Raw genomic sequence first — 68,014 nt, forward strand, 5'->3', positions numbered from 1 at the left:
CGTGGGTGCAAGGAGGTTTAACCCCACGGACGCACTGAGCTGTGACAGCCCAAACTGGCTGTTGCCCCTCTGCTCTGCAGCCCAGAAGCCATCTCTAGCCCAGCCTCTTCCCAGGAAAATCCAAAACTGTCAAATTTTGCATGTCCTTTGAGTCTTTGCCAACCTTTCCCACTGCTCCTCACACCTTGTGCACTGGTACCGTGGGACATTTCCACCAAACGTTTCCCAATGACAAAGCTCAAAGTCCAGCCTGGCCTTGATCGGACACAGCCACTGCCTGATCCCCACATCTCCCCCCGCCCTCCCATTCCCACATAATTCATTCCCCGTTGCCCCCCTCTCCGGGCTGGGGGTCACACGGCAGGGAGAGCCCTGCTGTGTATTGCATCCCAATTTGCCATGCATTTCCACACCATTTGCTTCCCTTTCTTTTTCCTGCACTGGGAAGCTGCTCACTGCCCAGGGGTCCCAACTGCTTCAGGATGGGAAGATAACAACAAACATACAGGGACACATATTTATTTATGGAACACAGTGTGCGGGGACACTGCTGCCTCCCAAAATGCCCGGTCTGGGGGTGGCACGTGCCCCTATGATTCCCACGTGTGGTCGTGGGGTCCAGACATGATTCCCACATGTGGTCAGGGACCACCCCATCCTGGAAGCTGCACAGCTCCTTACCCAGCTGTGGTACTCAAATGATATGCAGATCTCTGTGCTTTAATTGGCTGATGCCTTGGGAAAACAGCCACCATTTGCCCACAACAAACATGGCCCCCATGGCCCAGTCCAGGGAGCAGCACAGCCCTTCTCCCTTCAACAGGCAAAGGGGACTTGGCTCCCCGTCCCTTCCTCTGACAGCAAACCCCAGCCCTCACTACCTAAATAACGCAGGAAGCACAGCATTCCTGGGATGTCTGGCGTACTTGGGAAAAGCTACAAAATCATGTTCCACCAGATTAGTTCAGGGGTCTGACTCTCATTTTTAAGATGCCAAAGGTTTTCTTGGTGGTTAGTGAGTTTTTTGGCCCCTCTGTCACTTTGCTTGGCAGGAACACGAGGCCAAGCTATTCAGTGTGTGTTCCTGGGTTTCTCTGGGAAGGTGACGCCTCTCTCAGGGATCAGAAACACTGAACTCAGCCTAAAGGCACTTGCAGGTGGAGCCGCAACTTCAGCAGCAGCTGGGGGAGCATCTCCTCACGCCCCAGTCAGCCCCCCAAGCAGTGCAGCTCCTGTGGTAGCTCCAGTCAGTGATGCCCAGGGAAGCTCCATCACTGGGATGGTCCCCTCTGGCTGACCGAGTGACCCACTCTGCCAGGGGTATAAAGCAAGGAGCCCACAGTAGCCCAGGGTTGCCCAGGACCAGTTCCCAGTAAACCCCCGGGGACAGAAAGGAGATTTCCAGCCCAGGAAACAGCACAGCCCTTTTTACCCTCAGCTCCCCATCAGTGCAGAGACGGGAACTAGACATGTGTGGTGTGGGGGCTACACAGAATTAGACACTGTGCAGGGCTGGCCATGAGGGACCAGGGACAAAGCTGTGAGCACAGCCCCCCAAACACTGATCATGTGGTCCACAGACTCCTAAATACCAAGGACTGCTTCCACTTCCGACTTCCAGCCCCTCACCAGCTCAGCGAGCAGCGGACGGAGCACCTCTGCTCACACCAGCCTTCCCTTCCTCACCCTGGGAGGGGAGAGAACAGCAACCCTACCCCTGTGTCCTCATGGGGAGCACAGGGACTCCAGCACAGAGGGACAGCTGGGAGGGGAGCCCACCCAGCATCACCTGAACTGGGGCTCATTCCCAACAGTGTTCATCTCTCAGAGCCAAATCCCTGCAGCCAGGAGGGCCCCACATGCTCCTCATCCCTTGAGCAGCGCCCACGCCGCCGTGATGCCAGAATGTCCATGCACAGCTCAGGCACACAAGGATGGGAGGTCACACAGGGCTTTTTCCTAAAATCTAAGAGGTGCCGCACACAAAGAGCCGAGCTGGTGGAAGGTAAATGCACTCAAAAGAAAGAAAAAGTGCGTTGCTGTGTTACAATTCTGTGTCACCCTCGGCTAAAACAATGCTCCTACAGCTCTCCTGGTCAGCGAACGGCCACGGTAATTGTCAAAGAAAACAACGAAAGGTGATAGTGCTCGACCCAGGACACCCCCCGGCATCGACCCAGCACCCCAGGCACATCGCATCCTGCAGCCCCCGGGTCACCTCCACTCCCTAATGAAGCGGCTGGTTTCCCCTTCCCTCATGCGGGGGGTCCACTGTGGTGACATTCCGCCCGCAGCGGGGACAGCCCAGCACGCCCGCTGCAGCTCTAAACGCTTTTCTAAACCCAGCATCGCTAAATCCAGCACCACTAAACCCGGCATCGCTAAGCCCGGCATCGCTAAACCCGGCATCGCTAAACCCGGCATCGCTTACCGGAGACGGCAGTGCCCGGGGTGCGGACGAGGCCCCGCGCAGGACACCCCATGGCCCGTCCGGCTCCCGCTCAGTCCCTGCACGCCGCGGGCACCCAGGCGCCGGGGCGAGGGCAATTCATATCCCTGCGGCTCCCGCACGGTTAACGGCAGGCTCCGGGCCCGCGGAGGAGAACTCCCTGAGGTGCTGACTCATCTTCTTCCATGCCTGTAAAGCACCATATTTCATCCTTCCACGCCCACAGCGCACAACCGCCGTGCAGCAGCTCCTCACGCCGCCCCGCACGCCCCGGTGCGCGCGGTGCCGGCGCGGTCGGTGCTGCCGCACCCCCGGTAGCGCGGCTCGGGAGGTACCGTGGGCCGGGCGGGACCGGGCTGCGAGCCGGCGCCGCGCGAGGGTCATTAACACAACCGCCCCCACCCAGGGAAAGCCTTTATTCTATTATAATCAACTCTGGCAGAACGAAAACGTGTCGGCGCTGCTGCCGCCTGCTCCGGCCCGGTGGGGACCGGTGGGGGCTGCCCCGGCCCCGGGATGCTTTGTCCCCAGGAGGGACCCCGGCTGCCCGGGCGGGGGACTCGGAGCCCGTGTCCGCGCAGGATGGACCCCTCGTGGGGTCGGACCGGAGGGACACCCCCGTGGGCCGGGCCGGGGGACCTCCCCCCGCGCTGCCCGGGGGAACAAAGCCCCGGGCCGGGCCGCCCCATTGTCCCCGCTCCGGCCGGGCAGCGGCCGCCCCGCGCGGGAGGAAGAGGAGGGGTCGCCCGCAGACAATGCCTCCCCCCACCCCCCACGCCGGATCGCCCCGCCCCCCGCTCCCCATTGGCCGGTCGGGAATTTGGGGACCCCCCCCGCCCCTCCGCCGTATTGTGCCGGGGGGCGCGCGTGGATGTGGGGGGGTGAGAGCGCGCGCGGCCGCCGTCGGGGGCGCGCCCGGGGGCTCCCCTTGTGTGTGCGTGTGTGTGCGCGGGGGTGTGCGCGGGACCGGGGCCATGGAGGAGCTGAGCAGCGTGGGAGAGCAGGTCTTCGCCGCCGAGTGCATCCTCAGCAAGCGGCTCCGCAAGGTGGGACCCGCCGTCCCCGCCGCCCCCCTCCGCACCCCCGCACCCCCCGCCGCCGGTAACGCGCCTCTCCCCGTCTCTCTTCGCAGGGCAAGCTGGAGTACCTGGTCAAGTGGCGAGGCTGGTCCTCCAAGTGAGCGGGGCGGTGCGGGGCGCGGGGCTGCGCGGTGCGGGGCGGATCGCGGAACCATGCGGTGCGGAGCGGGGTGCGGGGCGGGGCGCGGGTGCCGCCCGCCCGGCCGCTTTTGTTCGGGTCGCGCCGCTCCTTTTGTTTACAAATAAGCGCGGCCGGGCCCGGCCCTCCCCGCTGCCGCGTGGGGCTCCGCTCCCACCCCCGGGCCGGGCCAGCCTTCCCCAGAGCCCCCGCACCCCCCGGCCCCGCGCCCCTCGCCCGCCCTGCCGAAACCGGAGCTCCCCCGGGATGCGCGGGGCTCGGCTCGCCCCGTGGCGGCGTGGCCGCCCCCTTCCCGATCTCCCTCCCCCGGCTCCTCTCCCCCTCCCGCCCCCGGCTGTGCCCGTCCCCGGTGCGGGGATGCCCCGGTCCAGGCCGGGCCCGGTTGTCCTTGGATGAACCCCCCGGTGCTGGGCCGGTACCGGGGATGGCGGGGGGGGTCGCCCCCCTGCTCTGGCCCAGTCCGTGTCCTCTGTTTCAGACACAACAGCTGGGAGCCTGAAGAGAACATCCTGGACCCCCGGCTGCTCCTGGCTTTCCAAAAGAAGTGAGCAAACTCTAAATATTTCTAAGCAAACTATAAAGTTAATTAACTTCTAATTGGCTGCGCGTGCGGTGGAAGTTGTGGAAACAACAGCCTGGAGCTGGCTGGGCCCTTTGTGGCTGGGCCCTTTTGTTGGTCCCTGGAGTCACAGTCCAGGTCCACCTGGGACAGCTCTGCCCAGGCTGGACGAACGCCGAGGGTTCGTGGCCCAGCTGTGCTCTGGGTGCAGCAGCAGCACTTGGCACAGACCTGGGGCTCCCCGTCCAGCAGCCACAGACCCCCGAAGGGAGACAGTGTCCGGGCTTGGAAGGCTGAAACAAACTTCTGGAGGGTGAAGCTCCGGGAGGGTGAGGGAGTAACAGAGAAAATCACAGAATCAAAGGATGATTTGGACTGGGAGAAACCTTAAAGCTCATCTCGTTCCACTCCCTGCCATGGGCAGGGACACCTTCCACTAGCCCAGGTTGCTCCAAGCCCTGTCCAACTTGGTCTTGGACACTTCCAGGGATGGGGCAGCCGCAGCTTCTCTGGGCAATCCATGCCAGGACCTCCCCACCCTCCCAGGGAAGGATTTCTTTCCAATATCCCATCTAACCTGCCCTCTGGCCGTGGGAGGCCATTCCCCCTTGTCCTGTCATTCCAGGCCCTTGTCCAAAGTCCCTCTCCAGCTCTCTTGGAGCCTCTTTAGGTACTCAAAGGTGCTCTGAGGTCTTCCTAGAGCCTTCTCCAGGGTGAACAACCTGGATGGCTGAACAAAATGGTGTCTGTCCTCTGTCAGGGCCGTGGCTCCTGCCCAGAACCAAGCTGTGAACAGCGATTGTTCCACAGCCTTCGTGTCCCAGGAATCACACACGGAGGAGAAAGAATAGCTGGCTATGGCAGACACAGAGCTGCCAAGTATTTTGGCTCCATAATAATAAAAATCATAAAAGTTTATTATAGGATTCAATTATAACTGGTTTCTGGATTCCAATTTTTCAAGATTAGGATCTGGTGGTGAGGGCAGACAGGACTCAGGACTTAATTAGCCAGATTTGTTACAGTTTAACACAGTCCTGTTTAAAAGGAGAGAGTGACCTGAAACATTGCTGTATGAGCACCTTGGCTTTGCCACCTTTGGCCTCCAGCCTGGGCCACCACGGCCAGACCAGGATGTGCAGGAGAGATGGAAGGAGCCCAGCAAAGGAGGGAACTCACTGAGTTTGTAGGGAATGCATTTGCTTTTCCTCTGCTCAGCTCTGCTCTGCAGGGGTATAATCAAGGCGAGGTTTAGTAGGGCCAGGGATGATCCTTCCCTTTGCCTGATCCCCTTGTACCAGAAAAACAATAAATCTCACAAAAAATTGGAAAAGCCACGGATTTGGGGTATGTAATGCTGTGTGGTCCATCACTGATGCTGGAAGCTGTGGGAATGTTACTGATGCAGACAGGGATGCTCTCCAGTCCCTGACTGCCTCAGTTTCCCCAGATGTTTTTTTCTTCCCTGCAAACATTGTCCTTAATCCTTGCTTTCTTCAGGGAACATGAAAAAGAAGTGCAGAATCGGAAGAGGGGCAAGCGGCCCCGGGGCAGGCCCAGGAAGCACGTGGTGAGTCCTGGCAGTGGTGGGAATCCATGGCTGTGACAGTGCTGTAGGGGCTCTGGCCTTGGAGGGCACGGGAGGGGGGTCTGCCCAAAGCCCAGGAGGGGCTTGGCCTTGAGTGCAGTGAGGGCTCAGCAGTGCCTCCAGCCCCTGGGTCAGGGGGTTGTTGCTGGCAGTGATAGACAGGTTGGTGAGAATGCCTGTGAAAAGAACTCCTCCATCACTGCTCTGGTGATGGTACAGGAGATGGAAGAATTCCCTGGCACTGGTCCAACTTGGTATCTACTGCTGACCAATTCTGTGCTCTGTGCTCCCTAACTCATCAGATCAGCTAACGGATCCCTAAAGATCAACTGTGTGGAGAAAGAACCTGTGGTGTCTGAGGCCCCTGGCCAGGCTGCTCTGAAGGGTTTGCAATGCCCATGACGGCTCTTTGGCCACTGCCCTTAACTCCCTGTCTCTGTTGCTTTGCAGGAACCAGAAATGCCTGCAAAAACTAAGTCAAGTAGCTCCTCTTCCTCCACATCCTCCTCTTCCTCCTCCTCTGATGAAGAGGATGAAAGTGACCTGGAAGCAAAGAGAGGTCCCCGCAGCAGAGAAACACACCCGGTGCCACAGAAGAAAGCTCAGATCCTGGTGGCGAAGCCTGACATGAAAGACGCTTCCAGGAAGAAGCGTGGGCGGAAACCTCTTCCCCCGGAGCAGAAAGCAGCTCGAAGGACTGTGAACCTGACAAAGGTGCTGAAAACATCCCGGAAGGAGGTGGGAGGCAGTGCCAAGCTGGTGGGGAAGCTGCAGCCTCAGCACAGCACACAGGGCTCGGGCATGGCCGTGCTGAAGGACCCACCAGGTGCCTTGGCTGGGCTCAGCTCAGGAGGGTCATCAGCAGAAAACCTGCCCAACATGATGAAGAGCGGCTCGACGAGCCCTAGCCAGGCCATCAGCTGGCAGAGCTCCATCGTGCACTACATGAACAGGATGTCCCAAAGCCAGACTGCATCTGAGAGCTCAGCTCTGGGCAGGCTGGCACTGAAGGCACAGGCGGCCAGTAAGAGCAGCTTAGGGCTGGACTTGAAAATGAGGAGTCAGAAAGGTTCTGGGGAGCTGGGGCTCAACATGCAGGGACCCAAGACTGCAAAGGCTCCCAGCAGTGGTGCTGGAGGAGACCAGAAATCAGGGTTTGCTGCGGGAGGCCAAATGCTGCCCAACGGCAGCAAGACACCAGCGAGCTCATCTGGGGCCAGCGTCCAGGCAGCCTCCAGCCAGGAGCTGAACCTCCAGGCTCTGAACCTGCAGAGCGTCAAGAATGGGCCGAGCGTGGCCGGCGGGAGCAGCCTCCCCCGGCACCTCTGCGGGGCCCTGGCCAAGGGCTCTGGTGGCAGCACGGCCAGCGGGGGTGCCGGCGGTGCCAAGGGCGGGGCGGCGGGTGCCGGGCTCACCGCTGCCGGTGCGCTGGCGGGGGGGGATGGCAGCAAGAGCAAGAAGCAGCCGCACCGGGCAGGGGACAGGGACTTGGCCAAAGGTGGCTCAGCCGGCGCACAGGAGGGACACGCGGAGAGCCGCAAGCCCTCTGCCCTGTCCGAAGTGAGCACGGGCGAGGACACCAGCTCGGATTCAGACCGGGACTCGGCTTCCTTCCCGGGTGTGGGTCAGAACATGTCTGTCTCCATCCAGACCAGCCAGGACTGGAAACCCACGCGCAGCCTGATCGAGCACGTCTTTGTCACCGATGTCACCGCTAACCTGATCACAGTGACGGTCAAGGAGTCCCCCACCAGCGTCGGGTTTTTCAACCTACGGCAGTACTGAGCCCAGGAGTGTGAGAGAAGGGAGAGGGTCCTTCAGCCTCACCCTCGGCTTTGCCCAGCTCTTCCATCAGGTTTTCTTTCTTCAAGTGAATGTGGAGACCTCGTGAGACCTGCTGGGACTCGTAGCTGGAGAGGCTTGAGAAAGACGTGGTGAAACCTGCTCCAAACTGCCAGCGAGTCGTGGATCCCCCCGGCTCCTCTCCATCCTTTTCTGAAGCTGTGCCCTGTGTGGGGGTAGCCAATGCCATTCTCCAGGAGCCGGGACACTGGTGCTGCTGGGGGTGTCAGGCTGGCAAGTTTCGAGCTAGGCTTCACTGCACACAGGTCTTTTTGCTTTACAGCTTGAAACAGCAGATGCCAAGGTCTGCAGCTCACTGACCACGGGGAGGTGTGGAGCTGCCATGGGCCAGGCTTCCACCTGGGAGAGGACTAGGAGATCCTCTTCTGTTCTCTGGGCTCCCCATGGATCTATCTGTGAGCTGTGGGGAGACACAAGTCAATCCAAATGAGGCAGCTGCTGCTCCCAGCCCTTGGGGCTGTGGGGGGGTGGCTGCATTTGGGGGTTTTTCAGGGTACACTCAGCCCAGCCACCCCCCTGGGCGAGGTCATTTCCAATGATGGGAAACCCACGACGTTTTCGTTGGGGTTTCCAGCTGATAGGGAACTATTGTTTACATTTTTTATTAAGGAAAAATCTTTTTTTTTTTTTTGATGAGAGAGGGAAATAACCCCAGTCTAGGATAGGCTGAGTCCTGGATGCCGCTAACGGGATGGGTAGCAGAGGTGCTTTTTTGGGGGGTGCCTTCTTTCTACCCAGGGAGGATCCTGCCTTGGGAGCCAGAGAGATCCACTGGTTTCCCTGCAGTGACTTGACTTTCAGAGGAAAGTGAATTTCTGAGTAGCCCAGGGAGCCTCTGTGCCACTCCTCTGCCTCATCCCAGCATCGCCATTGTCTCTGTCTCCTGCTCAGCAGTTTCCAGGCACTCGTAGGCACTGAGCTGGGGAATATTTTTAAAGTCTTGCAGAATATGCAAACCCTTCCAGCAGCAGGTAGGTCAGTGCTGGGGCTGCTGGGCACCTGCGAGGTTGATGCTGTAATTTGGGACAAGTGAGCCTTCCCCACCATAGCCCAGCTGGACCTGCCTTGGCTGCTCCCTGGGTTAGATTCACACTGATCATCCATGTTTTTGTTCAGATGGAAGGCTCAGAAGCTGGACAAGGACACCTGCACAGGTGGGGTGGAGCAGTGGGAAGGGGAAGGAGAGGACAGGGAGAAGGATCAGGGCCAGGGGGTACCTTGGGCCATTGTTCTCTGAGGATCTGGAGCCCTCAGCAGCTGCTCGCCTTCCCTTTACTGTCCCAGCAGCTGGGATGTTCCTTTTGGCTTGGAATTGCACCCAATAATGGCTTTTTCACTGCAATATTTTCCCTACTGCAGATTTCTACAAGCCAAAATTAGCAGAGGTTCAGGCAGAGTTTAGTGGCATTCGAGGTCATTTTAGTTCTGTTGGTGCTGAGTTCTTTTCTTGGAGGTGATGAACAGCTGGTGGCTGCTCGCTGTCCTGCGTGGTTTGGAGGTCCCCCCAAAGGGATGCCCCACCAGGGGGTCACCAGGAGACTGACCTGGCACCAGGACAGGCATCTCTCTTTGCCACAGGCAGGGCCACTCACAGTGTCCTCACACAGGAGTGATACATGGACCAAACTGGGGGTACAGGTACTTCTGACCCGCACCCCCGACACAGCAGCCCCCCCACCATCACAGCTGCTGCCACTGCCTGGCAGCGGGGCCGGTCTCAGGTGAAGGAAACCCTGCCCGTGCTGCCTGCTGGTCAGGGATGGCTGGATTGCTGTTCCCTGAGCGGCGGCTGCAGGCTCTGCCTGGGCAGAAATGCTCCAGAAATGCTCTCCCTCCGCTTTCAGATTTAATCCCCAGCTGTCCTGTGGGTTGTGGTTTGAGTTTTGTGTTGTGTAGCTGAGCATGGTGTGATGTGGGGTGGGTGGAGGCGGATGGTGCCTCACTGCAGGACCTGTACAGGTTTCTCAGGCAGACCCAGCTCTGCCTCAGCACAGCCTGGAATGTCCCCTGGACAGCCTGGGGCAGGGGACACACGACCCCCAGCACCACACTGTGTGTTGTTCTGTGGGGGAAGGGGCTGAGGGGAGAGAAGGGAACATTAGCCATGGAAGAGGTTCCCAAGGACAGTTTCTGTCAAGCTCCACGATGCCAAAATGTCACAATCTGTCCTGGTTTACCTTCTAGTCTTTTGCTTTGCCAAACGACCTCCAAGGAACTTTGTCCTGTGTCAACAGAAACCAGTGTCCTAGGCATGGTCTGTACTGGGCTCTTGTGCTGGGGATAGGAGTGTTTTGGGAGTAGAATCAAGGAATCTAGGAGCGCAGGGGTGACACTCTGCCCCACACACCAAATGTTTGCTACTTGGCCTTTGCAAATCCAAACTGATCAATGATGTGCCTTTTGGACCGTCCTTATCTCAGCCTTGTCTGCGACACCGGTCCCACCACAGGTTTGTGCCTATGCAAAGCGGGGTGGCTGCAGGGTCCCAGGGCCACTGTGACACCCGTGGGGAGAGGTGTCCTGGTCCCCAGTGAGACACGGGGCTGTCACACAGAGCCCTGCTGAGGGGTGCCCCCAGAGGGGAAGCCGGCTCAGCAGGGATGCTCTTGCCTGCAGCAATAGGATGTGGAGATTGGTTTCCCCGAGGGGGAAAAGACATCTGAGGAGACCCCAAGCAGCTGTGAGAGGGCAGGAGATGAGCTGTGAGAGCGGGTGCTGTGCTGGCTGCACGCCAGCTCTGAGCTTGCTGCTCCCTCCAGAGCCCTCATCAAAGCTCCCACGTGTTTCTCCATGTGGGGGCTTGCTCCTGACTGGACAAAAAGTCATTGGGCCTGAGCTTGTGCCCAGGGGTATCCTGACAGCAACCCTCCATCACCCACCCTTCCCAGGTAGGTCCCCTTCCAGCAGCGTGGGACTCTGCTGTGATCACTTGCTATTGTGCCTTTTGCTGACCAGCTGGTTTGATTCCAAAGGTCTAAGGATGGTGAAAATGATAATCCAGGATTTTTTCTGACCTTCAACTCCCTGCATGTTTCTTCCCTAACCCCTTCCTGAGCCGGTGTTCCAGGTTCTCCCAGCAGTGCTAGGGTGTCTGACCACACGGTTCCCATTGGAGTTTGCCTCCCAAAGGCACATCATGTGAGTGATTTATTGGAATCTTTTGTGGGCAGGGGTTGGAAGCTGGTGCAGACCCTGGTTTGCACCAGGGTCCATTAGGATTCAAGGTGTACTTTTTCCCCCCCCTCCCCTTTTTTTTGAGTTTGCTGCTATGGGTTGGTGTGTTCAGCCAGGTATCAGACAGGCAATTGCAGGTTTGTCACTTGTCATTTTCTAAGTCGTTTCCGATGTGGAAAGTCCTGCAGTATTTGTATATTGAATGGATATTTTCTCCAGGCGTAATCTGGTTAAGCATCCTTGTTTTTTCCATTGGACTGGAAGAGGTGGCTGATTCAGCCATCTTCCCGAGAAACTGAGTCTATTTTTATATATATATTTTGTACCAAAAAAATACCTGGAGTTCATGGAGAGATGGAGATAGTTTAGGGGTTTGGTTTGTGTTGAGTTTCTGCGCTGGTGTGTGCCTGAGTGTGAAGGGCTCCAGAGCCAGGAGAAGGGGTTTACTGGCAGAAATTGAGGAATGGGTGAAAACAAACAATTGTTCTTGTAACTTGTGCCAGTCACTGCTCTGATTTGTACGTTTTAATTAAAGAGAGAGCCAAATCGGTCCTGTATGACACTTATAATTGCTTTAAACTGCAGCTGTTTGTTTGCTTTTATTTTCCAAGAACAAAAGTCGGAGATGTTATTGCCCTGGGAAAGCATGAGGGCTGTGGGAGCAGGGCCGGGTGCTGGTCCTGCTCCCCCCCAAGCCTCCCGGCCCCTCCTGGCCCCTCGCTTGCGTTCCCTGTGCTGTTTTCCAGTGTTCCTGGACGCTAACGCTAGTGTAGCCCCCAGCTCTAGGCTGCTTTTAATTTATTTGCAGGAAAACACTAGGAGATGGTTACGTCGGGTGGGGACTTTCGTGTAACTTTTCCACTGTTCTTTTTTAGCATATCAATAAATATTTTTTTAAACTTTTCAGCCTCGTGTGGTCACTGCTCTGGGAGCGCCCCCGCCCCCCTCCCCGGACATCGCCTGAGGCCACCGCGTCCCCGGGGCACCGTGTGCTCGGCCGGGGCTGCCGCGGGGCCGGGATGGGGATGTGCGAGGCGGGGGGGAACAGGAGCCGGGGAACCGGAGCGGGGGAACGCCCCTTACTTCCCTCCGGGGGTGCGGGCAGGACGCGGCCCCTCCTGGCCGCAGGCTCCCCGGCTGGAGCTGTGTCTGCACCGGCGGGGAGCTCACGGTCAGGTGCTTCTGACCGTTCCACCGGGACCGGGACCCGCCGGGGTTCGCGGGACGCGCCGGGCCGGCCTGGCCCACGGAGGGCGCTGCGCGGCCGCGGAAGGGCGCGGGCGGCGGCCCCGGGGCTCCGCCGTCGGGATTGCCGTCGGGCGGGAGCCGAGCCCCGGCAGCCGAACGCCCCCCGCCCCGTCCCAACCCCCGCCCCCACGCCCACCCCGCGGGGCCCCGCGGTCCGTGTGAACGGGCCCCCCCGCCGGGCCGGGGGAGAAAGGCGCCATTGTGCGGCCCTTCCTCCCGCTCCTCCGCGGCGCTGGCAGCTCCCGCGGCGCGGGGTCCGCGCCCCACCCGCCCGAGCAGAAAAAGGAGGTTAATGAGGACACGGCTTAAAAAACCCACCAAACCCCCCGCCCCGCGCTCCCCCCCGCCTCCGCGGCCGGGGCGGGTTTGCACACAAAGGCCGAGCTCGCCGGGCAGGGGCCGCCGCACCCCGACCCGCACCCCCGCCCGCCCCGTCGGGAGGGCAGAGCGCCGCGGCACCGGGCAGCGCCGGGGCCCGACCCGGTACCGGAGCGGCGGCCCCGGCGCTGTTCCTCGGACGGGAATCACTCACGGCTCCCGCCACCACCCCGTCCGGGCAGCGCAGGACCTCCGGGGGGACGCCCGGCCCGGTGTCACCTGCGTCCGGGGGCGCCCCCGACTCCCCCCGTCCCTTCGGGTGCCGGCCCCAGGCCCTTACAACCACGATTCCTTGTATGGAGGGGCCACCCGTCCCGTCGGGGCCACAGCACACACCACACGGTGCTCCCGGGCACCCCCCGGCCACACAGACCCCCTCGCCCCGGGACCACAAAGGGAAGCCAGACACGTTTCTATTTACAAAGTATATATTTAAACTGACATAAAAAGCAGGTCTCAAATGGACATTCACGGCTGGCAGAAGACACGTAGTTAAGCTTCACTTCTGAGACTGAGATTTAGCCAAATCGTTTTTGTACAAGTCTTAGATTTAAATAATTCCCACGCGCACACCCGCACACACACACACGCAGGATACACGTCGCTATGTACAGACACACATATACACCCACAGGTACGGTTTGCTCCAGGTGTGTCGGGACACACACGGACACGGGGCTGGAGCGAAGCCCCGACAGGGCAGGAGCGGCTCCAGGCTCTTTGCAAAGGGAAGGATCCTCGGGCTTTGGGGGCAGCGGGAGGACAGACAGCTCAACCCCCTCATCATCCTCCAACACCACCCGTGTCCCATGTCGGCGCTGGCACCGGGACCAGCACCTCGCTTCCTCGTACAAACCAAGTTAAAAATCTCAATTTTACAAAAATATGCCTCCAAAAAAAAATAAAAAATAAAAAGGAAAAGCAAACTGAATTCTCAGACACCATGGCTCCCTTTGCACAGCCAATCCAGCATCCTCCTACCAGGCAGCTCATGGGTCCCGAAAGGATGGGGAAGGGGACTGGACAAGGTGGAGCTGCCGATGGGCCCCACAGTGAAGGGGTGCCCCTTGCCCAGCCCCTTCCCCACTCTCAGGCTCCCTGGTGGTCACTCCCTATGAGCCCCCTGAGTCAGGAGCCTTCAGGAGCCCAGGGACAAGGGGAACCTGGCCCAGTTCAGCCCTCAGGCACTGCCAGGTTTGTGCTTCCCATCTGAGTGATGCCCAGAGCAAGGTGTCGGGACAGGGCCACCTGCTCCATCTCAGCCAAACCACAACCCGGGCACGGTCCCACTCTCCCCTCTGTGCCACGCTGTGGCTGAGCTGGGGGAGCAACCCCCACCAGCAGGGAAACTGCTGCACCTCCTCCAGGGCCATGAGACCCTCCCTGCCCCAGCCGGGGAAGAATCCCAGTTCTGGGAGGAATCCCACAGGCAAATCCGGCAAAAAATCCATCCAAGCCGGCGGGGCTGCTCCACACGGGAATATTTTGCCTCTTGGCTATTGTTTAACCAGCGTAAGGAAAGGGAAATATTTATTGTCTCTGACTGCATAAAGGTGGCTCTGGGATTTGTCAGGGATGTGGGTATTACAAAACACTTTATCGGGAGTCTTCCAACAGTCTGAAGTAAACTGTGATTGAGAATAAAAATAATAATAATCCACTTTCTATAGCAGAATAAAGTAACTAAATATGGGCAGTGAGATGCTCCCTCCCCAACCTCTCTGGCATTTCAAGAATGTAAACAGAGGGGGGTTTTGTTGGGGTTTTTTTGTTTTTAGTGGGTGGGGGAACAGAATCAAGCGACCAGACAAAATGAAAACAGATTCTCAGCTCAGTCCCATCTCCCACAGCTGCTACGACAACTCTATTAAAGTGCATTTCAGTATCACCCCTCAGGAACCTTACACACACAGACCTCCTCTCCTCTGCAAGAAAAGGGAATTCAAGTTAATACTCCAATACTTTTAGCCTTTTTATGGATTTCTGCTTTTCCCCGCCCCGACTTTGTAGCGACATTACTTTTTTTGTTAGACTGGAAACGCCCCATCCCCAACAACACTGTGAATTCAAGTGCTCACGTCAACTGTCAAGGGCAACAGTTCTGGACACAGCACACTTGATTGTACAAGCAACACCTTAAATCACAATCAAGAAATCCGGGCACTTCGCCCTCCGAGGGAGCAACACGTCCCCCTCCACCATCCATAGCATCATATGAAAAATAATAGTTAAAAAAACCCAGCACATACTTAGCTATGAACACCGTTATGTACACCGGCTCCTGCGGCAGATGCGTGAACTCGTTAGTTCTCAGTTTTATTGTCCCTTCTAGGAGCAACTGAGCAGTCACTGTTGTCTCCATTTAAATAAAACAACTCAGAGTTGAAATATATATATATAGATATATATATAAGCATTTTTTCTTAAATAACATATTTACATCTAATAGAAAATATAACTCTAGAGATAATCTTTCCAACGAAATGTAAGACGTGAAAAAAAAAAACCAAACAAAAACAAAAGAATGAGTTAATGAATTTAGGACAGTTTCTAAATTCTCTCCAGGACCAAAAACAAAAGAAAAAAAAAAAAGAAAAAAATTTTAAAGGAAAAAAAAAAAAAAAAAAAAAAAAAAAAAAAAAGAAAAAAATTTTAAAAGAAAAAAAAAAAAAAAAAAAAAAAAAAGAAGAGAGGCCCACCAAGCTCTAACCAAGCTTTTGTCTGGATCTGACTGAAGAAAACCCCAGCACCACCTCCACCAAACTCATCGCTTCTCCTTAAAGAATCCTTGGTCCGTGCTGCTCTCCTTGATGGTGACGGTCAAAAAGTTAGAGGTCACATCAGTTACCACCACCTTCTCCAGGTTGTTGAGAGAGGGGCTCCAGGACTCCTCCTCGGGGTCCCCCAGGATCCTGGAGACGGGGATCCTGGCGATGAGGGAGGGTCGCCCCGCCGGGCCCCCCACGCCATCGCGGTACAGGCTGCCCACGCTGCCCGGGTTCACCGCGCCGTGCAGGAGCTTGGGCCCGCCGGGGTCCAGCCCCCCCTGCCCCTTGGGGTCCAGAAAGTCCGCGCGGTGCTTGGCCAGGCGCGGGGGGAAGGTCTCGGCGCCCGCCTCGGCGCGGTTGGGGCCGGGCAGGGCGCCGGGCAGGTCGGGCTCCTGCCGCCGGGCCAGCTGGATCACGCTGTGTCCCGAGCCAAACTTGGCCGCCCCCGTCGCAGCCTCCTCCATCTTCCTGGCCTTCAGGTAGTCCCCCACCTTGTCCCCCGGGTCCCCCAGTTTCCTCTTGGAGGCATCCAGAGTCTCCGCCAGGTCCTTGTAAAGCTCCTTCCTGGGCTTCGGGCCTCTCTTTTTGGGGGTCTCCCCGGGTTTCTCCTCCACACGGATCACCCGGTCCCGGATGCTGTCTCCCTTGGGGGTGCTGGTGCTGGAACTGCCCTGGGGGGCCAGGGCTATGTTTCTCAGTCCTTCCCTAGCCCGGGACGTGGAGCCCAGCTCCTGGGGGGACCTGCCGGGATATGGCACCCGGATCCCCCTGGAAGAGTCACTGCGGAATTCATAGGTTTTGGCTTTGGCTTTTGCCTGGGCCTGCAAAGAAGATAAATCACCCGGTGACTTTATTATCCTGCCATCCGGCTGCATAATTACAACTTACAAGAGGCCACCTTTGAGGGGAGCATCCTCCAAAGGGGCCAGAAAGAGCCCCTCGCTGTGGCGTGCAGCCCTCACATGTGGGCTCCGGCCTCCTTACCTTTAGCAGGAAGGTTTTGGGCTTGGGGCCTCGCTTTTTGGGCCCGTAAAGTTCCATTTCTCGCTCCCTAGAGGTGTTAAAAGAACCAAAGCTTCAATTCAGCATAGCTACAAGACAGCAACATATTTACAAGCACAACTGCTACAGCTTGTAAAGGCCTTGTACCTCTCCTCGAAGGCTGCGAGCAGCCGGGCATCCAGGATGTTTTCCTCGGGTTCCCAAGTGCTGTACCTGGGGGGGCACGGAGAGAGAGGAGAGCGTGAGCAGAGCCAGCAAAGGACAAAATAAATAAAATAAAAAAACAGGGGCATAAAAGGAGGGACCCAGTTCGCATTCTGGCACAAAGGGGGAGTGGGGGTGCAGCCAGCATCCCCCCGGCCCCTGCTGCAGACCCCCGGGCCCCACGGGCGACTTACTTCTGCGACCAGCCCTTCCATTTGACCAGATATTCCATGCGGCCCTGCGGATGGGAAGCGAGGAAAATAAATATGCGCGGAGCGAAAACCGCGATAAAACCGCCCCGCAACAAAGGTCCCCCCGCAACGCCCCACGCATGGAGCGGAACACGGGAGGGGGGGGCGCGGGGAGGGGGATGCAACAATGAAAAATAACGCGGATTTAACACAGCACACACACCCCCCCGGGCGCGGATTTAACACAAACCCCCCCCATGCGCGGGGCGCGGAGGGCGGGAGCGGCGGAGCGGAGCCCGCCCCGCGGCGGAGGGAGACAGAGCCGCCCGCAGCGGGCCGGGGCCGGGGCGCGGGGGGCCGGGGGCGCGGCGCGGGGGGGGCGCGGGGGGCACCTACTTTGCGGATGCGGCGCTTGAGCAGGGCCTCGGCCGCGAAGACGCGCTCCCCGACGGCCGAGAGCTCCATGTTTACGCGGCCGCTCGCAGCGCAGGGGCGGCCCCGGCGCAGCCCAGACCATAATACTCCGCCCGCTGACGTCACCGAGGCCCCCCCGCGCCCGCCGCCGCCGGAGCCGGGTGGAATATTCCGCCCGCGCCGCATTGGCCCCGCCGCGCCCCGCCCGCCGACGTGCGGCGCGTCCCGATGGCCGCGGGGAGGGGCCGCCGCGGGGGACACGCCCCCGGGACACGCCCCCGGGACACGCCCCGCTCGGGGGGGCGGCCCCGGGGGGGCGGGAAGGGACGCGGAGCACAAAGGGGGACCGCGGCAGCGGGACGGGGTGGGGGGAGATTCCGGCAGCCCCGGGGACGGGGCGGAATGTGGGCCCCGCAGCCCCGGGGACGGGACGGGGGCTTCCGCGGCACCTGGACGGGGCGGACTGGGGGCTTCCGCGGCCCGGCGCGGCGGCCGGTGGTCAGACAAACGGAGCGGTGTCGGGGCGGGGGGCGCTCCGGCATACTGGGTCCCCGTGGGTCCCCCTCACCGGCTCTGCCTCTCGTCCTGCCGCACTGCAACCCGCCCGAGACCCATCGCCTTCTCCCCGAGGCGACCACGGGAGAACGAGACACGTGTGTCAGGACGACGAGTCGCGGGAAATGGGTGCAGCCTCTGGGGGACCGGCGGTCTCACGGGGCCGGTTTTCGCCCGCAAGCGGGAAGGGTCAAAATCTGCCCCCTGCGCCGTTCGGGGGGAGGGCTCGGGGGGGCCGGACAGCCCTTCAACCCATTCCTGCTGAGTGAAGCGGTTTTCGTGTCCGTGGACAGCGCCGCGGGTGGGTGCTGCCCCGAGGGTGGGACCCGCAGCACCACGGCGCGGTGCTGAGTGGGCTCCTACGGCCCCGTCCACTCGTGACAAGACCTCTCATGGATCTGCTCCTCCTTCCTGCCTTCATTTTCCCTTCCCTAAGGAGTTCGGCGGCTGCCGCGCTCACGCGTGGGAGACTTCGGTCTGCGCCTGCCTTCCGGTAAATGAGACCACGACTACGGTGGGGAGCTCCGGGACACGGGGTCCGCCGAGGCCGGCAGCGGGAACCTCGAGGAGAATTGTTTCTCGAGGGCATCCTCCTGCCGCCGCGTCACCCAGGCGGGCAGGGACCTCCAACGGCGGTCACGAGTGGGGCTCTGGGACCCCGCGGGGAGCACTGACAACTGGACCCCCACAGTCCCACGCGAGACTCGGGAGGTAGTGGGTCGGTCTCGGTGGGCAGATCCCTCCTGCCACCGTCCCCGGCCGACGTTTAACTGCGCTCACTGGAGGAGGCAGGAGATTCCCATTCCACGGCTCTCGTGGACTCCCACACCACGCTTGCAACCCCGCGCCACGGGAGCCTCCCCGCTAAGCGTTTTTTGCGTGGCTTGGCCGGGCCGGGGGGGAGAGCAACCCCCGCGCCCTCCCGGACCACGGCGATCTGCGTCCCGAGAAGTTTTTCGTTAATGTCGAATTAATCTGTGCTAATTAAGGCTGGACGCGGGGCGGCTCATGAATCGGCACGGATGCGGCGGACCGGATCCCGCTCCCGAGAAGCTGCCGCTCAGAGGAGAGACCCGGCGGTACCGGGCGCAAGGCCCAGCGGGGGGACGGAAGCGCATCGTGACCCCCCGGCCCGACCGGTGCCGGCGCCGCCGTCTCGTCCACTGCTGGGGGCTCCCGGGGCAGCGTCCGCGGCGGCGCAGCGGCGCCCATCCCCGTGGCCGTGGAGCTGCTGCAACCCGCGGAAGCTGGTGTTCGTCCAGCACCGTGACTGTCGGTGTCCCGGCACACGTGGGAACCGCAGACCCGGGCCGAGTCTCCCCACACCGACGCCGCACGGGAGCCCCGATAGTCTGTGGATCTCCCGACTGAGCAGCCACCTCTGCCCCTTCGCCGAGCTACGCGGAGCCCCACGGCCACGCGTGGGTGTGCAGAGCCGAGAGGCCGCGGTTCCGGCTGCCTCACGTGCGGGCGTCAGCGCAGGAATAGCTTCATCCTCCCGCTGTAACCCACGCGGGACCCGCGCGGAGCCGGGGCGGCACCCCCGACTGCGGTGCGGGGGGGGCAGGGACAAGGCGAGACGTAAACGAGAACGGCACAGGGAAAGCAGCGCGGAGCGGCCGCCGCCGCGTGGGAACCGACCGGAGCCCCCGCGCGTGGGTGAGCCGGGTCCGGGGCTGCGGCCGCTCGTGGGGGTCTTGGTTCGGAAGAAGAAGCGGGACGGAGCTGACCCGGAGCCGTGGCATGAGGCAGCGGCGGGCGGGACTGTTCCCGGCTCCGCCGGGCGATTCCTCTCGCTGCCGGAGGGAGTCCGGGGACCCCCTCGCCCGGGGCCGGCGGCGCTGCGGGGCCCCCCTGCCAGGCCGGGCCAACGGAAGCAGCAGCGGAGCCGGGGCACGGGCCGCCCTCCAGGCTCCCGAGGTCAGCGGCAGGGGCTACCTGGGCGTCCCACGGGCTCTTGGCCGAGGGGGGGCCGCTCGTCCCCGCGTCTCCACCGCCCACGCAGACAGCGGCCCGGTCTCTGGGTCCCGGGCTCGGTGCCGACTCGGGGACAGCTTCGGCCCGGCGAGGACGTGTGCCGGCGCGGCAAACCCCGTTTCTGCCCGTTTGACCCCAAATCCACCTCTTGGCTGCCGGGTCTCCGCTCCCCCAACACGCACTCGTGAGATGAATTTCTCGGGGCTCAGCGGGCCGCCGCGGCGCAGAGTTCCCGGCTCCCCCCTCGTTTCTCGCTGTGCGGGGTTTTCCACGGCCACGAGTTTTGCAACGAAACCGGGGGGCTGCAGCCCCTTCCGGCGTCGCGCGTGGGGCGGTGGAGCGAGCACGCGTGTCCGAGCGCGGCTGAGCCTGGAGCGGCGAGGCGGACCTGGCTCCAACCCAACACCGGCACCATCGATTCCCGCACTGCAGCCGGGCATTCCCCCGCGCCTCCCGTGCACTGCAGTGACCATGCTTCAGAAGCTACTCCGTCCCACGGCCACTCGTGGAGGGACGGCAGGATCCAGCCCAGATCCCGACCCGGTTCCCCGGGTGGCCGAGGATGCCGGTGCTCCTTGTATATCCGTTTATGCCACGGTCGCTCTCCACTGTGTCGACAACCCTTCTCCTGGGCGACCCCAGCACGGCCCCCACAGTGGGACCACCGAGGGGGACGGGGGCAGAGCAAATCGCCCGTTGTCAGAGCCCCAGGGCCCGCCCGTCCCCGAACCGACCCTGCAACCGGGGTGGCCCTCGGGACCCGGGAAAGGCATCCTGCAGCCCGGGTACCGACGGGCAGCGTACGGTGCGCCCCGGAGCCCCATTCCACGCGAGCTCCCTGAATGCGTGGATACCCCCCCGCACACTCGGGGCGGCCAGACTCGGGTTCCCGGTCAGCTCCGCCGACCGGTTCGGCTCTGGGTGTTTCCCGGTTCGGTTCCGTCCCCGAGCCATGCGGGAAAACGATTCCCTCCACTGGTGGATGAATGGAGCCGAGAGGAGTTTCGGGCAAATTCACGGCCCCCGGGCCGGTACCAGGCTGTCTCGACGGGTGGGCGCGGACCGAGGACACCGCGGCATCGCCGGCCCCCCCCCGGCCCACGGCCTTTTCCGGGACTGGGGGCTCAGCCCGGCCCCCGGGATGTTGCCTTTTCGTTTCCGAGCATCTCGAGGATAATCGGGGAGGCAGAGACTGGCTCCGAGCTGCGGCACCAGCACCCCAAGGTGCCGCTGGGGATGCTGCCGGGAAGCGCGGAGGTACCCGGTGTGGGGAGGGGAGATCTCGGGGGTTCCCGTGCAGCGGCGTCCGCGCGGGGCTGCACCAGCCCCGGAATTTCCGTGTGAGTAAGTTTTCATGTCAAGGTGTTTGGCATCGAATTCGTGACCGGGCAGGACTTCCCCGGCGGCTCCGGAGGTGAAGTAGAGACGGGAGGCAGCGCGCCCCGATGGACCGACCCCTGGCACGGCTGCCGCCCCTTCGCCGGAGACCGGAGGGGGCTGGCGGGGCCATAGAGGGACCTCCGTGTGGTCGGACTCAGGAGAGCGAGAGGATGCCGGCCCCGGGGACTCTGCCGAGCACCTGAGCAGAACAACCTCTCTCCGCTCCGCCGGTCGTTATTCCCCGGTTACCGGGGCCTTGGTTAGCCGGCGAAGCGACCGCTCCGAGGAGGTGCAGCCCAGCGGCGCGGCTGGTCCCCAATCGCGCTCCACCGCCGCCCCGGGACCGAGCCGAGCATCTTCCCCGGCGCAGGCGGTACTGAGGGACAGCGGCGGCCCCGCCGACCGGGGCAGCCAAGCCCCTCCGACACTCCCCGGGCCAGCCCAGAGAGCGGCTCGTCCCGACGATGCCGCACGGAAACGCTGACCTTCCCGGCGCGTTCCCGCCGGCCCGGTGAATTCCAGGTGCTTTCCATAGGTGGCACCGTCCTCCTGGAAATGGCGACTGCGGCCGCCGCGCAACCGGCGGCGCTCCCGCTACCCCCGGGGGGCACTGCCGCCCCCTCCGCCCCGGGCAGCCCGCCCGCATCGAAGGTTCATCAGGGCAGGAACCCCCCCGCACCGAGGGTTCAGGAGCGCCCGCAGGAGCCCCGGGTGCTGTGACCCGCGGCAAAGCGGGGAGGGGTCCCCTCTGCGGTCCCGACGGGGGAGAGAAGCCGCCGTTCTCTCCCGAAGCACAGACCCACGAACGCTCGGGTAGTCTCCCGCATCGGTCTTCCTCGTGGCAGCGGTTCACGCGTGTCCTGCAGATCTCTGCTCCCGTGGGGCCGCCGTGCCCCGAGCCCCCTGCTCCGGCGAGGCTGACCGGCGGAGTCCCCACCGAGGGAGCGTCCACGGGGCGCCCCGACGGCAAAGCGCCCTCTCCCCGTTTTCCAGGCGTGCCGACACGCACCGGGAGCCCCTCATCACCCCCGGCGCCGGGGTCGCCCCACTGCAGCTTCGCGGGTCACCCCGAACGCCCCGGGCGAGAAAAGCGCCGCTCCCGGGACCGGGGGCGCCGTTTATCACCCGCTCCAGGCTCCGAGCGCTCTGCACAAAAGATCTTTTGTTCCTGGGGATTCTGAATTTGCTCATTATTTGTAGGAACATAAACACGAGCTGTTTGCGGAGGGGGAGAGGGAGGAACCGGCCCGAGTGCGGCGTGGGGCGAGGAAACGGGAACGTTCCGGGGTATTCCTGCACCCCGTCTAGCCGGTGCGGCTCCGTCCCACCGGCTGCTTCCCGCGCCGAGGCCGCGCTGCTCGGCCCGCAAGGACGGCAGAAGGACGGACCTGCTCCCTGCAGCGGCCACGGGAGCGTCACGAGTGGGCAGGGGCCGGAGTGGGACGGAGCGCGGCGCGCAGCCCGGCGACACCGATGGCGGCGGCCCCGCCGGGGAAATCTGACGTAGATGTGACTGATGAGACGGGGTGCGACCGCAGCCGCCCGGGGCTGCCGCTACCCCTATCATACATCCTGCCCGGCTCAGTCTCGTCTCCGTCCCTATCCATCCCCTCCCGTCACCGCCCTTCCCGCGGCTCCGCTTTTAACAAAAGCAATTAGAGGTGAAGCGCTGCTCATTTGCAATCCACCTAATGACCGGCGGTGAGTTCCCCCGGCCGCGGGGAGGGTCGGCGGCGGCAGGCCCGGGCCCTGTGGGGTGGGGGGCGCGGCCCGGCCCCGCCCTCCCCGCGGCCCCGCCCCCGGCCCCGCCCCGCCCAAGGTAGGCGCTGTATTTAGGTTCATGCCCTTATATGGCGATGCGCGCGGCGCCCCGCGGACGGCGCGCACCATATAAGGCAGCGGCGCGCGGGCCCGGGTGAGCTGGTGGGCGCTGATTGGCCCGTCGGTATCGCAGCAACGGCCCTCGCGGGCGGAACGGCCCCGCGCCCCCCCCGCCGGGACCCCGCGGGGGCAGAGCGGGACCCCCCTCACACCGGGGGACCCCGACTCACCGCCCCGGCGCGCGCCCCCCGGCCCCCGCTGTCGCCTCGCTGCCCCTTCCCGCCCCGGGGCTCCCGGCCCCCCATCTCGCCGCTGGTGTTCCGTGGGCACCGACGGCACGCGGGAGCCCGCGGCGCTCCAGAAGTGCGGCGGGACGGCCGGTCCTCTGTCTCCGCAACGCGGGTCACGGAGGAGGCCGACCGAGTCCGTCCCACTCGCGGCAGAGGGTCCGGCGGGACGGCGGGCCGGGAAAGCCGACAGGACGGGGCGGCCCCCCTGCTCCGCCTTCGAGTGGGACTTCGAGTGGGCAGGGGGAGCGGGGGGACGAGTGACCCCCGTCTGGGGCACAGAGACTCGGGGGCTTTGCGGAGGGAGGCAGCCGGGGGCGCTGCGCCGGGCGAGGTATTCCCGGGAGGCACCGGCGCCCTTCGCACCGTGCGCGGCGGAGACAGCGGCTTCCGCGCACGCGGGCGCCACCCGTGATGCACTCACGGCGCGGGAAAGCGCCTTCCCATGTCCAGTCGCCACGGTGTGGACCAGCCGAACGGGAAAGATTTCCCGCTCTCCTGTGGGGAAAGGATCACCCCGGTCCGGCTCCCACACTCCCGTTTTCGGGACATCCCCTCACTTCGCGGACACCCGCGAAAATCACCGGCGGAGAGCGAACCTCCGGCAGCGCAGGCACCAGCCGCGCACCCACGGGTGTCCGCTCCTGCCTCGCGCCCAGGCGCCCGGGGGTCCGCCGCCGTCACGGGCGGGGGGCGGCGACACGGTGCGGGGCCGTGGGGTCGAGTTTTCGTTGCGGCTTCGGCGCGGAGCCGGCGCGTGGCCGAGTCGCGGCCGCACGGCGCCGCGTCCCCCCGGCCCGATTATTTTTATGTATTTTATTTTAATTTTATTTTAAACCGAAAGCAAAACCGGGCGCTGCGGGAGCGGCTGCGGGGCCGGGGCTCCTCCTGCGCGGCGGGTTGCGGGGGATGATCCGCCGCCCCTCCACCGCGCCCTCCCGGGTTCGGAGCCGCCGCCGCCCTCGGCGGGCACCGGGCGGGGGCTGCGGGCACGTGCCGGGCTGGCGCTACGGGGCCGGGCGCGATCGGGGCGGGCTGCCCCGCGCCCCCCCCCGCGCCGCAGGTGAGGCCACGCACCGAGCTCCGCCGAGGTCCCGCCGCCCCGCAGAGCCTCCGGCCGCCCCCCGCGCCGCCTGCCCCGGGGCTCCCCGGGGGGGCCGGCGGGGAGGGCTGCGCCGCTTCCTCGCCGTCCCCCCCCATGGCAGGATTCAGCGGGCTCCGCCGAGCAGCCATTTTCTGCAGCTGCTTCTCCACCGGAGCTCAGCCGGGCGGCGGGGCCGGGCGGCGGCACAGCCCGAGGGACCCCTGCCCCGCTGCCCTCCGCCGGGACGGGCGCCCCGAGCCCTGGCGGGCGGGGCCGGGGGTGGCCGGGCTGCGCCGCAGGGCTCTCCGTGACAATCCCACCCTTTCCCCGCCATTTTGTTACCGTGCTGGCGTTTTCCCAAAGCAGAGACAGAGCGGGAGCCTTGGGAACGGGCCCCTGTTGTGCCGGGGCGTTCGCGACCCGTGGCCCCGCTGCCTCCCACCCCCGCCGCGCCGCACCTGGCAGCGGGGCCGGTCCCGGGACGCGTGGCCACCGCCGGCACCTTCCCACCGGGGTTGCCCCGCTCCCCTTCGCGCCCCGCGCACGCAGCACCGAGGATCATGACTGTCTGAGTCCACGCAGGACCCTGTCACGCGGGGCTGGCACCGATCTCCGGGACGCTCTCCCCAAGCAGAGGATCCCGAAGCGTGGTCACCAGACTCTCTTCCCGATGGACCGGGGACGCGGGGCTGGTCGCCTCCCTCCGCCCTCCCCATGGGCATCGCAAGTGCCCCTCGGGGCGGGGGGAACGTCCCGTCGGGTAGGGTCCGCCACGGCGCCGTGCCGTTCGGCACAGCATCCTTCAGCCTTGCTCGGTTCCGGTGGCGGTCCCGGCTCCTCGCGGGACCAGCCCAAAGGCCCTCGCGGGAAACCCGTGGGGACGACACTGGCCAGTGCTTGGCTGGCCAACGCGAGGCCGGGCGCGCCGTCGTGGCGAAGAGCACGACCAGACCGGCGGGAAGGGCGGCGAGGGGACGGAGGGAGGCGGCCGGGACGAGCCGCGGGACAGCACCGGGGGCGCGGGAATGGGCGGGCAGGATGGCGGATGCCCCGACGGGGCGGGCCAGTCTCTCCACTCGCGCGGGGTCTGATGAACGCCTGGTTGACACCAACCAGGGAACCCTGCCGGTGGGTGCGCGTCCCTCCCCCACGGCTGCATTCCCGTGTCGGGGGAGGGGGTCGGATGTGGCACGACGCGGGCGATGCCCCATGAGAGCGGATGCGGAGCGCGGCGGGGCCGGTGCGTGCCCCGGGCTGAACCTCCGGAGCTGAGCGGCGGCGGAGGGCGCAGAAGGGAGTGGGGAAGGAGGGGGCTCATGCAGTGCTGCAATGCAGCGCCGCGCCGAGCCCGCCGGCCCGGCCGCGCTCTGCCGCCCGTCACTGCGGCAATGCGGGTGGAAGCCCCACCCGGGCTGGACCGAACCAAGCCGGGCATCCCCTGCCTGGCCGAGCCGCCCTCCACCCCAGCCGCGCCGGGCTGTCGCTCTCCGCCGCTTCCTCGCCCCTGTTTCGTTTTCCTCCCGCCCCTGCCAGGACCGCGGGACGTTTCCTCCCGCGGCGGGAGGAACCGGGACCCGGGTACCAAGGACCGCCCGCTTGCCCTGTGTTTGCGGAGGGTGGGCCTTATCCTGCCTCCGGCGCTGGACACCCGCAGACCCTGCCAGCAGCCGCCCTGGCCCCTTCCAGCACCCCGGCTTCTCGCTGCGACTCCCCCGGGCGCCGAGACATGCGAAGCCGCCGGTGCTGCACCGTCCCGGGGCGGATCCCCGGTCTCTGCCCTGCTCCGTTCCAATTTCTCCCGGGGGAATCTTCCCTATCTCACCTCCGGGCCCCCACCCTCTCTATTTCTCCATCTCCTTCCCCCCGTCCCCGATGTCCCTTCCTCGCGGTCCCACTACAAACAGCGCTGCGGGTCCCACGTGGGACCCCGGGCGGGGGGCTCCCACCTCTGCTCCGCTTCCCCGCGGCTGCCATCTGACTCTTGGACACGCAGCACTGCGGCCGCGCGTGGGAGCACCCGGTAAGAGGGAGCCCCACGCCGCAGCCGCTTTCCCGCGCCCCGAGGTGCCGGTGTGCGGTGGGGTGCGGGCAGCGCCCTGGAGGGAGGGGATTCGTCTTATAAAAGCCACCCATAAAGACACAAACCCAGCAGGGCACGGTGGACCACGGGGTACATAAAATATCCGGGTGCGAGGTTTAAGACTGGGGGGGCCACTATAAGCCCCCACCGCCTGTCCTTGTCCAACAGGCTGTGGATCACTCCCCTCGCTATTTGCCTCCTGCCGCAGCAGCCGGGGGCTGGATCCAGGGATTCTCTCCCAGCTATGCCAGGCAAACTGGGTTCTGCCCTCCCACCTGGATGTTTTTTTTCTGACGCGGTGAAAATGGCACCGCATTCCAGCTCCAGCTCCTGCCGGTGCGGACTCAGCCGCTGGATCCTGCCATGTCTGCGTTTGCTGAAGGAAATCTCAGCGGAGCCCCCGAATTTCTTCCCTGGGAGAGGTTTACAGGCTGATCAAAATATCCTTAACCTTCCCTTCGGGAGGCCGGGCACCCCCGTGGCTCACTCTGGGGCTCCCCGCGCCCCTATGCCATCCCTCCGCCTCTCCCCGACTCCTCTCCAATATTTCAGTGTCTCTTTTGAGCTACCGGAGGCTGTTCCACGCGAAAGCGGGCTCACCAGTGCCACACACCGAGCAGTACCACCGCCCGGCTCTGCCCTCGGTCCCCTGCGCACACGGGGAACCTTCCCCGGTGGCGGTGCCGTCCCTGTCCCTCTCCCCCCCCCGCCATGCGACACAGTTCCCGGTGGCACCGAGAGAGCGGCTGCACACGACGCTCCTTGCCGCGGAGATTTGTTGTTTAACTCCTCAGGCAGGGGTGAATAGATGCGGGGACAGAGCGATCCCTGACCGCAAACCCCCCCGTGCTCGCGGGGGGCTCCCAATGCCCCGGGCAGGTTCAGCCCTTGGCTCCTCCTGCCATGGTCCTTCTCCAGGAGCAAGAAAAGGGTCACACTTCGGGGGCACTTTGGGAACCCACCCTGCCCCGGCGGGGGAAGGTCCCGGGACCCCCCAGGGATGGCTGAGCCCCGAAGCCCCGCACCGAGCGGCTGCCGGGCTGGTTCTCTGCAACAACCCCCGCTCATCGCAGCCCCTCCTGTGACTGAGCATCTCGCAGGACACCGTCCCAGGTGCCCCCCAGCAGGTTCCCCTCCTCGTGGAACTCCAGCTCACACCGGGCTGTGCTGAGTCCCCGGCTGGCCGCTCTCAGCCCACGGCCACGGGGGTGCTACTTTCACGGTCCCTGTGCCACCCCCAAGCTGGGCTTTCTCATCTCCCAGCACTTGGGACGTGGCACCAGGCAGCAGTTCTCAGTCACACGAGGGTTGCGGGAGGGGGCGGGGCGGCGCTGGGCAAAGGCAGAACTGCCTTGCCAGAGAAAGAAAGCAGAGTTAAATCTGTCAGCCCGAAAGCAGAGAGACAATGCCACGGTCGAGACTTATTTGTCACATACTCAGGCGAGAGATGGAAGGAATTCCTGTGATAATGCTCGTCCCTGCTCAGCCGCTGCTGCTGAACCACAAATTGCTGCTTGCAGCACAAAATATGGAAATGGGATACATTAGATTAGACGCCTTTCTTGTTGGGGCTCTGCTCTAGGAGTTATTTCTGAGTCCAGAGAGTTAAAGAATCTTCAAGCAGCAAAGCATCAGACTCTGGGAAAGTGGGTCTGCTTCAGGTGGTGGAGCTACAAAAAGGAAACACATCAGGAAAGCGGCTACCGTGGAGCCAGTGAAGGATTTTTCAAAGCAGAGAGAGACATCCAGGGAGGGCTCTTCCCACCTCGGGTTAAAAATGGCTCAGGGTCAGGTTGAGCCCTTAAACTCGAGATAAGGCATCATTCCACCAGTCGCCGGGGAGAGGGGAGGCACCGCTGGTGTCCGACCACCGCAGCTTCTTCTCTGCACAACCCACCATGAATTCCCCTGGTTTATCTGTTGTGGTGCCTTCATTTGACAGAAGGACACAGGCAGAGGAAGGACAGTGTCACGGCTGGACCCAGCACACATTCCTGATGTTAAAATGACAGCCTGGCTCGCACCGCACGGCAAATGGATGGGTACAGCGAGGACAACGCTTCAGCCTTCATTTTTCAGCCATGTGGAATTACTAACATATGTGAAAATTAACGTTTCCAAGCATATGTGAATATTACCATTTATTTTGTGCTTCGGTGGCTCCTTGATACCGAACAAACCTCCCCGAAGCTTGTATTTGGTATTAAAAAGAACCTGACGCTCCATTTTAATTTTTTTTCTTTCAGACAAAATATAAAATATTTCTTTTCCCATGTCCCCGGGACTGTGAGCTCCGAGCAGCTTCCCGAGCTTGAGGAGCCCGTTCCTTCCGAGGCAACGGCGATGGGAAGGGGCATCCATCCCCGGGGTGCGGGAGATGGGGTGGCACCAGGACAGGAACCCAGAAATTCAGAGGGGGGAACGCCCCCAACCCCTGTCGTCTGAAACGCGATGCCCAGGCTCTCACAAAGGGCATTTTTAGGGGGTCCTGGCCGCTCTCCCCAGTGCCGGGGCCAAGCGCTGCCCACCCCCCTGCCATCCCCGCGCTCCCCGATGCGGTTTGACTCCCCTTTCCCAGCGTGCCGCCCGTGGGATGAGCCCTTCCCGCACGGCACAGCCCACGCCCGCAGCCCGGCGTGGCCATTTTAGCCCGCACTCGCTCCCGCCGCTGCCGCAGCCCCGCTCGCCGCCCCCGCCGCCTCCTCGCTCTCTCCAGCGGCTGCGGAGCGGTCCCGCCTCGGGGCTGGCGTGGCGATGCCCACGCGGCGTGACACGGTTCCGCGGAGCATCCCCTGGAGCGGTCCGGTCGCACCGGCCGCCCCCGGGCTGAGCTCGCCGACCCCCCCCCGCCACCGGCGGCACCGGGTGGGCGGGAAACGCTGAGTCCGAGTTCGCCGTTCCCAGCTCTGGGAGCGGCTCCTGGGCTGCAATTTTCCACCCTTAGCTTCAGCCGAAGGATAGCGTGTGACATTTGAGTCATCCTGGATTTCCTATTCTTGTGCTTCATAAACGAAGTGACAACGTCCCCGTGCTGGGCATGAGGGGAAGGGGCAAACCCGGGGGCCCCGGGTGGACCCTTCCCTGGGGCAGGTTGTTCTATCTGTGCCTCATTTCAGAGCAGTTACCAAACACCACCATTCCTCGTCCTGTACATCCCAGGCTCATCCCTACTGTGGACAAAGACAGAGCATCCAGAGGCATCCCAGGTGATGTGGCTTCACAGTGGCCCAACCAGAATTTTTTGCTCAGCACAGTTTTTATATCCAACATTAAATACACATTTGTTGAAGCTTCCATCAGTTCAGACCCTCCGTTCAGGCTGCTGTTAATGCATTTTCTAATAATATCCAAGGCTTTTACATTTATTTTCTCTATCTGCAGGGCTTTGCCCTCGCTGCTACGGCACAACAGCAACACCTCTGAATGGTTTAGGTTATCTATCCCCTTTCTCACCTCCAACGAAGCACTTTTATGCCAAAATAGCAATGTATAAAAAGCCTGGATAATGGCAGTGTGGCCATGCTTCACTTCCCAGGAGCTTCCTGGGACAGAGCCTGTAGCACTGGTGGAGCTCAACCATCCCCTGCAAAAAGGTGCTGGTGTTTGACAGGGCTCCTGGAGGGTTTGGGGGATCCTGGAGGGTTTGACAGTTGGTGTTTAGGTTTCCTTCTCTCCCCACCCCGGAACCCCAGGGCCTGCTGCCAAGCAGAGTCACCCAGGGACAGCACACAGCCTGGCTCCTGGAATCCAGGGTGGTTCCTGCCAGGCTGCACTGTGTTGCAGTGTGTTTTATATGCCTGCTCCTTCGATAAAAATAAATCTTCATGTTTGCAGTTTGCTTTAAACTACATTAAGGTGTCAGCTGAACTGACGGCTCCTGTGAGAAACGACCTCAGGAGGTGCCAGCAAATGGCTCCTGGGTGACGGGAGGCACTGGCGGGTCCCAGCCTGGGGGAAGAGACCCCAGCCACCCTCAGGCCTGCCAGGGCCTGCCCCAAACTTTCATCATTGCAGAGACCCTCGTTTCTCTCCCATTTTCACCCAAAGGTCTGTCATGCAGTAACACCCCTTCAGTGTCCACGAGACTCCACATGCCGGCACAGAGCCAGGGATGGCTTCTATGAGCAGCTGCACCACCAGGTCCCTTTTCCTTTTCCAGTCTCCTTTCCAACTCACCACCAACCCTCTTTTCCTTCCCCAGCAGGCTGCACACATCCAGTTGCAGCCACCTCAGCTCCTCTCCCATGTCACCCACCCCGTCCCCCTCTCTGTCACTCCCTGAAGCAATCATGGGGTCCCTTCTCAGGAGTGCAGTGAGGGGGGCCAGGACCTCAGCCCCCATCTCCATCCAACCTCTCACTCACACAACCACTCTCCATCACCATGCTGACGCTGTCCGAGGCCCGGCCACGCCACAGAGCCGTGGTTGGGTCAGGCACTGCTGGCCCAACTGCCTTGTGAATGTGTGAGCTGCTTTGGTTTGCCTATAACAGGATTTTTCCCAGCTCAGGGTGCAGCAGGAGTTTTCCCAGGCACAGGGGATCCTCAAGAGCCACTAAACAAGGCTCTGGAAGCACCTGGAGCTGGTCTGGGCCGTGCTGACCCTGTGCAGCCGCCTTCCTCTTCTGGCAAGAACGTGAACAGAGCCGTGTCCTTGTGGCCGTCCCCTCTGTCTGCTCTGACACAGATCTCACATGAATCTGGGCTGAATCCAAATGATCTTATCTGTGGAGAGACTGAGGATTTCCTACTGCCAGGCTTTTTTGACTGCTCAAACCAGAAGCAGCCCCACGGGATGAGAGAGGCGAGGGGGCTCAGGGGTGGGGAAGCAGGGAAGCCGTCTCACCATCCTCTCGCCATCCCCTCACTGTCCCGGTTTGGCGAGGGGGCTGCACCTCAGTCTTGCCCTCCCACAGCTGCTCTCCCACACAGAAGGACACCAACCCCTTCAAAAACCCAGTAAACCCCCTTGGTGGCTGCTGGATCAGCCCCACTGGATCCAGTTTTAAATAAAACTGTTCACAGCAGCCAACACGTGCATGGCTGTGCTCAAGGGGACGGGCCTAGAAAAACAGCCCAAGCAGTGGGTTCCCCCGCAGAATGAGACCATGAATGCTTTACCTTCTTGTTGACTTCTCTGACAGGGGACAGACACCGAGGCCACCGCATTCAGCAAAGTCACACAGTCACCCCCTGACATTGCACATCAAAAGGAGAGAAGAATGGGAAAAATAAAGGAAAAATCCCACAAAATGCAAAATGACTGCCTGGAGGAGCTGCCCCCACCCACGTGTGAGCAAAAGCAGTGAATGCCCCAACTGCCTGGGAAATCCTCCACTTCACACAGCACACGGCCACCCACACTTTCTGCCCTTCTCCAGGAGAGGCTCCTCTCCCATTCCCAGTCTGAACCTGGAAGTCTGGACCCATTCCCAGACTGGACCTTCCCATTCCCCTGAGGCTGTTTCTTATTCTGGTTAAAAGACATCGGCTCTATGTTACATGTTTATTGAACATCCTTCTCCATTGCAGCATCCTCGCCCCAGGGATGCAGCCTTTCCACCCAACCCTGGGGCCCATGCTGCTGCTGCCCTGTGGCCATTGCCTGGGGATGATGTTCCAATCCCTTGAGTGGAGCAGGGATCACACTGACACCTCCTGAAACCACACAGGGCCAGGGCAACTGCTGGTGACAGAGCTGGATCCAGCCCAGCACTGCTGTGACACTGGTACCCCCATGGGCATGGGAGAACGTGAAAGCACCAGCACAGAGCTGCAGCGCTCCTCTGTGCAGGGCCATGGATCCATCCAGCCCTTTCAGAAGGGCTCAAAGACGAACACAAATTCTCCTTTTACATCAGCAAATATTTGTCTGGAATAAATCCAAACCAAGCAGAGGTTAACGCATTCCTGGGAAATACATTCAATGTAGAGCACACCGGTCTTCCTAATGGAGCGTGGTGACGCCCCATCTCACCCTGGATCACTCTGATAACCATTGGAAGTCACTGTGGACTCCACATTAATTTGCTCAGTAACAGGCATTTAGGTTTGATGCATTTAAAAGGGAAAGAGAGCACCAGGAATAAGTAATTCATATCCAAACACTCCATCTCTTCCAGCCAACCAGCCCAGCAAGGGAAGGGCGCAGCTTTTAAACCAGTAACTACTTATCACACCTTTCACAGCACAGGAAGCTGCTGGAGTTGTGATAAACATGATCAAACTATTAAAGTAAGAAATATCTGGTTGTGTGGTTTCCGGGAAATGGTGCCTCAAACCAACCACGGCTGCTGCCGGCACAGAGGGGGCTTTAGGGGCTTCTGCAGCCCCGGGGGTGGTGGGCACAGGGGAGGGAACTCAGAAACACATGCTCAGAGGGACAGTGTTCCCTTAAAAACTGGCAACACAACACCCTCCATTTTCAGAAATGCTAATGAGCTGAGCTAACTGCAAACCTGTGAGCAGTTATTAATTGCCCAGAGCCTCACACCCCTACAGCCCAGGGAACGAAGCTGCCGAGCCAGCTCTCGGCAGCAGCGACGCTCAGGCTCTGGCCCGGAGCCTGCAAGCCCACATTCAAGGACACAACCTGCTATTTGTGAGAAACCCTGTGGGTTTCATCCACCTTTGTGTGGCTAAAGAGCAAGTTGTGCCCTGGCAGCTGCCCTGCCCTGGAGCCGCAGCCCGGCCCCGCTCCTGCACTGGCTCCCGCTGCTGTCTGTCGAGCTGCACTTCCCCTTTCATAAATCACATTTTGCATTCTGAGCATGCGTCTCCTCTTCCATGCCATTTTTGTTTTCAGATAACCATTAGCTTAATTAATCAAGGGAAATGCATCATTTCTGATCATGTGCTCTGATAGCGAAGCCTGGGACGGCAGGGAAACGCTTCCCACCAACCCATCCCCTGGCACCCCCCTTGTGGGCTGAGGTTCACCTGCCCCGACACCCCCTCTGCAGCACCCTCAGCCCGTCACCCACACAGCCCTGGTGGCACAAAGCGTTGATTAAAACCCCTTTAAACATTCAGCACGGCCATCAGGCAAATGTTGATTCTAATCAGAGTTCACCATTTCCACTTGCTCTCCACCAGCTTTGGGGTCTCCATGCAGGCAGGTGAACATCCCAGCCCTGAACATCACCCAAGTGTCCACTGGCTTTGGGGCATCGACCGAAACAGGAGTGAAAGTGAGCTGTCAGCACTCACCCTGCCCACATCAACCAGTTTAACCAAAGAGCTGGGATGGAGCCGCCTTCCTGGAGTCAGCTCCCAGAAGCCATTCCCACAACACGAGCGCTCTGAGCAGCACACCTGAGCTACACCAGACCAAAACCAACGTCTGGGACAACAGTGTCCACAGTCAGTTGTCCTACTTGGATACAAGCCTCTTCAGCTGCCCCAGCGAGAAAAACAGCATCACACCCATTGGCTCCTTGGCTCCTTTTCCTTCATTTAATTCAAACTACCTTGGAAAAGTGCTCCAGCTCTGACATGAGAAACTCTGTAGGCAAGACCTGGGCTGACATGGCACATGCAGGGGTTCCCACTGTGACCCACTCCAGATGACATCTGGCTGGATTCTGTCCCAACTTCCCACAACCCTCAGGATTTACGAAGCAACAATTACCATAGTGAGTTTGGAATTTAAATAGAATGACACCTGGGAAGCCCAGGTGGCCCAGAAGTGGGCAACATGAGACAGGGGGTTATTTGTGCTTTGGGAACAGCGCTGCCACACGCCCGGACAGACAGGCACCATGTGACAGCAGGACCCAGGGCTGAGCCTGCTGGGTGCCCCCCAGCCCTCGGGCTCTCACAGGGCAACTCACCCACACCTCAAGTAGCTCAGGTACCACTGTAGGGCCCACCTTACCCAAACAAACTAATTCTGCTTCTCACAAGCTTGAAGCTCCAGACCACACACATCAACGTGCCAATATTTCAACCAAGATCTTTGCTGGAAGAGAAATCAACTTTGATCAAAAGCCCAAGAGGCTGGCAGTGTTTTGCTGGCAGGAGGTTTGGAGGGCAGCACTGCCCAGGCACTTGACTGTTTCTGGGGAGGTGACAGGGGGTCACTGGGGGGGTGGGGATCATGTGCTGTATCTTGGCCGCCCACAGATGGGCTGAAGGGGCTCCACTGCTGGGCTGCCACCACCCTGTGAGCCATTTTGTAAAGAATTAGCCCCGTGCTGTATTTTCCAGTGGACTCCAGGAATTATTAATCTCCTTCAGAGACCTCTGCAACTTTCTTGGTGGAATTTGGACCATCTTCCTTTCTGTTCAACTTCTCATCTAACCACGACCCTCCCCAACACTGGGATGACACCACTGGGATGGATGGCAGCAATCACCCATCATCCCCTGTGCTGCCTTTCCAGCCTGTGCTTCCACAGCCTTCCCAGTTTCTCATCACAGACCTCACGCAGCCCATTTTGGAGAAGCCCAGCCCTGCCTTGGCACTGTGGGGAGAGGGAAGAACCACACCACAGGCTCCCACAGCCTCGCTGCCCACCCAGAACACAGGGTGCCCACAGCACTGTGGGCAAGACACTCTTTGGCTGAAAAATCAGAACTATATTCAGTATGCTTCATCTCAGAGCCGATGGTTTAACCTGCAGGTCCCTGCTGTGGGGCAGCCTGGCCGCAGCCTGCCCGCACAGAGACCTGCCATCCCTGTGCCGCAACAAACGCACTCCAAATCCCGGTAGTTTTTGTAAAGGTTTATAGTCCTTTGCCATGATTGCATGATACATTTCTTTCCCCATGACACAGCCCTCGGACCAGGACGCGCCGCTGGCAGCTCGCAGCAGCTGGGCGTTGCACTCCGACCTACACTAGCTGCAGAACATCAAATGCACTTTCAACATCTCCATTTAATATTTACATTCAAGCAATTAATAATTGGAAGCTTATAGTTTAGACATTTCTAATAGCAGCAATTTCTATAATAGCTCGTTTAGCTTTAGATAACCATTTTTTTTTTTTTGCACATAGAAACACCACATGTGTACAGTATCAAAAAATATATACGGGTATGGTCCTGCGGGTCGTGGGGAGGGCAAGGGGCTGAGACTAACAAATGCTCAATGGTTAAAAAGGAGAACAGAAAATAGTCGTTTGATATAGTTTATAAGGTGATCTAGGGACTCCATAAATCTAGGCTTTATATTTCATTATATAAATACCTACAAATAAATATATTAGCGTGGCCAGGGAGCGACCAGCTTTCAGCTCAAACAATACATTTCAATAACACCACGTACAAACGGGAGCAAGAATCACTCGACAAGTTAGCACTGTTAAAATATAATACTATAACTCTGAGTAACTGGCGGGTCCCATCCTGGCGTGTCCCATCGCCCGCAGGTCCTGGGGCAGCCCCCGACCACAGGGCGAGAGCAGCGGCGAGGTCACCCCACGTGGCAGGGACGGCCGCTGTGCCCGGCCCTGTCCCGGCGTCCCCTCGGTGGAGATGGCAGGCTTGGCCGCCGCGGCGGGCAGGGGCACACGGGCTCCGGGGAAGGGGCACCAGTACCTTGGAGGAGGTTGTGGGGCCGGTGGCCCCGGGGCGGGCAGGCAGCTCCCACGGGGAGCAGCCGCCGTCCCACCTCACACCGTCACGTACTCCTTGAAGGTCACGGTCAGGCAGTTTGCGGTCACGTCTGTGATAATTATATTCCCAAAGAAGGGTTTGAACTCCTGCAGGGACTCAGCCTCATCCTCCTCCTCCTCCGCGGCCTCCCGGGGCTGCGGAGGCTCCGTGGCCGGTTTCTCAGCCGGCGGTGGCGGCGGCACCTCCGGCTTCACCTGCGCCAGGGCCACCTCACCCTCTGCCCGCGGCTTCACGCAGCGCAAGTCTATGGGCTCGTCCAGGTCCGAATCCAGCAGGATGACCTCCGGCTGGGCGGGTGGCTCTGGCCGCTCTGGGGCTGGGGGGCTGAGGCAGGTGGGGGCACTGATGCTCCGGGAGGTCAGGCGCTTCTTGCCCGGCTCCCGCTCCACGTGCGGCTCTGACAGGCAGCGCTTCCGCGAGCCAGCGCTGGAGAGGTTCAGTCCCATGGAGGAAGGGCTGTGCTCACAGACAGGACTCAAGGACCAGGGCACGAGGTCTGGCTTGGTGGTGAGCTGCAAGGGCTGCTCCGCTGGAGGAAGGGGCAGCTCCTTGGCCAAGGGAGTCTTTTGGGGACTTTCGTCCAGCTCCGCAGGGGGCTGCCGGGCCTCGCCCTCTGCTTTGCTCAGGGCGTTGCTGCCCACCACCCTCTCCTCCCCTGGCTTCCTCCAAGCCTCTACCTTCTCCTCCCCACCCTTCTTTGGAGTCCTTTCCTCTGCAGCCCGTTTCCGGGGAGGCTCCCCGGACTTGATCTTCACGGCCTGCATGCCGTTCTCCATGTACTTGCTCATGACGATCACGATGCGCCCGTTCTTGTTTTTGTTCTTGACGATCTTCATTTTTCCCCCAAGGCCATTGCTGGTCACCCTGTCCCGGGGGGGCGGTCCGGTGCCACTGGACAGGTTCTTCTCGGCCCCGTTTTTGCTCTCTGCTGTGAGGTTCTTGACTGGGCCCAGCAGGTTTTTGGCTGGGCCATGAGCCCACTTGTCTGGGTGGGCAACCAGGGGAGTCTTGTTACTGTCCAAGCAGGCCTGGCCCTGCGGCTCCTTGCTGCTGGGCTGGTAATGGGGCTCGTACATCTTGGGGTCCGGCTGGTAGTGGTGGTGCTTCTTGCTGTTCAGCTGGTAGTAATACTTCCCTTTGCTGTGGGACTGATGCTTCATGCTGCTCTCCTTGCCGTTGGGCTGGTACTGGTGGTGCTTCTTGCTGTTGAGTTCATACTGGTGCTGCTGGCTCTTGCCGGAGGAGCTGAGGTCCAGCTTGGGCCTGGTGTCCACAGCCGGGTCCTGCAGCCCCGTGAGGATGTTTGAGCGGCGGGCGAAGGAGGGAAGCTGCAACACAAAACCAAGGGCCGCGCTCAGACAGGCCGGAGAACCAGGTGCCGGCGCTCCAGCGGGTGCTGAAGGCGCCGGTGGAACCCCCGCTCCTCCAGCAGCTCTCGTTACAGGACGCTGCATCCCAGGGCGCCACGTCCTTGAGCAGGCGGCCCCAGCCCACTCCAACTTAGAGGCTGTGCATTGCTCCAGATTAATGAAGCAATGAAAAGAAGAAAAGCCCCCTTCAATCAGCTGTCTGGGAACGGGGGCTGAGCGGGACGGTCGCTGCCGAGCCCGCGAGCAGCCTGCTAATGCCACCCGGGCGTGGGCACAGCGGGGCTGCCCTGCAGCCCGGGGAGGGGGGAGCGCTGAGCTCAGCGCTGGGGCCCGGGGTCCCCGGGGTGTTGTGAGGAGCCCCGGGCTCCGCGCAGCCTCCTCAGCATGATGAAACCCGCTGCAAGCGGCTCCCCGGGGACGGTCGCGGCAAACAGTGCCCGAGGGAGAGGGGCTGCACTCCCGCGCATTTACCTGCACGACCAGCGGCTTTGGCTTGGGCCCCCGCTTGCGGTATCCCATCAGCTGCTCCTGCCGCTCCCTGCGGGAACACAGCGTCACGGCGAGGCCCGAGGGCGGCACGCGGACCCCCGGGTCGAACCCACCCCCCGCGGCGGCTCCCCGGTGCCAGCGACCCTGCGTGGGTGCAGCGGGGGGGGGGCAGGAGGGGGACCGGGGCCCGCAGGAGCGGAGCCGCAGGCCGGGGGGCCCGCAGGTGGCAGCGGGCCGGGGGCACAGGCACTCCGTGGAGGCAGCGCTTTCCCCGCTACCGCCTCCCCCGCTGCGCCGAGGGGCTGAAGTTTACAGTTTGCGCCAAAACACTCCAGGAAATAAATGCGCGGAAAGAGAAAAAAAAATAAAAAGGCTTTAAAAAAAAAAAAAAAAAAAAAAAGCCGAAGCCCGTCCAAGCGCAGCAGCAGCAGCAGCAGCAGCGCCGCCTCCTCCACTCGCGGCATCGAATCCCGGGAAGCAGGAGCGCGAGGCGCGGCGTGGGGGGGGGGCCGCGGCGCAGGGGGGGAACCGCGGCGTGGGGGACCTTGACCCGGAGCGTTTCCCGGTGGCCCCGCACCGCCCGCCCCGCCGGGGCCGCGCCCCCCAGCCCGGCCCGGGCCCGGCCCGCGGCCGCCCCCGGCGCGGCCCCCGGCTCCGTGACGCATCTGCAATTGCGGGAGCGGCGCCGGGCGAGGGTCCCGCCGCCCTTCCCGCACCCACCCCCTCCGCCGCTCACCTGTTCTGGAAGGCGATGAGCAGCCGGGGGTCCAGGATGTTCTCCTCCGGCTCCCACGTGTTATATCTGGGAGAGGGGAGGAGAGCGGCCGTCACCGCGGGGCCCCGCCGGCGGGGCCGGGGTCCCGGGCAGGGCCGCCCCGCAGCACCGGGCCCGATGGCAGCGGGGTGCGGAGATGGGGTCCCGGGAGAGGGGGATGGGCGGGGAGGGGACCGGGGGGGCGTCGCGGGGACAGAACTGTTTATTTAGCGCAGTTATTATTCCGGAGGAATTCCAGGCATGTCATGATGAAATTTTCCAAATCCCCTTTCCTGGACCCAGGAAAGCGGCCGCGGGGCGGAGGAGGGACCCGGCCGCCGCGTCCCGGTCCCCCCCCACCGCACTGTCATGCGAACCCCGAACGCTCCGCAGCGACCGCGCTCGCCCCGGTGCCGGTGCTGCCCCCGCCTCGGCGGCGGCTCTCGGGGCTGCGGGGCGACGCGGGCGATTTTTGCGGTTATTCCCCCTTTCCCCTCCTGCCCGCCCCCCCCCTCCCCGTTCGGTTCTGCAATATGGAGCCCGACTCCGAGGAGGGAAAGGGGGAAGGAGCCATTTTCTGGTGCACATCAGCCGCCGCCTGCTCGGCTCCCGCCGCCGTCACCGCCGGGCCCCGCCGCCGCCTCTCGCCGCCCGCCCGCCGCCCCGGCCGGGGCCCTTCCCGGAGCCCCATCCCGGCCCCATCCCCGCCCGGTGTCGGTACTCACTTGGGCGACCATCCCCTCCATTTCACCAGGTACTCGACTCTGCCCTGCGCGGCGCGGGAGGCAAAGACACGGCGTCAGCGGGAACCGCCACCCCCGGCGCCCCCAGCCCCCGCCGCCCCCCGCCGCCGCCCCCCGCACCTTTCGGATCCGCTTCTTCTCGATGCTCTCCACCGCGAAGACGTGCTCGCCCACCGCCGGCAGCTCCATCCCGCAGCCGGGAGGGGCCGGGCCGGGCCGCGCTGCAGCCGAGCTGGGCTCGGGCTCCGGCAGCTCCCGCCGCCGGCCCGACAGACACTGAGCGGCGGCACCGCAACCGTGCAAATCCCGGAGCGAGACGTCAGGGAGGCGGCGCCTCCCGGGCCCGGCTGCCCGTCAGCGGCGGGGCCGGGGGATTGGCGCAGCCCTGCCGGGGAGCGAGGCGGGGAGGGGGCGGGCGGGGGCCGGGCACGGCGGCGCGGGGAGGGGGGGCGCGGGCAGCCCGGCCCCCGCCCCACGCGTGACTCAGCACGGCCCCCACGGGGCCGGCGCGGGGCGGCACAGCCCGCGGGGCAGGTGCGCGACCCGCGCCCGTGGGGGGAGAGGGGTCGGGCGGGGGGTCCGGCCAGAGGATGCGCGGGGGGGTCCCCGCGGGGGACGAGCCCTCGGGAGGGCTCCACGGCGCGCCACGTCGCGGGCAGCCCCGGGCCCGGGAGGCGGTGGCGCCCACCCCGACATGGCCCGGGCCGCTGCCGCCAACCGCGGGGCCCGACCCTGCCCGGGGGAGCCCTCGCCCCGCTGCCCAGCGGGTCCCCGCGATCGCTCTGCTCCCGGCCCGGGGACACCGAGCGGCGGCGGGCCCGGGCCCGGGGCAGGTGGCGGCGCTTTCCCCGCCGGTGCCGGAAGCCGCGCACGGCGGGGCCGCTCGGGGAGCCCGGGCCGGGCGGCTCCGCGCACCCGCTCCTCGCTGGCCGGATCGCGGGGAGCCGGCTGAGCCTCGCGCGTGTCCGCGGCTGCCAGCGGGGCCACCCGGCCGCTCCCCGCACTGCTCCGGGAAACGCAGCCGTGCCGGCGCGGGGGGCACCTTCCCCCGGGCAGGTGGAGCGGGGCCGGGCACCGTCCCGGTGAGAGTCCCGGGCCGGTAGCTCCGGGCCTCCCCGCCGCCGCCGCGGGAGCGGCCCGGGAACCGCACCCCGGGCGCAGGACGGCGGAACCACGGACACCCGTGGGGCAACTCCCGGCGCGGCGTGGAGTCCTCGGCCCCTCCCGGGGGAACTCGGCTCCCGGGGCGCGGTTCCCGCAGGTGCCGGGCTGTGCTTCCCGTCGGGTGACACCGGGGACACCCCGGGGGTCGGGGTGGGCGGGGGGTCCCGGTGCCACCACGATCCCGCCGGCCCTCGGGCGGGGCGGCCGATCCCCGCGGGGCCGGGACCGCCCGTGGGGCTCCCGGCGACTTTCTCCTGGGTGCGGGAGGGACGGGGCTGAGCCCGAGCGGCACTGGGGCCTGGAGCGGCTCCTTTGCCGGGGGTCGGGCAGCATCCCCCGTCCCCCGAGGATGTTCCCTGTCCCCCCGGGGCCGGTCCGACCCCGGCCCGCGCGGCCCCGGCCGGCAGCAGCCCGCGCCCTCGGGGGCGCTGCCCGGGCCCGGAGGGGACACACCGGGAGGCACCGCTGAATGTCACCGCGCCGCAGCCCCTAACAAAGACGCAGCCGCCACGATCGCAGAGCCGAGCCAATAAAAAGCAAACTGATATTACAATTTTGATTTCCCTGGAGGACCGAAGGGGCTTAATGTAAGAATTATTATCCATTGTGAACAGCAGCCCAAGGAAAGCACACACAGGAAGATTTAATTTTTTTTTTAACTTAGTGGTTTTCCTAAGAAACATACATTCATTGAAATTTATGCCAGCGGAGTTTGTTAACCCTCCCCTTTGACATTTCCAGCTTCTCCTGTTGCCAGAGGAGACAAGCCGAGCACAAACCGCTAATGCTCGCAATAAACTAAATGCCCAGGGACGAGCATGATTTGGTGCAGTTCCTCCCCTCCCTGGGTAAGCTGGAGAGCACGTCCAGGTCTTGGTCCAGCCTGGCAAGGAAAGCTCTGCTCTTCCCAGGACACAGTCGGGAATAGGCGATGAGGAGGGCAAAGTCTGGCTGGCTGCATATATAGAAAAAATACATATATTTTTAAATGTGTGACCAAACATCCTTGGCATCTTGTAGAACCTGACTCAGAAGCAGTTTTAGAGGCTGTTGATGAAATATAATATATATTAAAAAAAAGAAAAAGTGAAAGCAACACTGAAAACCAATATTAAAAGCATTTTAATCACTGCCTGGCCCCTGGCTCCCACAGCTCAGCAGCAGCTCCCGTCCTGCAGGTTCCTGCAGGATCTTCATCTGCTTTCTGTTACGGGGCTGATTGCACATGATTCGCAGTAATGATGGTAATGGTGGTGATTTTCTGTCTCTTACCTTGCTCAGGCAGCAGCAGTTCATGAACTGATACATCTTTCCCTTTGTCAGGCCCAAAGAGGACACCTTATTTGAACCACACAAAATAGCCTAAATAAGGAAAGTGGGAAGCGTTTCCAACTGTTGCCTTTTCCTGACTGGCTGGGGCATATCACAGAGAAGAGACAAGGAAAGGGGTTTCCAACCAAAAGGAACATGAGCCAACTGCTGCCTTTAAAGCCAAGAAAGCAGCAGGTTGGTCCCGAGCAGTTTGTTGCTGTTTTGTCTGTGGATCAGGCAGGTACAGACACACATTTGGTGGGTACCTTCCCCTCCACCGCACACCTGGCCAAAAATTGGGATTCCTCTTTCTCTGCAGAGCATCAGCAATAGTTGCTGCTGCTTTCAGCAGGAAGATCCTGTCCGAGGTGGAGGACTGGGGGCTTCAACCTCCTGTATGCCCAGGCAGGGGTCTGATCCCGAGGGGGGGCTGCTGGGGTGCAGCTGTAAGACAAAACCTCTAACAGTCGGAGACAGATGGGCTTCCTGCAGGTGCTAGGAAGCATACCAAGGCAATTTCCCCTCAAATACTTGCTGGCCCTATTCCCTCCATGTACCCAGAGCTGATGTCTGTCTAGGTTTATCCTTTTCATCATTATTTATAAAGTTCTTACCCCGGAGCCAGAGCCAGCTCTGTGTCAGTGCCTCGCTTGGGGTGGGTTCCGCCTCTCCAGAACAAGATGCTCCACTTCCCCTCGCCCTGTACGCCAGTAGCTCCTGCAGCCCTGCTCTATGTTTGCCATCAAGCAGCACTGATTACACGTGCCATCATTTCTGATGTTGCTCATTAGTCTGTATCATTATTAGCAATTTAAAACAGCAATTCTCTTCCAGCTGTAATCCTCCAGCTCCACCAAGGCGACTCCAAGGCTGCAGTTTGGGTGCTTGCCTTTTCCTCCCCTCCGCCCCAACAAGGCCAGCGGTTCCTCCCGAGCCTACAGAGCCAGGAGCACGCCAGGCTGAGCACCAAATCATAACAGAAAGTTAATTCATGAATAGTTACAGCGTTTCCTTCAAGGCCGCTCCCGCAGGCCAGAAACGGACTTTGCCGTGTCCTTGGAGCGGGGGGGAGGGCACTGGCCCCATTCATCCCTACCTGGCCGCCTGCAGCCTTGGCCAGCTGGGCTACAGGATTTGCCCTTCTGCTTTTGTCAGCACTGGCTTGCATTAGAAGTTGTGGCCAGTCTGAACAACAGAGTATAACACAGCCCTTGTCGAGGTCAATACTGTGCTGGAGAAAGACAAGAAAAGGATGAGTAGGTAGGCTTGGAAAAAGAAACGACAAAAAAAAGCAAACCCACAAAAACCTAAACCCACCCACCCAATCAATAGGATGCCATGAAGTACGATGTGAACAATGAAACCCTGTTCCAGGTTGCCAAGGCAAATCTGTCAATAGAGTATTGAACAAGCAAATCTGACTTGCAATTATTGTCTCCTTCTAAATACAGGCTGCCCCTCTGCCTCCCAGCTCAGCCCCAGTGCTGGTGCGGGGAAGCTCAGTGATTGCTGGCTTTAAAATGGTGAGGAAGAGTCAAGTCTGGCAGCTGGGCTGGAATTTACTCCAACACATGCACTGAACCTGCCCCTCCACCCCCTCCCGGAGCATCCCCAGCACCTTTGCTGCAGCAGCTGAAGTGATGTGCCCTGCCCCCAGTGTAACAGGCAGCAGCAAAAATCCCTTTGCAAAACTGCTCATTCTTCAAAGCTATCAGTAAAACATCCGGGGCCAGTGAGCACACACAGGTATCCTCAGACACCGAGTGCCCAGAATTTTGTAACACTCAGGAGGAGCCTGAGCACCTGAGGCTGGAGCTGTCAGCATGGTGGCCTTAAAATCCAGCATGGCAGTGAGGTCTGGAGCTGCCACCACCCACCCAGAGGCAGCAGCAGTGGGAAAATCCAGAGGCGAAACCACCCTGAACTGGGTCATCACGTGGAAATTTAAATGGCTTCACAAGTGCATCGCTGCTGCTGGGGCACACGGGGCTGTGCTGGGTGAATGCTTTTTTCTAGTGCCACTTCCAGAATCCCCAGGAACGAGATACTTGCAGGAGCACACATTGTGCTTCCACAGCAGTTTAACACAGCACAGCAGAGCTGGTTTAGTGCAGCCGACGGAGGGGCTGAGGCACGAGAGGACACATGGCAGCACTACCCAGAGAAGCCACTCTGGGGACACGGCTGGGTTCCCCTCACCCCTGGAGCTCCCAGGCTGGCTCATCTGCAGGGAAGGAGTGACAGCCCTGCTCTGCAGAGCTGCAGCCAGCACAAGCAGGGAGGGCAGCATGTAACAGGGAGGGCAGTAGGTTCCCACTGGGCTCCATCACTTGGGGTCTTAGCTGGGAATAACCCCCCTTCCCCAGGGCTCTTTTCCACTGTGCCTTCCCCCCCAACCTCAAGCATGGGTGCCATCGAGGGAGCCTCAGAGACCATCTGTCTTTAATCTTCTTAGAGCCAGGCAAGTCGGGAGAAATTCAGAGGAAAGAGGCACTGAAGTCCTTCTGTCCCTGGCTGTGACCCTCCTTCCACAGCACAGGGCTCAGCACCCAGCTGGTGGGAGCAGGTCCTGCCTGCCTCACATTCCCAGAGCAATGCAGGCTGCCTGGGATGCACTCCCACCCTGGAAGCATTCCCACCTCCCGGGGCAGAGGGAGATGGGAACTCCTTCCCCCCGTACTACAGGGAGCCTGATGCCTGTCACTGGCCCCACCCTGCCCTGGACCTTCCCCATCATCCCCCTCGGCTCCAAGCAGCCATGGAGAGATCTGTCCTTGGTGCTCTTCCCCCTCTTATCACTTAAGCCGATGCTGTTCCTTGGCAGCTGAGTGTAATTATGAGATTTTCTCCATCAGAACTGGGTCTCTGTGTGTGTCCCGGCGTGGCTGCATCTGCCCGTGGCGGTGGTGAGGATGCTCTTCAGGTCCATGCACTCCTCCACCTGCAGCAGGGATGGCCCCATGCCCACTCCTCCCTCTGAGCCTCCAGACACTCAGTGCCACTTTTCACTCTTGGGCAGGAGCTGGGGTGAGCCCAGGAAAAGGGACTTAATCCAGGCACACCACCCCTAGGGGTGCAGCCGCCTCATCCCACAAACGGGCTCTCCTGGCTCCCACCCACACAGGCAATGCTTCCTGGGAGGGAGAAGTGTTTGTAAGGCCTTCCCTGGCTGCAGAGGAAAGAGGGCTGGTCATGCCAAGCTATTTAAGCACAAAGATTGATTGATTGATCTGCTAAGATTAGAGCTGAGGGCAGTTGCAGGCTGCTCTGTGGGTACCGGGAACTTTTCTGTCTGTGCTCTGCTCCCACACAAGCAGCACCCGGCGCTGCCGGGGCCGGGACCAGCTCCTCTGGCAGAGCAATCCGATGCCACTTGGCGCTGATCCAAACTGCCATCCCGGCCTCCCCTCCCCGGGCTGTGCAGTGATGAGATCGGTGATCGCCCACAGAGAGCTGATAATTGCTGGTTTGGGCTGGGACTGCTCGGGGAGCTGTGGGAAGAGGAGCAGCGAGGGCCTTGTCAGCACACGCCCCACCTCCTGGTCCGGGCATGGCACACGGCGGAGCTGGCACAGGGGCAAACCACCCAGCACAGCAGAGATGAGCCCTGGACAGGGCACTGTGGAGGTGCTGCCTGGCACTGCAGGGATGGGGACCTCGGGCTCTGAGGGCTGTGAGAAACAGGCCCTTCAGCATCCCCAGGGCTGCAGAGTCCTGGCTGGTGGTACCGTGAGCTGTGGCTGTCACGGAACAGCCAGGGCTGGCATTGTGCCATGCACTGGGTGGGTCTGGGGCCGTGATCTGGGGTCTCCTCGTAGGAAAGGCTACGGGATCCTTGCTCCAGGCACGTGGTTCCCTTGGGAGCAAGCTGGGAGCTGCAGGGGTGGATCCAGCAGCTGTGCCATGGATGGGGAGGCTGCACAGCCCCAACCTGGCCAAGTGCTGCTGTGTGGGAGTGAAGGACTCAGCCCCTGCCCTTCCCCCCTCCAGCAGAGCCATCGTTGGCGTCCGGCAGCCACAGAAAGCCTCGTTTGGCAGAGGTGCCCGGGGCTCGCAGGGTTCGTGCCCGGGGCTCGCAGGGTTCGTGCCCGGGGCTCGCAGGGTTCCTGCCCGGCTCACGGGGCGCTGGTGTGCGGGGAGGGAGGAAGCAGCTCTGTGGTCAGGCAGTTTCCATTCCCTGCACCTGAGCCGAGGCAGCGGCACAGCTCCTCTCAGCCCTTCCCTCTGCCTTCCTTCCGCTCGCGTTCAGCGCCTCGGCAGGTCCAGCCCAGCCCGTTCTTGCTGCAAGATGGCTTCGCCAGCCCGCAGACTGCCCTGGCACTTCACCTCCTCAGCAGAGCACACCAAGTGTTTGTGTTCTCAAAGAAAGATTTCCTGGCCCTGCTGTTTGCCCTCTTGTTGTGCCGTCACCAGAGCTCCCTGCTCCAAAGCTGCCTAGTCTGACCCAAGTCGAACTGCACTAAACCCATCAGGAGGTGGATGTTTTGCCCGGGGCTGGGAGCCCATCAGTGTCTGCAGGGCAGAACCTCAGTCCAAGGCACTTGGGGGCCGCTCTCTGTCCCTGCTTCTGTCCCAGCTGATGGGGCTCGGGCACGGATTCAGCACCCGCACCCAGCACAGGTCACTCTGCTGCTGCAGAAGGCTCAGCCCTGGGCAGGGAAGACATTTTCATGGCCTATAAATTCCCTAAATCCAAGGGCTGATGATCTATGAGCCCTTTGCATGGGTGCTGGATAGGGCAGAGCAGGTGCTGGGCTCCTGGCTGAGCACTGCACTGCTTGTGCTGGGTTTGGGTGACTGGGAACAGCCACACAGGAGCTGAGTGAGCACAACTGGGAGACACAACTGGTCGCTGACAGGCTAGACTGGCTCCTGCAACCTCTGCCCTGCCTTGGACTACCTGGACTTGGTTATATAGAGCCAAGTGGGGACTCAAAGTGGTTCCTGGGATTCTGCACTGCTCCTACCTGGCACAGTGATCCCATCCCACAGTGACATTGTCCTGGGCTCTGTGAGTGTTAGTGCCTGACCCTCAGATGCTTTCTCATGCCAAACGTTCAGGCGAAGGTGTTGCAGCAAAGACTTTGCCATTCACCCATGGGGGGTGGCAAAGTGAGCAGGGCTGGGGTCTGTTCCTTGGAAAGCTGCAGCTCATCTCCCTTTTCACTTCCCCTTCTCTCAGGCGACTGCATGTGCCCTGGGCAGCTATTTTTAGGCTGCTGCTCGCTGTCTGGTTTCCCCCGGGGATGCTGAGCAGGTTCTGGGAACTCCAGCTGTCTCACGGGCAGCACAAGAGATGCTTTGCTTCCTGAGCTCAATTCTTCACTCCCCAGAACACACCCTGGCTCTGCCACTCCCCCACAGCTGCCCTGGCACTGGGCACAGCAGCATCCTGGCACGGGCTGGAGCACGAGGCAGGGATGCCCATCCCAGGAGCACTGGTACTGCTGAGGGATGTGGGGGGTCCCCCGTGGCAATGCTGACACTCTGCCCAGGCAGCCAGGATCACAGGGCAGGGCTGATTCATGGAGCTCTGTCATCACAAACACAACAACTGCTGTCCTGGGCCCCGAGGATTTACTGCCCGCAGCCAGGAAATACAGCACAGGCAGTTTCCTCGTGTTCCTCATGCTGGAGGGGACATCAGGAGCCCTGGTGCAACATGGGGCTCAGTCCTGGACTCCCCACTGCTGCTGCCTTGTCCATCACCCCCTTCCTGCTCCCGCTCCCTTTCTGCCCCAACACCCAGTTTCCTGGGTCCCTGTCATGGCCAGCACTGACCACGGGGTCTCACCTGTGTCCCAGCCTGTGGTGACCAGCTTGAGCCTGGATGGGCTGGGATGGAGGTGAGGAGCTACTGGAGCCCCGCAGTGGCAGGAGCTGCCCTTGGGGGTGTCACTGTGGGTTCCATTGAGTCATTTGGTTTCTGACACACCCTGAGCCGCTCAGCAGGCGCATCCTCCCTGCCAGCCCTGCCCGGGCAGGGGGCACAGGAGGGTTGTTGGGGCTGGCAGTGCCCGTTGGCCCCTCTTCTATCTGCTCAGAGCAGCTCTGGGAGCAAAACCAGGGCTGCATGTGCCATGGCTGGGTGAGAGCTGAGCCGTGCTGGTCTGCAGGGACCCTGTGGTTTGGGGTGCGAAGTGACAGGCTGGAGCACAAGGCAGGGCTGCCTGAGGCAGGGATGGGAGCTGCGAGGGCAGAGGGACGGGGATGAGCTGCAGGGTGCCTGGAGAGCCCCCGGTGAGCGGCGTGCTGGCGACACCGACACTGCTGCTCAGCCCCAGCTCCTCCAGCGTGGCTGCCTGAGCTGGGGTGTCTGGGGCACCTTCAGCGGCCTCAGGGTCAGCCCCGGGGAGGCTCCAGCTCCGCTATCCCACAGCCCATGTTTGGGCAGTGGCTGCAGCAGGGCCATAAAAGGCAGTGTGGGGAGGGCGCTGGCGCTGGGCCTGCGGCATCTCTGTGTGCTGGGGCATCCCGGGGAGCTGCCAGCGGGAATCGGGGCTGGGGGCCGGGCCAACCCCATGGAAAGGGTGCTTTGGGTCTCCCCCAGCCCATTGCTGCCGGCTCTGTGCCTCACTGACCCTGGGGAAGGGCCAGGCATCCCCTGTCGCTGTGGGCAGACCCACACTAACATATATGGGTGCCCAGGGGATCTGGCTGATCCTGCATGGGCACGGCCAGAGCTGGAGCCGAGCTCCTGCTGGTCACACAGCCCGGGAAGGGACTTGCTGACTTGGTCCCAGGTGCCCCATCCAGAGCTGAGGAGCCAGAGCTGCTTTTATCCAACGTCACCCTTAGTGGAGTGGCAGTGGTAGCACACAGGGAGCGTGTTCACACTCAGGAGGTGCTCAGGATGCCAGGACATGGGAATCAGTGGGGCCGGGAGGGACTGGCATGAGCTGAGAGCACGAAAATGAAATCCAGGCTGAAGCCACTCTACAAATCTGCCCTGGGGGATGCCTGGCTTGGAGGTGTCTCAAAGGGTGGGATGGTGGGGCAGGAGCTCAGGCAGAGGGGAGGGAGCAGCAAACACATCGGGCGGGGTGGACTCTGCAGAGAGGGGCAGGGAAGAGCCCCATCACCCAGCTGTGACTAATCCACGAGGAAAGCCCGAACTGCAGGGCCGGGTGGGGTGTGAGCCAGCCCGGAGGAATGCGAGGAAGGCAAACAGTGAGGAGGAAGGGCGATTCCCCAGGTATCAGGGTGGGCACTGCTGAGCTGCAGGGCAAAGTGTGAAGTCTGGAGAGCTGTGCTTCCAGCTGGTGAGGGGGATTGGGTGGGGGGACTGTCCCCAAATGGCATCCCCTGGGGCCTTCCGAGCCAGGTTGTGCACAGGCTGGCAGGCTGTCCTGGGAGGGGGAGCTGGGACAGGAGGGCTGGGGGGCTCCTGGGCTGTGGTTGAGAAGAGTCCTGGCAGCAGCAGTGTCCTTCCTGAGCCCAAGCACCAGCCGTGTCCTCTCCAAGCCATGCCCCAGCGCTCAACTCCCCATCCCAGCTCACCCAGCAGCTTCCTTGCTCCTGCTGCAGCTTCCCAGGGGGTTTTGGCGATGCAGGTGTGTAACACTGAGCCCAGTGCAGCCATTTCAGACCTGGTGTTAGACAAAGCAAAGTAAATCCCCATTAATGACACTTCCCCACACCCTGTGCCCCTGCCACAGGGGCCTGGGGGCTCAGCCCCTGGCCCAGCAGGTGCCTGTGCCCATTCTTGTCCCCTGTGCCACAGAGGACACGGGGCTGATTCATCTCCTGCCTTGGCTCCTGACGTACATCCACACCGTTCATTCCCTGCCTGAGCAGCTAAATTAAGCTGAGCAACAATGGCCCATCGATTATCCCATTATATTTCCATCGGGCCTGACTTCCTAGCAGCTCCTGGAGGGCAGCACACGTGGCCTTGGCAGGGACTCGGTGCAAACAGTCCTTTACTGGGTTCTGCTCTCGAGCCTGGAGTGCCACACACCGTGGTGACACCAGACCCACGGTGACACCAGACCCACGGTGACCCGGACCCACGGTGACCCGAACCCACAGTGACACCAGACCCACGGCCCCACCACTGCTGCTGCCCTGGCCTGGCAGGGAGGGCATGGCAGAACCCAGACAGAGCAGTGATGAACCTGCATGGGAAAAGGTCCCTGTTTCAGGGGAATCTCTTCAACCTGAGGGCTCTCAGGGGCCATCCCAGCTCTGGCAAGGTCAGGGCTTGCACAGACCCGAGGGCTGCGTTCTCTCTGGCCCCCACCTCCCGCAGGGCTGTATCCCCTCCCTGGTTCTCCATCTCCCCTCACTGCTTCCCCCTGGCCAGACACAGCAGAAACACTGCCTGGCTCTTCCTGTCATGTATGTGAAGCCCAGGAGAAGCCAAGTGATGGAGTTCTGTGGGCTCCCTATCCCATCCCATCCCATCCCATCCCATCCCATCCCATCCCATCCCATCCCATCCCATCCCATCCCATCCCATCCCGTCCCATCCCACACAGGGGAACAGCCCAAGGAGCACTAGGTCTCAGTTGTCCATTTCTTCCTGTGCCACCTCTTCCAGCCCTGCTTGTTCTGAGTCTTTTTGTGACCCAAACCACTGACAAGTGGTTTTTCAGGAACAGAGAGCTCAGCACATGCAGACCCTCCTCGACTGCCCTGCAGTGCCACCCTCCCGGCAGGGCTCAGCTCTTCCCCACACCTCTGTGATGCCTGGGAGCATCTCAGGGCATTGAGAATCCTTCCAGCTGCCATTTGCTGGACAAGGGCTGGGTCAGGCCATGTTTGTGGCAGCAAGGAGTGGGGTGGGCACCCTGAGATGACGCCAGCAGTGCCATGGGGGGTGGTCCCTGTCTGCTCCCTCTGTGTGGGTGGGTCTGTCACCCACTCCCCACTTGTGGGGGGCTCCAAAGCAGCTCAGGAGCTGAGGGTGATGCTGCTGTGTCTGCACTGGGATGCTCCTGGCAGATCCTACCTGCGTCAGCAGCTGAATTCCCTGCTCTCATTCCCCCTCTGGCAGCACCTTAACCCTTTCCTGCCAGCCTGAGCACGGCCTCCGTGGAGCTTGTGTCAGGGCAGCTGTGACCCTCTGGCTGTGGCAGCCAGACCTGCCCCTGGCCCCACAGACCTGCAGGAGGGTACACGGCGTCTTTCAGCCTGGGGAAGCTGCTCCACACCCGGTTCTCCTGCACCCTTTCCGTGGCACCCCTTCCCCAGCCTGTCTGGGCTGCACCTCATCCCAGCCGGGACTCCCATGGTGTGGGGCTGCTCCAGGGGCTGGGACCCTCTGTCCCACTGTGCCAGCAGCACCTTCCCAGTGCTCCTGCTGCGCTGGCACTGGGGCAGATTTATCACCTTGGCAGAGGGCCTAAAGGCCAGCTGCTGTTTGGGCTGTTCCCAGGGTTTCCAGTCACCGCTGGAAATTTTTCAGTGCCCACCCTCACCTGCAATATGTGGGAATTGGGTTCTTGGAGCCAGGACCCAGCTGCCAGCGCTGATTTGGGCCAGGCAGCCCTCTTGATGGGTGCCCTTGCTTCCTGGCACAAGCAGAACCAAAGGGCTCTCTGCCTTCACTCACAGCACAGGCTCTGCCCAGTGCCGAGGGCTCAGGGTCATGCAGGGGGTTGGGATCACTCTACCAAGGTGTTTAGCATATCCCAGGGCCCCCCCTGCCCTGTGTCTCCTCTGCAGAAACCTCTGGAGAGCAGACAGGACATTGACAGATGCCCATCATCCAGCACCTCCCCGGCTGCCTCTGCCACTGCCAAGGTGAGTCGAGCCCCGGCCGCAGACAGAGGCAGCTGAACTTGTTTGTGGTTTCTGAAAGACAAACTCAAGCCAAACAAAATCAAAAATCCCAGGAAGAGTCCTTAGGCTGCTCCTTCTCCTGCTGCTTCTTTGCCACACAGAGCAGGACCTTTGGCAGGGCCTGAACTTGCTGAATTTTGAAGGATCTGGTGTATTAGGGCTCTGCCGGGGCTGCCTCAGCCTCTGTTTTCCTTCCAGGTGCTGTGAAACCCCATCACACGTTGTGTTTGTGTTTAAATGAGTGAAATAAAGGGCATGCAGAGCCCAAAGTGCCGCGCTCGGGCAGGGCCGGGCAGCGCCCACGGCGGGATGTGACCGTGAGCTCCGGCTGGCCCGACTAGTCTATTTTTGTGACCCAAGCAGAGCGACCCAGGGATTAATCAGCCAGCCCAGGGGGACAGGCTACGTGTGGTTTGAAATTCTTTGGTGCTTGTAATAACTCAGGTGAGTCTCTTTGTTCTTGTGAACTGTAATTTTTCATTTGACAGGCAGCGTCATGCGACAGAACAGCCCAACAGCCACATCCAAACACACCCAGCCCGGGGAAGCGGGGCCGAGCCCCCCACCTGCCCATGCTCTGCTCACAGGTGCTGATTTCCCCAGTGGACCAAACTCCAGGAGTGGCTTGGCTGGACATCACTGCCACCTGCGTGGTCAGTGCTCAATGCCAAGGTCGAAGGAAGCCGATCCATTGATCCCCTCCCGCTCGCCCACATGTGGGATGGCTCTGTGCCCCCTCCCAGCCCCGGGATGGACTGGGACAGTTCTGCCCTCTCCCCCCGTGCCCAGCAGCAGCCCAGGCACCCCGGGACCGGCCATGGCAGCACAGCCCCGTCTCCACCCGGAGGTGTTGGGCTGTGCAGGGCTCTGCTCCACTCTCGGTTCCCGGTGCAGGGATTGGGTTCCCGCTGGGATTACAGAGCGGAGCGTTACCACGGGAGTGTTACCACAGGAGCGAGGACTCGCTTTTCTTTCCTCCCTGCTCCCCTTCCCCCCGGCAGTGGGAGGCAGGAGGATGTGTCAGCTCAAGGCTGAGGCTAAAGAGGCTTACGCTGACTATTTACCTTCGCAAGGGTCTATTTTTGGCTGCTCAGCTGCCGCTAATGCAACGCTCAGGGCGGCGACCGAGGAGACGCCACGTGAGGGTCACTGTTTCTAGGATCCACTTTCCTCCTCTGTAGGGACCAAGCCCAGCTGCTTTTTTGTTCCTTGTTTTTTTTTTCAGATGGCAAAGAGTGTGTTACAAGGGAAAATCTTGTAGGGATAGGTCAGAAGGACCTCGGAGACCCACTGTCCTTTCATCGCAGAGGAATCCCACGGTTGCTCCTGACCCTACCCCAGGTGCTGCCAGAGAGTTCCAAGTTGGCTCCACAGACCCCTGTCTCCCAAAACAAGCTCAGAAGGTTGTGAATCTCCAATGAGAGTTAAATGGCATCACAAGCTAATGAACAGGCTGGAACTGGGTCACTGGGATGTGAGCACTGCTGGTCATTGGGAGCAGCTGGGGACCTTTGTTTCTCTGACTGTGGCAAAGTGGGGTCAGTGTGTGCCAGGGGTTCAGGAGGCTTCGATGGGGAGCACAGACACCTGAAGTCTCCTGCTGGCAGCAGGACCCTCAGGGAACAGCAGGCACAGGAGAGCTGGCTCAGGCTGGCACACCAATCCCAGCCATGCACTGCCAGAGCTGAGCCCCACTTCAAACAGAACCCAGCTTATTCCACGTGCTGGAAAACTGCAGTGCAGAGTCTTTAACTAAACGAATCCTGAGTGATTTCCACACTGCTGAATGACATTTTAATAGTGGAAAAATAATGCTCCAAATTATCTACTTCATCTCTTCCTATTGTCTTTTACTGGCTGGGAACGAGTGCTGCAGCAAAACCAGCTCCGGCTCTTCTGGGAGGGGTTTGCTGGTGCCTCCCAGCCCTCTGTGGGCAGGGGGGAGCTCAGGAGGGGGCCGTGTCCCCCCATGCCCAGGACCCCTCGAGCTGAGGAGGGGGCTGTTCTCCCCCTGTGCCCAGCATGCCACGCTTGGCAGAGCTGCCCAGGTGCTGCTGCTCCTCACAGCGCTCCCGGTGAGCTCCGGCTGCCCTGGCACTGCGGGTGAGCTGTGAAGGCCTCGTGGCCATGCCCGTCCCACACCAGGAGGCAGGTGGCAGCAGGCAGTGCCCGGCCCCTGCTGTCCCCACAGGGAGCTGGCGCCTGTCCCGGTGCCACCAAGCTGCTCTGCAGGAAGATGCTTCTGGCACTTTCTGCCGTGCAGTTCTTCCGACCCGAATTCAGCCACTGCCACATTGAGCTTCCATCTGGATGGATCCATCCAGTGCTGCCACACATCCCCAGGCTGACATGAGCGGGGCCTGGGGGCAGCAACGCAGCCCCAGCACCCACCACGTCCCTGAGTGGCTCCAAAACGAGCAGCTCAAGCCGAGGACGGTGCCTGGCCAAGCACTGTCCCTGCCTGTGAGGTGCAGCTCCCAGCCTGCACAGCAACAGACACACAGAGGCCTCACACAAACTTTATTATTCACTGAAACATCATAAATCTCGACGAACTCCCTGCCCCAGAGCAAAGCAGCCTCAGCCCTTACAGGAGGTGTCACCTGCCAAAGCCCAGCTCACTTCGGAGCTGTGCCATCCTGCAGTGGGTTTCCCCATTGCTCTCATCCAGGGGAAGGTTTTCATCCTCTAAATTAAAGGCACACAAAGTGGGAGCCAAACTATCCTTCTGCCACACAACAGCCAGCCCTCAGTGTGGTGCCTGCAGTGGGGCAAGGCTCCTTCCCCTTAGGAACACAGTGTGCCCTTGGCTTGTGCTGGCTTCACACGGAGCATCCCAGCTCCAGCCTCACTTCCCAGCAGGAACGGGGCACGTGGGTAAGGCCTTGCAGAAGGATTTTGGGAGAAATGTGCTTGTCAGGTGCAGGAACTCCCCCAGCACTGCACAAGGACAAGGGGGTTCCACAAGTGCTACTCAGGGTACAAACGTGCCTGAGAGGCAGAGCTGGAAGTGAGCACGGCCTCACCCAGCCTGCCCAGGACAGCTGTGTGGGAAGCAGTGTGGAGGAAGTGAGGGGGAGCAGGACAGCCAGGAAAGGCTGCAGACCCCCAACGCTGCTGTCACCTCATCTCCTTTTCCATTCTTACAAGGAAACTGTTCCCCTGGCTCTGTTTGGCACAAACACTGGCTCAGGACACACCTTTGGAGGCCACTGAATTTGGTAAGGACCTTTGGCAACAGGGCTCAAAGCCCCAGCTCCACTTCTGGTTGGCAAATTTTATAGCAGACAAGAGGAGAAACACGCTGTCCTTTCAAAAATACCCCAAGGGAAACCTTCACCAGACAGAGCTCAGCAAAAACGGCTGCAGCAAGGCAAGTTTTGTTTTCACTTTGGGATGGGGAACAGGGTGCACCACTGGCACCAACTGAACAGCCTAAAGCCCACACTGGAGTGGATGTGCCACAGCCTGTGGCAGTGACAGGCAAGGACAGTAACTATTCAGTAATTGAGGAGAGCCAAGGGAAACACAATGGGAAACATACTGGAAACAACAGACTAAAGTGTCTGAAGTCTGTAGTTGTCAGCATAAAGGAACAGCTTTGCTGTAATGTCATAGAATCAGAGAATCACACAATTTTTTGGTTTGGAAGGGACCTTCAAGCTCATCCAGTTCCACCCCCTGCCATGGGCAGGGACACCTCCCACCAGCCCAGGTTGCTCCAAGCCCCGTCCAACCTGGCCTTGGACACTTCCAGGGATGGGGCAGCCACAGCTTCTCTGGGCAACCTGTGCCAGGGCCTCCCCACCCTCACAGGGAAGGATTTCTACCTCGTGAAGAAGAAACTTTGGACGGTGTCTGTGAAATACCCCAGCTCAGAGCAGCAGTGCTGTGAGACCCGGGGCTGAACAATTTCTGTACAAATGGAAAAAAAAAAATCAAACCAGCCAGAATATCCTATAGAAAAGGCCAGAGACAAGACCTTGAGCTGACCAGTCCTTCCTTGCCGACAAAGCAGACACCTTCCCTGCAATCCCAATGGTCTGCAGATTTATTTTTGGCAGATGATAATTAAAATGGTCTCTATGGCTTTAGAGAGCAGCCCCGTGTTGCACGTGCTGGTTGAAGCGGAGAGTGCACGGTGAGCTCCGGGTGCCTCGCCCAGCTCTGCTCCTGCCCCGGCCCCACCAACGCTGCCTGGGCACTTGGCTCTCTGCAGTGCTCTCCTTTCTCATCAGCAAGTAAAAAAGTTCTGGTTGATAACCAGTCCAGTCCCAGAGGCAGAATAAAAAGTCCTTGATAAGACCTAGAAAAGCTTGTTTCTAACAAAACCAAATGCAAACGTGTCAACACAGTTCCTGGGTCAATGCCTTTTGCTCAGGTTCCACCATCCATGCACTGGAACTTGCTTCCCCTGTAGAGCAATTTAATTCCTCTTCCATTTCCCACCTTCCAGTCTTCTCAGGAATCTTGACAAGCTATTCCTCCATTTTCATCTTCAACATTTTTTCCTATGCACATCCTTCCTGCCCGTCCCTTCCGCCGTCACACCCTGTTCCTCTCAGCTATTTTCGGAAGGCAAAGACATCCCGTGTTTTCAGGCCTTTCTTGCCTTCACTTCCTGGTCTAGGAGAAGACACTTCCACCAGCCCTCCGTACGGGCAGCTCTCGGACTCGGGGTGATGGCCGGAGCACTCCACGGCGGGGATGAAGCCACTGTCCCACATCCCTGTCCCACACAGCTTGCAGAGGTCGTGCAGGCTGCAGGGGATGCGGGGGAGCAGGTGGAACTGATAGAGCAGACTCCTGGCCTAGAGGGCAGGGAGAGAGGGAAAACATTCACTCCTCACTGGGGGATGAACACGGAGAGCTGAGGTGGCCTGTGGCTTCCTCTCCCATCCTCCTGTTTGGCTACCTGAGCTTCAGCAAAGGCGTGTCCCTCTGAACACAGAGCTCAGGGTTAACTGGGACAGTGGGACGTCGCAGGGGCTGCCACACGCCACAGCTCATCCCACAGCTCCATCACTCCAGCTGAGATGGAGTGGGGACCACAGCACCAACTGCTCTGTCTGCCCTTTCCCTGACCATGGGCATGGGTTATCCCAGCCAAGGGTTATCCCAACCATACTGTCACCTCCAGGCAAAGAGCAGCATCCCACCCTCCTGGGCTCCAGCCAGGCACAGGGATACAGGCAATGAGAAGCTGAAGCATCAGTCCTTGGTTTCCTCAACGCCCTGACTCATCCCTGGACCCGAGCCTCAGCCCCTGGGTATTTACCTTCCTGAGTACGAGCTCCCCGTTCATGTGCATGGCCAGGTTGCTGAAATGCAGCAGCATCTGGTCAGTGGCCAGCTGTTGTTCAATGACATCATCCCCGTAAATCACCACGATGGCCACACAGATAAAGAGGTGGAAATAGTCTGTCTGCAATGAGAACACAGGGGCTGCTGTGCAGCAGGTGGAGGCAGAGCTCTGGCTTCACCTCCCACCCTCCACAAGTGGGTCCTTGGTGAGAATTTTTGCTCTCTCCAGTTCTGCCCAGTGGTGAGAACGTGAGTTACTGGTGAATTCTGGACCACAGATGATGAGCCAAAGCCTCTTCTCTTCACAGCATGGCAGCAAAGTTTGCACCACAGTGTTCAGAGCAGACCAGTGATTTTTGGGAAGACATTTCCCAGCTGTGTAAGAGAAGCCTGAACTTCATAAGTGGGTGTTCAGTACTTTCTGAAACACCTCCTTTTGAACCCCGGACATCCCCAAGGAGAGGCAGGAGCAGGGCTCCATCCTCCTGCTATACAGATATAGTTCTTCTATAGTTACAGACCCTCTGTAACACTGATTTATTTTGGCTACTTTGCTACTAAGAGGCTTTATGGGAACCCTGCAGTGCCTGCTGAGGGGCACGGACCATGCCCTGCCCGTGCCAGCTGCCTCACCTGGTAGTGAGCCCAGCACGCCTCCCACATGCGCAGGGCCTCGGCCTCCGGGAACTCCCGCTTGAAACAGAGCAGGATCCAGCGGTGACAGAAGAGCATCTGCAGGCCATCCTCTCCCAGGGCACAGAGGTGCTGGTAGAAGCGGGGGTGCATGAGCCGCAGCAGCTCGCGCAGGTACAGCTGGAAAGGACGCTTTGAGCTGAGGGCCTGCCTCGGGCACAAGGACTTGTACCCCCCTCACCACCCCTCGGCACCCCGGGGACCCCCACACTGAGAGCCAGAGCTGGAGAGCTCTCTTCCCTCCCAAAAAGCTCCAGCCCTGTGGCCTGTTTAGTACAGCACAGCCAGGAGCACGCTTGGGTCTATCACCAAAGGCCAGAGCTCATGGGCCACAGCAGCTATTTCCAGGAAATATGGATATAACTGTTGGGAGCGCCCCAGTCACCCAGGAGCAATTCTCTGCATCAGTTATTTCCATAGAATCATAGAATCCCAGAATATCGTGTGTTGGAAGTGACCCACAAGGATTATCGAAGTCCAACTCCTGGCCCTGCACAGGACAACCCTGAGGATCAGCCCAAGGATTTTGTGGCTTTGGAGCTTGACTTTGCATACTGGAACCCAGGGAACTGCTTTTTGTGACTGGGGAGAGGAGATTGACAGAGAACAGGATCCCAGCATTCAGCCTCACCAGCTGCTTCTCCATGTCCTCATCCCGGGGGGAGCTGATGAAGATCGTGTTCTGCATCAATCCAACAAAGCACCAGAAAGTATCCGACTCATCCAGGATCTCTGCCAGGAGTGGAGCAACCAGGTCAGACATGCCCTGGGAATATCCAGTGGCTGGGTTAAATACTGCATAGTTCAGCAAGATCCTCCTGGAGCAGAGACACAAACAGGGAGGTGGGACAGGTGAGGGCAGGTGACAGCTGAGCACAGCCCCATCCCTTCACCCCAACTCTCACCACACAGGCTGAGCCAGGATCAGCGCAGGAGAGTCACAGATCCTCTGGCATCTAACACATTAACTTTTGAGCACCTTTTGTTGCATCCCCCTTTCCCTAACAGAACTGTATCTGGAAGCACAACAAAGATACACTAACACTGTACATAACCGTGACTCTCACTTTTTACAAGTCCCACCCCTTGGAGCAGACTCGGGTGTGCTCATCCTCCATCCCATCAGAACCACAGACCCAGGCACCTGCACACAGCCCTGCACAGCACCCCTGTGTGTGCAGGGAAGGTTGGGGATGGGAGCAGGGTTATTAGAGAAGGAAATGGCTACAGAAGCACTGGAAAGGCTTTATTGTTGCATCCCTTGATTCCAGTCAGCAGATGCACAGTGGGTGCTGTTCAGCATTCCCAGGCAGCCCAGGACTGGCTGACCGAGTTGTCCATACGCTCGGCAGGACATGTTTGGGTTTGGCACCAGACACTTCACCTCATGGTTTCCACGTTGGGGTTGTTCTCCCCTCGGAAGAACTGGTTGCTGCGGTCAGTCCTCACAACGTCCTTGTCCACCGTGAACTGCACCTGACGCCAGAAATCCTTCTGTTCATCCGGAGTCATGGACAGCCTGCAAGTTGAGCAGCAACAGGAGACCATTGCCAAGAGAGGAATATGGTTGCCACAATGAACAAAAAGCCTCAGTTCAGTCATTTCAGTCTTAGTTTGCAGAGAAAAACTATTCCTGTACAGCGTTTTCTCCGCACCTGAAGAACAGACAAGCAGGTCTGTCCAGAACAGCGGATTGTCTGTCCCAAGGGATTACTAGAGGGAGCCTCCTGGGTTATAAACGGGATGACATGATGTGTTTGCTGTGATACACACCTCAGAAGCATCAGACTCTGCTCTCCACTGCTTCTTGGGGGTGGCACACCTGAACTCACTCTGGTTTGATTGTTTCCTAATTAATACCACCACTGTCCCTCTCCAGCTTAAATGTACCCACAGCTATTTAACAACACATAGTTCTTGCAGTAACAACCTCCTTAAATTAGATATCCCTTCTCCTTCCTTATTTTTATGTACAGTTTTATTTATAAAGAAATATAAGATCCCAATTTCACCTTCAGTGTTCTAACTCAAGCCTTGCCTGTGAGATGTTTCCCTGTGTGGTACTGACGAGCCTGTTTCAAAAACCCAAGTGAGCTCTATGGTTCAAATTATTATTATCAAATTATTATTAGTTCCAGAGCCTCAGGAGGTCAGCAGTGCCTGATACACCTCCTTCACTGTCCCTCTCACTTCTTTACTCCAGCTTCTCCTGATGCAAAGGAGGCAGAGGCTGCACATCACCAGCAGTGTCACTGCAATGTCCAGCCTGCGGAAGATGAGCAGGGGAGGGTGATGCTGGTCTGTTACCTTTTCTCCTGGATCTCAAAGTATTCTTTCCTCTTCTGCAGCCTCAGTGCCTCCCTCTCTTCAGAAGTGGACTCGTAGCTGTAGTAGTGCAGCAGAAAGGGCCACACCTCCCCACGGATGGAAATATCAATCCCACCAAAGAAAATGGCCTGGAACAAGGAGCAAAAGTTATGGCTGGTACAGTTTTAACATTCCCAAATACAGCAACAAGGAACTGCCCGCTGCTGTGCTTTGGTGCCTCTGCAGTTCTTTCCTGACAAGTGACGCCTTGATTCAAGCTCCTGCAATTTGCACATGTTTAGAGGGAAAGTGCTGGCCCTCTATTCCCAGACCAGACACAAATCGGGCTCATTTCAATGTCAATAACCACCCCCGGAGAGGCTCTATGATTAACGTGTCGTTCTCATGTCACGGCTTAATCCCCAGTCCCGGAGACACCGCACTGCACTGCAAACTTCTCTCTCAGAGCCCGGGCCCAGCGCTCCCCCTGTGTTATTTCATACAGCAGTGGCAGTTCCTGCAGCAATCCCAGTTCACACAGCAAGCCCAGTTCATACATCAGTCTCAGTCCATACATCAAGCCCAGTTCATACATCAATCTCAGCTCACACAGCAGTCTCCAGTTCTCTCTGTGATTTGGTCACACATTCTGCAAACACCGTGGGCATTGGGCACTTTGGTTTATTGATTCCAAACGGCAGCAGAAGTGGGACAGCTTGTCCTTGGTCATGGATGGGAGATGCTCCACCATCACAGAATCACAGAACAATTGGGGTTGGAAAGGACCTCTGGAGACCACCCAGTCCAACCCTCCTGCCGAGGCAGGGGCACCTGGAGCAGGTGACACAGGAACACATCCAGGTGGGAGTCTGCAGGAATCTGCTCCAATCCCACAGCAAGATCTCCAGCCAAGGCTTCCTACACCAGTCTCCACACTCCCAGTCTTCCCCCCGGCAGGAAAGCAAACTCCTGCAGCTTCCCCCTGGGGACTTGCACTCTGCAGCAGGAGAGAACAGACGAAAACCTCTTACCTTCTGCAGCTTGTACTCCTCTTCCACCTGTCCGGATTCGTTCAGGTGATGGAGCCAGGCAGACACGTCGAGGCGCCTGTACGTGTTCTCCTCGGGGTGGGTTTCCGAGGAGGGCAGCTTGGGACGGCGGATGGAGAACTGCATACAGGTTTTCTCATCAGCGAGCTGCTGAATGGGGGAAAACAAACCAAAACTGGAGGCAGGAGCCAGAGAGAGCAGCGGAGTGTGAAACCCAGAGCAGGGAAACCTCTCTGTGTGGTTCATGTAGGATTAAACACTGAGGAGCTGCACTTGGGGAGGTTTTGGCTTTTTTTTTTTTTTTTTTAAATTCCAACCATTACAATAACAAGAGTGATTAGAATAATTAAAAATCTGAGCACCACAGAACAGCTTCATCTTAAAAAAAAAATAGTTTCCATTCCTCCTCCAATCTTATCCCTGACCTGAAACTGAATTAATGCTGCTTACAGCAAAACTTCCCCCTGCCAGGAATGCTTGCAATAAATTACATATGATTGGCCATATACAAAGGGATTGCTGTTAGGCAAGCGGGGAACGGCGCTGCCAGGCTCTCTGAGGGCACTCATGATCCCAGTGCAAGACTGCAGCTGACATTTAATTTAAAAATCAAAGGTTGCTCAATGCAAAAAGTGAGCCCATGCGACCATAATAAGAAAAGCAGCGGGGGGCTCTGTGGGAAGGATGGAAATTTAAAAATCACTGTTTCTAATAAGCACATACAATATCTTAAACAGATAATTAAAGAGCTCTTATCACATTTGTATGTAGATTGAACAAAATATGGCAAGATGCGTTGTCAAAACATTCTCCAAAGCCGTGAGCTGTGTGCCATAAGATGGATGAAAGGCTCTGACTGAATTTGTGACCTACCACTGCAGATTTCCAGCCACCTTCCACGCCTAAAGGGCAGTGCTGCCCTGTCAGCTCTAGCAAAATCACTACCTAAGCAAGTCTTCTGGATGATCTTCCCCCACATTCTACAGGTGGAACAGGAATGGATGGGGGACAAGCAAGTCCAAGAGAGACCTCACGTCCGGCTCAGAGTTCCATCCTAAACATCCAACACATTGCAGCTTTCTGCACGACTTGGTGACATGAACTCAAAGCTTCATTTCTCCAAAACACAAAACCAAGTGGGAAACATCTGCTGGAAAACCCCTCTTTTCCCCAAGAACCTCACTCAGGTACCTGGTCCTTGAGATGGGTCTCTGTGCAGTACTTCCACTGCTGAAACACCTCGGAGAGTTTATCCAGGCCACCGTGGTGAAAATGGAAGATCTTGTACTGGCTCTCCCTGCTTGCAACCACCAGCTGCCCACAGGTGCACGCCTCGTCACTGCAGGGAACAACGGGAGAACAACCTGCATGGGCTGCCCAGGGCAGCGAGGGGCCAGCAGGAACGGGGGTGCTCTGGTGAGAGAGAGTGCAAAGCAAATCCCAGCAGGCAGCACCAATCTGCCCCTTCCAACAGGGCACAGAGGCAGTTTTACAGCCCTAGGACTCGGTGATCCTTATGAGTCCCTTCCAATTGAGATATTCTGTGATTGTTTGACATGGCCATAGTGACCATTTTCCCCAAGAAGCTCCACTAGTACCTGGTAACAGTACTATTTTTACCCTTCCTTCACGTGAAGGAATTAAAATTTGTCTTGCCTGGAGACAAGTACACAAGAAGTCTGCTCCAGAAACATTAAGGAAGTACACAAAGTCAGCTCCTGACTGTACACAAAGTCAGCTCCTGATTGTACACAAAGTCAGCTCCAGAGGAGCCTGGTGAGGGGCAGGCAAAGGAAAAGGTACCACAGGTAAAGATTTTTTTCCACACCTGTAGGTTATTTGGAGCATTTTTGGTAAGACAGTTAAGAGCACCCTTTACCTTATTAGGAAAAAAATCCTTTTGGTCCCATAACAGTAATTCAGAGTCTCTCCCTGGGAAGGCTGACACTTGCTTTCCTGGAGACAACCACTCTGGAAAGGCTTCCAAGGAGGACTGCAGAAGCCATCTGCCCCCAGCATCCCCAGAGCCCCGAGCCAGAGCACACACAACTCTCACACACAATGATCCAGTACCTGAAGAAGAGACGAAGGGATCTCATTTGTCCCAGGTCCACTCTGAAGACACCACAGACCTGCTCGAGGGCAAATACCTTCTGCTGTTCATCCCATCTGGTGCTCTGTGTTTGCCCATTGTTCTCCTGGAACTGGGCACTGGTGTCGAGGCTGGAGGCAGAGCTGGTGGAGCAGGTCATGCGATTGTCACACGTGTCCCTGCGGACAGAGCGCGGGGGCGAACACCCCGCAACACATCAGCCCTGGGAGGCTGCAGGTGCATGCAGCAACCACGTCCAAAACCTTTAGTCAGAGCTCTGAGATGGGGATTCAGGGCAGGCCCGAGGAGCCAATAACTGACAGCCCCTGTAAGAGGTTAAGTTATTTTTATTTAAATTGATTCCCTATCATCACAAAAAACATCCTGGTTTTGGTCTGTTCCAAACTGCACACAGAACTTCGGCAGAGCCAAACCCATTCCTCAAAACACTTTTGAGAAGGCAAAATTAAGAATCTCAAGTAATGCCCTCAGCTCAGCTGCTCCTCACTGGCATGGGGACAGGAGGTGTGAGTACATTCCTACGGCAGCAAGGACCTGGGATCTCATCTGGGAAATTCCCTCCATGACAGGTAGGATCCAAAGATGTTTCACCTGAACTCCAGTTTCTCATTAGGTCTTTGCAAGTGGACCTGCCAAGCCTGGATTTGTGTCTATAAACCCCAAATGGTTTCCACTTGCAATCTTGAAACTTCGGGGAGTTAACAATGGGAAGTCACACCTGAGCTCTTCAATGCACCACAGGTACAGTAAATGAACCCAACCCTTTCCCAACCCAGCCCAGATCTCCAGCTTTAAATGCAAACTGAGCTTAGACTCAAAAAGCCCACATGCCCCCACCAGCCCTGATCCCAAAAGAAAAATACCACTGCTTTGGGAATGAAGTGAATGTGAAACTGTGACCCCTCGGTTGGTGAAAAGGCCAATGCACGTGAACAATCCCCGCGCGGGGCTGAATGGGCTGCGCTGTGAAATCAGGGCTTGCCAGACAAGGCCAGGAGCAGGTACAAAGCAGCCCCCTGCAAGGCCACTTTATGCCATGTTTTCTAATCCGCTTATCCAACAATGTGGGCACTGAAGGCTGGGAATCACACACTCAGCATGCACTCCACACCAGTGTGCCTTCCCAGCCTGGCTCCAGGGCCTCTTCCGCAGGGACCAGCCCTGTGTGCCACATCTCCCTATGGGCCAGGTCGTTGCATTCCAATGGACAGGGCTCCGCACAACCCAGTTAGTCGTGGGTTAAATTTTTAACCAAGGCCCTTTGAGCCACCCCATTCTAATGTGTAACTCAAACTCCAGAGCCTGCACTGGGAGCAAATCCCTGAGCCCCTTCCTGGTCCTGCAGCACCATCTGGATGAAACCAAGGCTGGCTGACTTCAGCTAAAGGAGTGACTTCACTGCTCTGGGCACGAAGTTCTGCTGCTCCAGTATTTGAAGAGAAAGCAGCAAAGCAGAACTTACATTCAGGCCATTTGGAGGATGAGGATTTAGAAGTGATGTGGCAACAGGGATCGCACTACACACCCAAACTCTCTCAGAGAGCATACACAGCAGGTTTTCCAGGTTAGACACCAGAATACCTCCAGTGTCAAGCACATCTATACACCTGCCTTGGGAATTTTTCCATGAAGATTGTACTGTTCTTTGTGAAAAATCAAGCATTACTTTTGGATAAAGCGTCAAAATGTAACACTTTTTAAAACATTCAGCATCTCATGTTAATGCAAATGTAACAGGAGTCCTGGTACAAGACACTTGGGCTGGACTGCCTGCTAGGAGCAGCTGGTATTTATGGAGCAACACTTCATAACAGCCACAGCTGGTTACACAGGATTTTCCTGGAAGAGATGACTCAAACTAACTCAAAGACTAAGCAAAGGCAACCCATTTTCTAAAACTCTTGCAAAGACGAGCTGGTCAGCATGGCAAAGGGCTGGAGGGTGGGTTGGTGGGAGGATCCTTGCCCTGTGAGTCCTTGCCATGGAGACCAAGGTGCTCATTCTTCACGAGCATCACCTCAAACCAACAGCAGCAGAGAACTGCCAAGAAATGAGTTACCAGTAGAGCTGGGCAGGCTTGCTTTGATCCCAGGAATTCTGTAGCTCCTCAGTGCAGAACACCATTGCCCACTGCAATTCCTTCTGCTACATAACCCAGATCTCAGACACAGCAGCAGTAACCTGAGACCCGAGGGGCTGCAGAGCCCGGGCACAGCGCTGCTGGCACTGCTGTGTTTTCAGGAAATGCTTCTAAAGACAAATGTTTACAGTTCACATTCACTGGTGACAAGCTCGCACACGCATCCCACAGACACGGAACCAACTCGGGCAAGCGGATTTACCCTTTCCAGCCAGAAAAAGGCACTGAGGGTAAGCAGGGTGGCTCAGCGTGTGCAGCCCGGGGAAATTCCGATGTTCTCGGTGAGGTAGAGGGTGAAACCTGAAAGAGACACCTGTGCCCCCCTGCCCTTCACAGGGGCTGATGAACACGAGCATTCATACACAGGACAGATGCAGAGATAGAACCACCTTGTTCGCTGGTGCTTACTGAGTCAACGGGGAAATTCGGAAAAAACCCTCACTGTGTTTTAAATTACTTTTTTTCCTATATATATTGATCGAAAAAAATGAAAATACTCTAACTCACTGGACTACTTTCAAAAATAATTTTAATATTGAGATCATTCTGGATGTCAGTAACAACAACCATTATGATGTCTGCTAATTTTGTGGATTTTGGGGAGTCCTCTACCCAGGCACTCAAGATATACAGATGCAAGGGTAGAGTTTATTATCTGTCAGTCTATTCTATCTGCTGGATGAGGAATTTATCACAGAGCACCATGCAAAAGCAGGGAGCTGAAGCATTGCAAGGCAAATAGCCGGAGGAACATTCCAGAGAGACTTTAGGTTGAGGGATCCAGGAAAAACAGAGCGCCAGCTAATATACAGCACTGCTCAGCAAAACAACAAGTGCACTGGGCCACAGGAATAAAAGGGGCAGGGAGAAAAACCAAGGAGGATTAGCAAAACCTGAGGCAGGAAACCAATAGACATATTTAGGTGTTCATTTTGGGCCCTCATGACAAGAAGGACATTAAAGCACTGGAGCATGTCCAGGGAAGGGAACGGAGCTGGGAAGGGTCTGGAGCACCAGGAGCAGCTGAGGGAGCTGGGGGGGCTCAGCCTGGAGAAAAGGAGGCTCAGAAGGGACCTTCTCGCTCTCTGCAACTCCCTGACAGGAGGTTGGAGCCAGGGGGGGTTCAGACTCTGCTCCCAGGGAAAAAGTGACAGGATGAGAGGAAATGGCCTCAGGTTGCACCAGTGGAGATTCGGGTTGGATACTGGGGAGAATTTCTACATCAGAAAGGCTGTCCAGCCCTGGCACAGCTGCCCAGGGCAGTGTTGGAGTCCCCATCCCTGGAGGGACTTAAAAGCTATGTGGATCTTGCACCTGGGGATGTGGGTTAGTGGTGTCCTTGGCACTGCTGGGGAAGGGTTGGACTCAGTGATCTTAGAGGGCTTTTCCAACATAAATGATTATGGGATTCCACTTCAGCCTTTTCCCCTCACCAAACTCCCATTACTCTTGTCTCAAAACACGTGCCATTCTTGCTGGGGAGCAAGACCAGGTGTCGATGTATTTTCTCCACTCAACAGTCAACTCCAGCAGCCAAGCACATCTGCACTCCTCGAGCTGTTGTAGCCCCTAAGGAGCCACTGTCCCCCTCCCACCACGTGGGACCTCCTGCACGCCCGACAGAGGAGCTCAGACCCTGCAAGGGAGACTTCTGATGTGCAGCAATAGGACCCAACTTGCTGTTGGGTTAATGCCTTGGAACACACCTACAGCACAAAGAGAGCTAAACCCAATTATTATTTCTGTTCCAGAGCGGGGGCAGAGACCTGCCCTGATTACCTGGGAAGCCGATTTCAGCAACAGAGATCTAATAACTCATTTTACGACGTGATGTGACAAATGTAATTATAAGAGAGAAAGGGGCTGAAGGTTACAGCCATGATGTGGCAGTCACCCAAGCTGTCAGCGTGCACCACCTGATTCCCAGAGAGCCTCCTGCAAGAGCCAAACCCTCCTCATGGAGCTGGCTCTCCATCACCATTGTGCTAACCTATGCTGTCGCTAATAACAGCTCTCCCACAGCCCCAGCATTCCTGGCTTGGGAAGCATCATTTACAGACAATGAGTATCATCATAATGTATGAGCATCCATGTAATGGGAATTACATGCCCCTTTTCCTCCCCAGGGGTTAGCATTTCTCCGTTTCTCTGCTATTCCCCACAGGCACTGACCTTCTGGGCTCCTCTTCTTCCCAGCAAGGTGAAACAGCTCCTGACAGCATCAGCTGCTAAGACAGACAGCTTCAAACAAATAATCCGTCAATAAAAGTTCAAAGCTATCCTGAAATGCCTAAAAATTTAGTGCACTGGCTGTACAGAGCGAGGTAATATCGGGCAGCTGGAACCCAAATCCATTGTTCTGATACAAAAATTGCCCTTGACGATATACATATATTATGAACTGTGAAACCTGCTGACTTCAGTGACACAAAAGGCATGCAGAGGAAACCAGATTGGTAACTTAGTATTAAAAAAAAGGTGTCAAAATGTTTCTGCTCGCTCTGTGTAACCTTGCAGAGCAGGGCTGGAAGGACACTTGTGGGACAGCACCAGCTTCCCACGGAGTGTGGCCACACAGAGCCAGCCACAGACACTAACCTTAATCAGCACAGACAAGTAACTAGGTTGAGGACTGTGTTAAATTCAGCCTTTGGCAGAAAATATTTGGAACTTGAAGTTTCTGTGCCTCAGAGAGCCCAAACAGAATCAATTTCCACTGACCACAGTGACCAGGGAACAAGGTGTTGGATAGTCTGGATGAAAGCCTATCCAGGATTTCTGAAATTAGATGTCCAAACATTCACATGTGGAAGCATTTCTATTCGTCCACAAACACAGGGGTAACTAATCTAACAACTCTTTCTATTTGTTGGGGAAACCTGGGAAAAACTACTCAGGCCTTACGGTACAAAGTACACGGATGTCAGCATGG

At 59.3% G+C, this 68,014-nt stretch overlaps 4 protein-coding genes across 6 annotated transcripts in view; 1 reads left to right on the top strand and 3 right to left on the bottom strand.

The window, feature by feature from the left end:
• Window positions 1–3,423: 3,423 nt before the first annotated feature.
• Window positions 3,424–7,599, top strand: CBX2 (chromobox 2). Its single transcript, XM_017811805.1, has 6 exons — window positions 3,424–3,495; window positions 3,582–3,625; window positions 4,146–4,211; window positions 5,727–5,796; window positions 6,265–6,968; window positions 7,020–7,599. Exons 1-6 carry the CDS (start codon window positions 3,424–3,426, stop codon window positions 7,597–7,599), a joined length of 1,536 nt encoding a protein of 511 aa, XP_017667294.1.
• A 5,288-nt stretch (window positions 7,600–12,887) lies between these two features.
• On the bottom strand, window positions 12,888–17,156 carry CBX8 (chromobox 8). The gene is made up of 5 exons (XM_017812163.1): window positions 17,039–17,156; window positions 16,646–16,689; window positions 16,395–16,460; window positions 16,230–16,296; window positions 12,888–16,066 (listed from the first exon to the last, which is right to left on the bottom strand). The coding sequence occupies exons 1-5, from the start codon at window positions 17,105–17,107 to the stop codon at window positions 15,242–15,244; spliced, it is 1,071 nt and encodes a 356-aa protein (XP_017667652.1). The 5' UTR covers window positions 17,108–17,156; the 3' UTR covers window positions 12,888–15,241.
• Window positions 17,157–34,951: 17,795 nt separating this feature from the next.
• CBX4 (chromobox 4) lies at window positions 34,952–39,477 on the bottom strand. Its single transcript, XM_017812162.1, has 5 exons — window positions 39,336–39,477; window positions 39,198–39,241; window positions 38,455–38,520; window positions 37,701–37,767; window positions 34,952–37,187 (listed from the first exon to the last, which is right to left on the bottom strand). Exons 1-5 carry the CDS (start codon window positions 39,402–39,404, stop codon window positions 35,856–35,858), a joined length of 1,578 nt encoding a protein of 525 aa, XP_017667651.1. The 5' UTR covers window positions 39,405–39,477; the 3' UTR covers window positions 34,952–35,855.
• Window positions 39,478–55,413: 15,936 nt separating this feature from the next.
• The window catches only part of TBC1D16 (TBC1 domain family member 16), a 29,671-nt gene continuing 17,070 nt past the window's right edge, over window positions 55,414–68,014 (bottom strand). The window contains exons 4-12 of one of the 3 annotated variants that reach the window (XM_017812071.1): window positions 62,903–63,100; window positions 62,021–62,168; window positions 60,812–60,976; window positions 59,781–59,929; window positions 58,858–58,992; window positions 58,105–58,291; window positions 57,414–57,593; window positions 56,755–56,901; window positions 55,414–56,287 (exon numbers count right to left, since the gene is read on the bottom strand). In XM_017812071.1, coding sequence (XP_017667560.1) covers window positions 56,042–56,287; window positions 56,755–56,901; window positions 57,414–57,593; window positions 58,105–58,291; window positions 58,858–58,992; window positions 59,781–59,929; window positions 60,812–60,976; window positions 62,021–62,168; window positions 62,903–63,100 — 1,555 coding nt within the window. In that variant the 3' untranslated portion in view covers window positions 55,414–56,041. Of the gene's footprint in view, window positions 56,288–56,754; window positions 56,902–57,413; window positions 57,594–58,104; window positions 58,292–58,857; window positions 58,993–59,780; window positions 59,930–60,811; window positions 60,980–62,020; window positions 62,169–62,902; window positions 63,101–68,014 lie in introns of all 3 variants that reach the window. The other 2 variants (XM_017812072.1, XM_017812070.1) reach the window with 2 other exon arrangements.

The sequence above is a fragment of the Lepidothrix coronata genome, unplaced genomic scaffold (genome assembly GCF_001604755.1).
Source record: "Lepidothrix coronata isolate B3197 unplaced genomic scaffold, Lepidothrix_coronata-1.0 Scaffold34, whole genome shotgun sequence".
Classification (NCBI taxonomy): Eukaryota; Metazoa; Chordata; class Aves; order Passeriformes; family Pipridae; genus Lepidothrix; species Lepidothrix coronata.

What these genes read in the sequence shown, in the direction of transcription:
- CBX2 (XM_017811805.1), top strand. Translation starts at nt 3,424, where the DNA reads ATGGAGGAGCTGAGCAGCGTGGGAGAGCAGGTCTTCGCCGCCGAGTGC. An exon ending in TGGCGAGGCTGGTCCTCCAA is followed by an intron (nt 3,626 to 4,145) that starts GTGAGCGGGGCG and finishes CCTCTGTTTCAG; the next exon opens with ACACAACAGCTGGGAGCCTG. An exon ending in GCAGGCCCAGGAAGCACGTG is followed by an intron (nt 5,797 to 6,264) that starts GTGAGTCCTGGC and finishes GTTGCTTTGCAG; the next exon opens with GAACCAGAAATGCCTGCAAA.
- CBX8 (XM_017812163.1), bottom strand. Translation starts at nt 17,107, where the DNA reads ATGGAGCTCTCGGCCGTCGGGGAGCGCGTCTTCGCGGCCGAGGCCCTG. An exon ending in TCAAGCGCCGCATCCGCAAA is followed by an intron (nt 16,690 to 17,038) that starts GTAGGTGCCCCC and finishes TCCCATCCGCAG; the next exon opens with GGCCGCATGGAATATCTGGT. An exon ending in TGGAAGGGCTGGTCGCAGAA is followed by an intron (nt 16,461 to 16,645) that starts GTAAGTCGCCCG and finishes GTGCCCCCCCAG; the next exon opens with GTACAGCACTTGGGAACCCG.
- CBX4 (XM_017812162.1), bottom strand. Translation starts at nt 39,404, where the DNA reads ATGGAGCTGCCGGCGGTGGGCGAGCACGTCTTCGCGGTGGAGAGCATC. An exon ending in TGGAGGGGATGGTCGCCCAA is followed by an intron (nt 38,521 to 39,197) that starts GTGAGTACCGAC and finishes CCCCTCTCCCAG; the next exon opens with ATATAACACGTGGGAGCCGG. An exon ending in CAAAGCCGCTGGTCGTGCAG is followed by an intron (nt 37,188 to 37,700) that starts GTAAATGCGCGG and finishes TTTGTGTTGCAG; the next exon opens with CTTCCCTCCTTCGCCCGCCG.